Genomic DNA, 72,089 nt, shown 5'->3' on the forward strand with positions numbered 1-72,089 from the left:
TTCTATATTTTCCTCCACCCCTCCCCCACCTCTCTCTTACCATTTTCTTCTTCTGCTCCTCCCTCCCCCACCCCCAGCCTATCTGATTTACCCTGTTCAAAATAGCCAAGAAAAGGGCAACGAACATTCAATAAACAGATGCTTAAGAGGAGGCATACTGGATGAACGTTTTTGCTGCTATGGAGCTTACATTCTTGTGGGGAAGACGGACAATAAATCAGTAACAAGCAAATGTGAAATTAAAAGCAACAAAATAATATTATGAGGAAAATAAATAGATGGTGGTCATGGGAGCTATTTTTGGAGAGCAGGGGGAGGTTTGGGGAGGTTCTGTGGGTTTTCCATGAATGTGCTGAATTCAGAAGGTTGAATTCTCATCTGCTAGCAGCTGGAGCTCTCCCTGTAGAGGGGACCATGTAGGGGACAGGAAGGCTGCTGAGAGATTCATTCTGCCTTCCCAGTTAAGGTGAATGTGATTCAAATGAGCTCTCTAGTTTTTTATTTTCTAAACTTTGTATATTCTACCCGATTTTGCATACTGTGGAGTCCTGGTGATGAGCAATACCTGGTATTTTGTAGGGTCGTGGTGGTACAGGCTCCTTGTCCTCTTCCTGGTGGCTTCTGTACAGGCAGCTTTTTTTCTCTGCACCTCCTGCCTCCTCTGGGCTCCATTAGCTGCTTTGCATATGATCCTCCCTGTAGTTTAATGGCATCTAATGACACTTTGCTGCGTGCTTTGCTGCCAGTTGCACTGGGAACATCAACCCAGATGCACGGGGCAGAGAGAAAGCAGCCAAGGCCTCCAGGTCGCCAGTAACTTGGCTAGAAGCCCCATTCACACTGGGAAACACACTAGAAAAATAAACTTGGCGCTGGTGACCCGCAGTCCTTCCTCCTGTGATGCTATGTAGACAGTCGCAGACCACCAGAGTCACGCTCGCCAGCCTTCAGTGGGGCTGACAAATGCTGAGACACCCGCTTATCTCAGGGTGGCACCGTCTGCCAGCCTTGTGGGGCTGTGTGCTGTTTGGGTTGGCGCCGGAGCACAGCCTTCTACTTTATGTAATAGGGCACATCAGAAAGGCCTTTGTGCTCACCCCCTCAGAGTAGGCACTGGGAAAGACCTCATTTGTACCCCCTCATTTTATGTACACTTAAAGCCAGGGTATTTCCACATGGCCTGGTAATTTTTCTTCTAAAAATTTAGAAAATTTTAATGTTTATCCACCCCCTCTACTCTTTCTATTTTTTTTTTTTTTTCTTTCTCAGCTCAATGCTGTTTTACGCTGGGTCTGAATTCTCATGGCCTGGCTTTGGTTTAAGATGAATGTCATGAATCTCAGTGTGTACTGGGATGATACCCTTTTTCTTTTGGAGAAACAGTTTTCTTAGCATGGGTGTGACACACACACACACACACACACACACACACACACACACACACACACAGAGGCTGATGAAGCAAGACTGTTTGTGTTCAGTCAGGCAGACTCCCCTTTTCTAGTCAGTACCAAGAAAAAGGCAAACAAGAAATAGACAACATTCTCTCGGAGAAGCCTTGTTTCTGTCCCCACCTAAGGTAAAGCCTCTTTTCTGACTTTAAAGGATTTCTGTTTGAATTATCAAGAGAAAGGTCCATTAACGTTCTTGGCCACTTAACTTTGTTATTCATATCTCTCCTTCCCATTAATTTTTTTTTCCTCCCTAGCAGCACAGTGTTAAATGTTAGCATGAGGTGTTGGCAGCCTCTTTGAGGGAACAGATTGCTCTGGAATAAACACAGCTGGAAATGGACCACCTATTGTTTTTCTTTCTGTTAGGAAATGAAAGAGCCATTTATCAAAAGGGTAGAGAACCGGGCTCCCAGAGTTACTTCAGGGATTTATAACTGCAGGGCTGCTTAATGAGCAATGCCACCCCTGGGTGTCTGAATGGGCCAGCTAACCTTCTGCCTCCCTGAATGGCTTCCATGGCCCCGGGAACAATGAACTCACCAAGGTTTGCTACCGCACAAGAGCAGGAGGTGGAGCCTGCTCTGTTCTCTGCCTCTAACTGAAGTGTGCCGGCTTTGGAGCTCAGTAAGGGATGACTTCTGTTGGGGCTCCTTCCAGAGTCCCTGTGTTTGAAGCTTTGAAAACCTCCTGGGATTTGTTGAAGGTTCTGGAGATGGACAAGTAAGTCTAGGAAGGTCTTGGATATGTCTATGTCTTCACGTTACTTGATTTACATCTTCAGAAAGAGAGGATACTTTTCTAAGTGACATTTGGCTGGGTTCTGTGTCTCCTGAGGTTTATTCTTGCTGTCCCTGAGTTGAATGTTTTGGAATTTTATCTTTGTGAAAATGTTGAACACCATGAAAATCTCTAATGTGTAGGTGTAGATAGTCAGGGATCAGATCTGGAGATTAGAGGCTAGTCATTTCAGCCAGAGGCTGCCAGTTCTGGGGCAGAGTGATATGATGTGGGGTGGGGTGACTGGGTGTGTGTGGGAAGTGGGGGAGAGCAAAGGAAGGCTGTGTTATTGTCTTGGCCATTTATTCCATTTGTTTCCGTCCCCAGGAGTCTCTCTCCACTCTTTCTCTTCCTTCATCCTTTGCTCTGCTGTCTTTTGATAATTTATTGTGTTATGGTGTCACAACTAGTTGCTGCTAAGAAGTGCTCCTGATGTGTTAAGGCTTTGACATGGAGATTTTCCTCTAAAATCAGTGATTTCTCTTCACACCTGTCATATAGGAACCACATTAGAAGGGAGGGAATGTAACTTCTGCCTAAGGTTTGACTGAATGACCTCTGGGAGCCCTTATCACAGACAAAATGTATTTTACTTTATTTTTGTTTTATTTGAGAAAAAGCTAAGGTACTATTTGTTGGGCTTTTCTGGTTCCCTCTTTGTTATATTGCTAACTATTTGTCATGATTTGAAGTGGAGCATCTTGTTCCTCGCTGGAGTGACTCTTTCAAATGGCATCTCCTGTCTGTGTGGCTGAGGTTCACGGATGAGTCTATTTAGAGTTAAACCCTCCATTTGTTAGACCTAGCACCTTGGCAGCACAGTGAAAAGCCCTATACATTGTCAATCCACTTTTGCATTGGTCTGATTAACTTTGTAAATATGTGCTAAGTGGTCTCTGAGAGTCAGGAGAAGGGAGGAGTAATGATGTACCCATTCTTTACAGAACACTAGAAAGAAATGAACAGATATTTGAAAAACTATTTACTAAAGATTATTCCCCAAAGGCTTTCTTCATGTTGATCATTGACTAGTATTGTCTTCATATTGGTTGCTGAATTGACCTAGGTATTGAATTTCTAAATAATTGATTAACAAAGCTCAATTATACACAATTTTAGGGTTCTGATAACATAGCCAGTTTTATTCATGGATTTCTTACTATTTTTTTGAAATGAGACATATAGATATTTTCTCTATATGATCATAATGAAAAGGTTCTTTGGATATCTCAATGTTTTTCATATGCATTGTCTGGTCTGATTCTTACATTTGGTTCAGAGAAGTAAATATTGATTTATTTCTGGATTTTACAGCCGAGGAGACTGAGAGTTAAAAGCCAGTTCAGTGCTGAGGACATGGCTCTGTGGTTAAGAGCTCTGTCTGCTCTTGTAGAGGACCAAGGTTCTATTCCTAGCACCCACAGGGTGGCTCACAATAGTCTATAACTCCAGTTCCAGGGGATACAACACCTTTTGTCCTCCTCTGACACTGTATGGTGATGCACAGACATACATGCAGGCAAAACACTGTGCACATAAAAGAAAACATCTTTTGGAAAAAAGTCAGCCTGTAGTTCCCTTGGTAAGAGAAATAACCTGGTGATTTTTTAAACTCACAGCCCCCATCCTGTTCCCCGGGCCATTTAGTGGAAAGATCACCACATCAGGTGTCAGGAGACCTCTACACAGATGCTCATGAGATCATTGCTGACTCTGTGATGTTGAACAAGTAAGCTCTTTGGGTGCATTTTTCATGCATACCGTACTTGGAATTCTTATGTTGTGCCTTAGGGTCTACTAGGGTCTCATGCAGAGCTTGTATCAGCTCTAATGTGCCCATTTGGCAGTACAGAGGAGAGATGAGGAAAGAGGCGAGACCATAGGCATCGTGTCCAGCTCTGCTTTGACTTCTCCTGCCAAGTGCAAAGACCTGGGATCTATGCATAGGATGAAACCCCCAGGCCCTTAACAAGACTGACTTGTCCAATCTGCTTCCTGAGCTAGCATTTCCCGGTCTGTTCTTTTGGACTCAGCAGCAAAAGTGCTTGTGCCAATGTCAGCTATAGTTTCTGCCCAGGGATGAGCAACATCAATCTGCATTCCCATCTATACCCCAAAGAAACGGTAACTTGGCATAAGCCCAGTTACTAATCCTTGTCAGAGCAGAGCAAACATATCACTGCATGCTTCAGGTAGTAAGTCAGATGCATTCTCTTCAGTTTTCCAGCCTCTTGCAGGTAGCTGAGGAATGAGTAAAGAAAGAAGAGCCGAGAAGTGGTTTTTTTTTTTTTTTTTTTTTTTTTTTTTTCATTTCCATCATCAGTTTTAACAATGCTCTCAGACCGATTTAGAAAACTGTAGGATACTGAGATCAGGGTGACTACATCTGATTGCTGTTAAAACAAAAATGAACAACAACCAAAATACCCCACCTATAAACAGTCATAAGCCATCATGATTACTGTATAAAAGAACAACCCAAGAAGTTAATGTGACAATTTCTCAATGGGCAGGAAGGATCTACCTTCTTAGCAAAAGAGTTGGCTTTTTTTTTCTTCAGTGTTGTGGATTAAGCCCTGGTCTTGCACATGATAGGCAAGTGCTTTACCACTGAGCCACACTCCCAGCAAGAATTAACATTTTCACCTTGATATGTGTACTCTGGGCCTATGACACTGCCATTTCTGGTCTCAGCCTGCATCTGAGAAGCTATCTGATGCCCTGGCCCCTCTCACTTACTGGCTACTTCCTTTGCAAGTTGTGTTCTGAGCTGGGAAATGAGAGCAGATACCTGTGACGACTTCTTGCCTTTGCTCTGGAGTCTCTGCCCTCACTCTTTTGCAGCAAAGTAGACTTTGACATTTTTCCTTATGTCCTCCCCCATAGGCAAGAAGCGAAACCCCGGTCTTAAGATTCCAAAAGAAGCATTTGAACAACCTCAGACCAGTTCCACGTAAGTTGTCAAGATGATGGATCCGTTCCAAATACTTGTATTTTACATGCTTGCTGCAGGGGGCTCATTTTTGGACTAGCAGATGAGGTCTTGACTTTGCACATGGTTGTTAAAAAGAACAGCCCTTGGGGAGGGAAGTTGTTTGCTCACTCCTCTGAGATCTGAAACAGGCAGTCTGTTTAGTCTACATTAATCTGTAGCTTTGAAGTCAGTGTCCCAAATTGCTGGCTGACTGAAAGCTACATGCCACACGGTAGTTGAGATCCTATATAAACCCAGCAAGTTCCACAGGTGTGGACTGTCTCAACTTCTCCCTGTAGATATCAATGAACAGACAAATAAATCCACGTGTGTGGGGGGAGCAGCATTCTGAAAATTGAGTTGAAATGAAAGAATGGTATTTGATGAGCACCTGCATTTTGACACTTAATCCTGTCTTTATAATCAGAATGCAAGATAAGCTAAAGGAATGCTTCTGTATTAGCTCAAAACCCTGAGTGAGCTCAAATCCTCTTGTATGTCTGTGAGGTTGGCTGGGTATCTCCCACTCAGCTGGAGGTCCAAGAACCAATGCATCTGCCTACTAGGAGTGGGGAAATCCAAGACAAGAAACCACAAGAGAGACCCTAGACTGGCAGAGAAAGTACAGAGTGGAACCCTGAGTCTTTATGGCTTCATTTAACTAGGGTTCCTTGTAAAGGAAATTTTACCTTAACTGACAGAAAGAGCTCCCTCTAGTGTTGGGATGTGCTCATGAAAATGATTTATTGCCCAGGACAAGGTCCCTGGTTCCATGCAGCAACAGAAAGAAACTTTTCTAGGGTAGCTGAGAGACTGAAGTCAGTTGGAATATTCTTGTCATGAAGATCTGTAGGAGGAAATTATTCCCCTACCTACATAAATATTGGGTTTGTTGGAAGGGGATTTTTGTCTGCATAGTCTGGGGTTCTCTCCAACTGTAAATGTAAAAAATGTGTGATTCTGTTTTTTTAGAATTTCTTTCTGAATTTTAGAGTGCTTACAGTCAAATATGAAGTCTCCTCATGCTATTCTGTACAGAACTGTATGGGAGGCACTTTGGAATAATTATAGCCATCGTGAGTTGCAAAGAAATGTGCAGAGAATCCAATGTGCCCTTTCCCATCATCTATGCACCTTCATTTAACAACCTGTACAAATGTGGAGCATTTGCGTAATCATACAGTTTGTTCTCCCCCCCCTCTCTCCCTCCCTCCCTCCCTCCCTCCCTTCCTCCCTCCCTCCTTCCCTCCCTCCCTCCCTGTGGAGGTCACAGGGAGTCAGTTCTCTCCTTGCACCATGTGGGTCACGGGTATTGAGCTCATGCCCCCAGCTTGGGAAGCAGAGACCTTTCTCCACTGAGCTATCCCTCTGGCCCCATGATTGGCTTTTGAATTCCTTATGTATCGTAGGCACAAGAACTTTCCCAGATATCTTATGTGAAAATACTTCTTCTAACATGTACTTCATCTTTTTCATTCTTTCTTCCATCAGGAGTTTTTACGGGGCAGAAAAATTTGATTTTGATGGCATACTATTTATTAGTTATTCTTCCTACAGATTATGCTTCAGGTACCACATTTAAGAAGTCTTTTTGCCTTAGATCCTGAAGATTTTCAGTGTTCTTGTATAGAAATTTTAGCTTTACATTGAAGCCCAACATACATTTGGAGTTATTTTTGTATGTGATGCACCGAGGGTTTTTGTTGACACATTTCCAGTTGTTACTGTTCAATGTACTGTAAACCGTCTCTGCCCTGTTGAATTGCCTTTTTCCTTTGTCTAGTACTAGTTGGGCATATTCACTTTGAGCCACATCTGGATTTCCTATTCTGTTCTGTTGGTTTATGGGTCTGCTCTTCCTCCAGGCTCACACTATCTTGATTACTGCCACAGGGGATGAATATGGCTTCTCCCACTTGGTTCTTTTTGAAAATTAATTTTATTATTTTTTTAGGCTTTCGTATATGTATGTACATGTATTCCAAAGTTATGTTGGCCCTTGAAAGAGCCTTTTCTTGATACTTGAGGATGTTTTATTAAGAGTTGAGTTTAATCTGGAAGTCAACTGAGGGAGAATAGATATCTCCTTTACATTGGCGCTGCTAGTGCAGGAACATAATACGTTTCCCTCCTTTGCCCTCCCCTCCCCTCCCCTCCCCTCCCTCCTTCCCTCCCTCCCTCCCTCTTTCTTTCTTTCTTTCTTTCTTTCTTTCTTTCTTTCTTTCTTTCTTTCTTTCTTTCTCTTTTTTGGTTTTATGAGACAAGGTTTGGCTGTGTAACAGTCCTAGCTGTCCTAGAACTTGCTTTGTAGACAGGCTGGCCTCGAAATCACAGAGATCTGCCTCTATCTGCCTCCCAAATGCTGGGATTAAAGGCATGTACCACCAGGCCTAGCAATTTTATTGATTTCTTTTAAAAAACTTGTTTTATTGCCTTTTTTAAATTTCAATTTTGTTGTTTTCTGCCCTTATTTTATACATTTTCCTGAAGCTATAGTCTTTTTTTTTTTCTTTTTGGTTTGGTTTGGTTTGCTTGTTTTGTTTTATTTTTGTTTTTGTGGTTTTTTTTTTTTTTTTTTTTTTTTTGACATAGGATCTCACTTGCAACCCTGGCTGGCCTGGAACTTGCTATGTAGAGCAGGTTGGCTTTGAACTTATGAGATCCAACTGCCTCTACCCCTGTATTGTTATGAGTAATGGTGGGCTCCATCATGCCCAGCTCCTAAACCTATATTCTTATATTGAGTTGAGCATGTAATTCAGTGACTTGCCTAGCATATGAGGCTTGACTTTAGATCCCCAGCTATTAAAAAAAAAGGTATATTCTTATGAGTGGTTACTCAGATGCCTTATATTCCTTCCCTTTGAAATTTTATTATTTACCCTTTCCTAATATTTGCCAATTTCTGTACTTCATGAATTTTGAAAGCATTGCTTGGTATAAACAAATGGACTGGAACCCGAGCAAGGATAGAAGTTTCTAGGCTGTCACTTCTTAGAGTAGAGCCTTCTTTTAATGTATGGTTTTGTTTCACTGTATAAACTTGAGCATCATTTTGATGGACTGCAGCAACTTTGCTCATGGAGTCTTACGAATACTGAGGCTTAAATTTACCTTTAAAGATAGAGCTTCCACTTTTTGTAATCTTCTAGGCAGTCTTTTGGTATTGATTGGATATTTCTCTCTCATTCTTGCTGTGCTACAGTAGAGCAGAGAGCCTGGGCGAGGGCGCCATTCCTTAGGTCAGCTTTGTGGATTCATCACATAGTCCTTCTTGCATCACTGATGCAGGCTGTCTTTGCCTCAGGTTTCTGAGTTGTCCCCACCCTTGACTGGTAGTTACTAGTTCAAAAATCAACTCCATGCTAATCATTATCAGTTCATTTAACCTTGACAAGACACTTGGTATGTGTGGTGGGGAGCTGTCCTTATTCTCTTGAGAAGTGAAACAGCAGAACTATTTGAGGGTTAGGCATTGTGTGCGAAGTCCTTCAGCATAGCTTCATGGCTAAGTCTGTATTTGGATTCTAGACTTCTCCAGTTGAATGCCTTAGTTTAGGCAGGATTCCTACTTGCACCAAGCTTTAGTTTCTTCTTCAAAAGATTAGGACTAAATGGTGTGATCACTATTAACATTAGATGTCCTTATCTGTAGCTCAGCTCTTGGGCTGTTGTAATAGTTACCCGGTGAAAGGTAGCTTCAAGTTGTTTAGTTTTATGGCATAGCTTTTAAGCATATAAGCTGGCATATTTTTGGAGGCCCAGTTATCCTCTTAACTGTATGTAAGATCAAACCAAACAGTTCTTGGCTAGTAAGCTAGGATTCTTGACCTCTTTAGTGAAAAGTCATTGTGGTATAGCTCTGGGTTCTAGTGTCATTTTCCTATTGAGTAATCTTAAGTCATTCTATGTTTTTTGATGTCAATTATTCCCACTGAAGTGGAGATATAGCCCCTATGAGTATCATAAAAGTTAAAGAAACTGTTTTAAAGAAATGATCCAGTAATGTTTCTGACTCAGGTGGGTGCTTACTTAAAATAAACAAATAATACATGTAATAGTAATCAATGAGCTGATTACTTACATAGCAGGTAGGTGTTTAATAACATAAATGAATAATACATGTAATACTAACCAGTGAGCTGATTACTTATATAGCAAGTGGGTGTTTAATAAAATAAATGAATAATACATGTAATAGTAATCAACGAGCTGGTTCCTTGCATAGAGTTGTAGATAAATAAATAATTATCAAACTAGGCCATCACTGATGTTCATATGAAATACCAGTCTTAGGCGACCTCTGGAATACCTTTGGCCTTCCAGGGAAATAATTTTGTACTAAGTTTGGTTCTTTCCCCAGAGGAATAAAATATTGAATAATTGACAAGAATATCCACCCACGGTTTTAGCCTCCTGTGGAGTCTCACCCTCAGGCAAACTTATATGTCCAACCCTGAACAGAGGGAGCCCAGTGTCGGCTAATCCAGCCCAAGTTGTCGGTCTTGGCCCTGTCCTTTGGTGCTTTTGGCAGACCTGATGAACCCAGAGGCCCGAGGCTTGGGTGGATTAGTCATTTTCATTAGAGGCCCGAGTGTTGGGAACCCGTTCCTTGATTCAGTCTTCTTTGCACGGGAATCACAGAATGGGCAAAACACTTTATCCAGCTCTCTTCCTTCTTCTGTCTCTCCCTTCTCAGGTCAAAGTTGAGGATGAGGTGACAATTATGTGTCTCCATAAAATCACCAAACATCTGGTTTTCATTTTTTTTTTTTTTTAAATTTGGAAAATGGCACCATGTCCTGTTAGGTTGAGGTTAAATGTGAGCAGAGCACAGAGTCAGTGGCAGCAAACATTGGGAAAAGCTGGAGGGTAAATATTGGGGCTGCAGTAGACCATGATGGCATCAGTTGTATGTTCTTTGTTGGTTATTTTTATAGAATATTGTAGAATTATTAAACTTCTGAAAATCTTCCATAGCTGGGTCTTAGGCTAGAGTTTGCCAAGTCATGGTTTAGAAGATCTGGAAGAGGTCCTATTTAATGACTTCACTGGTTGGCAAGAAAGTGGAGGGAGCCACAAATAATAATTCTTTTTCCTCGGTAGTTTTACCAAGGAAGGGTGTTAAATAGTTGCAAAAGATTTTATTATTAGTCATGCATTTTAAGTTACATTTGTCTTACTTTTAAAGGGCTATTGCTGTGGGATGGTCTGTATGTCAAGTGTGTTGCTGATTGGTCAGTAAATAAATCACTGATTGGCCATTGGCTAGGCAGGAAGTATAGGCGGGACAAGGAAAAGAATTCTGGGAAGTGGAAGGCTGGGAGGGGGACTCTGCCAGCCGCCATCAGGACAAGGAAGATGTAAAGTACCGGTAAGCCACAAGCCATGTGGCAAAGTAAAGATTAATAGAAATGGGCTAAATATAAGAGTAAGAGCTAGACAATGACAGGCCTGAGCTAATGGCCAAGCAGTTTAAATAATATAAGAGTTTGTATGTTTATTTTGTAAGTGGGCTCTGGAACTGGCGGGACTTGGTGGCGGGAGCTGGAGAGAAATTCTCCAGCAACAAATGGCGTCCAACGTGGTGGCAAGAGTTTCCACCTAAAAACTGAGAAAAAAGATTCTAAAACGGAGCTAAAAACAGTTCCTAATTGTCTCTCTCAAATAAGCGGCAGCTGCCGGTTTGAGCTACTGGCGGGTTCCTAGCGTGCGCTCTCAACCTGCAGTATGGTGGGAATGAGGCCTCTGCAAGTAGCACATTAAACTGTGTGGTGAATTTAGCCTTTGCTAGTACAAAACAAAAAAAGAGGTTTCTGGGCTACACGCTACTTTGGTAAAAGTGTAGACCCACTATTTCTGAGAGTTATGGCTCCCAGAGCTGGCGGAAAGCGGACCGCCGCCATGTTGGGAAGCTGAAGTGGGCGGAGCCAGCAGCCACTGTGCCGTTTCAGGCTTAGAAGGCTGCAGTTTAAAGCAATAGGCTCACGCTAATATAAAAAAATAAGCCACGTAAAGATGGCTACCACACAAAGAATCTGGATTATGTTGTCTTTGATATTCGTAACTGCAGAAAAACATTTGATTGTAAAAGCTGTTGAGTTATGCCAAAATGTATATTTTAAAGGTACCTTGACTTCAAAATTTGGATATAAGGATATGTTGCTTTGGAAAAGAGTCTCTGCTCTTGTTTCCACAGAAAGCCAGAGACTATGGATTTGTTCCAGATTAAGATACATCAGGTTTGACCAGCCAAGACCCCCTGAAAGGTCTCCAATGACACCATGGCCCAGATGATTCAACATCCAGAATGGTTTCAAGTCAACTGGCTCAGACGATACAGCCTCACGGACTACTCCATGATCCTAAAATTTTCTTTCTGTTTCCAGAAGATACAGCGCCCCCCTCCAGCAGGAAGTAGTAAGAGAAGCTACGCCCAAATTCCCAAATATACCAAGCTGGCTTTAGAGATGGAATTGGCTCACTCCCCCTCTAAACCCAGACATATTGCTCAAAAAAAAAAAAAAAATGGTTAAGAGATTCTTATGTCCCAAATCAGAAGAGCCCTCTGGTGTGGGACAGAGAAAAAACCAATATTTTTATTTAAAACAGGTTAATTATAAATACAATCTCTTTCTAAAGAAAAAAAGGGGATAGTTTAGATATGATAGGATAAAAGGGTAGATTAATGAACCTACTTTTAAAGAGTAACAACTTGTTTAAAATGTTTTACATTGCTATAGATTTTAGTTTATTGATACAAATTTAAACTTAATTTTGTTATACTGTATATATATTTCTATTTTTGTTTGAGGTATTATGTTTATGTAACTCATTTAAAATTATAATGGATAATTAAAAAATAGATTAATAGTTAGTCATCTATGATAATATTTGTAGCCATGTTAGTTAAGTCTTCTAGGTATACATAGATATATTTCAGATAGATAGGTAGTCTTCAAACACTTCAAAGACCTACAGAATATGGCATTTAAAATGTTTTAAAAATTTAGACTTTTTGGACAGTGAGACATGTCTGCTCCTGACAGCACCGATTTACTTCAGAGAGGAGGATGGGCATCGAAGACACTCCATACGGAGTTTATCTTCACCTTGACAAAAATAGCCATTTGGGCAAGAAACTGTTCTTGCCTGGACTGCCTGATCAACCGGACATGCAGGACCCATACAAAGGTGACCACTGAACTTTGCTTGACAAAATGGTCCTTCAGGTTCCTGCTTTGCAGAGAAATCTGCCAGACACTCTACAGGACACAGAGAAAAGTGAATAAAAGACTCTAGGCCTATGGGCTAAAGACAGATGCCCCAACTTTACAAGAGAACTTTGAATGACTGTCCAGGCTGCCAGCTGTCTCTGTCTACCCTACAAGACTCCTAAAAGTTGCTTATATCCTTCTCCATTTCTCAGGTAGTAGTATATCCTTCTGAGGTCTTTGATGTGGTTAAAGACTAGATACTTACAATTTTCCTTAGTTATAATAAAAGATAAGTTAGATATAAAACCTTAAACTTACAAATAGAAGATAGATAGGATCTCTTCTTTAATATTGTAACTGTAATTCTTGCTTGATAATTGTTTTGTTATATGTAATTTTACTATATTAAAGTTAAAACCTTCCTTTTTAAGAAAAGAAAAGGGGAAGTGCTGTGGGATGGTCTGTATGTCAAGTGTGTTGCTGATTGGTCAGTAAATAAATCACTGATTGGCCATTGGCTAGGCAGGAAGTATAGGCAGGACAAGGAAAAGAATTCTGGGAAGTGGAAGGCTGGGAGGGGGACTCTGCCAGCCGCCATCAGGACAAGGAAGATGTAAAGTACCGGTAAGCCACAAGCCATGTGGCAAAGTAAAGATTAATAGAAATGGGCTAAATATAAGAGTAAGAGCTAGACAATGACAGGCCTGAGCTAATGGCCAAGCAGTTTAAATAATATAAGAGTTTGTATGTTTATTTTGTAAGTGGGCTCTGGAACTGGCGGGACTTGGTGGCGGGAGCTGGAGAGAAATTCTCCAGCAACAGGCTATTACAATTTAGTGCACACAAATTGTAACAAACCAAGAAAAACCAGCTTTGACTGTCTTAACAATGAGAAATTAGGGGCTAAAGAGGTAATCCAGAAGTTGTGAGTGCTCACTTCCCTTTCAGAGGACCTGAGTTCAGTTCCCAGCACACACATTGGGTGGCTCACAACCACCTGTAGTTCCATTTCCAGGGCACCTGACACCCTCTTCATGTTTACATACCCCCACACAGAAACATACACAATATATATAATTAAAACATATACAAATAAATCTTTTAAAAATTAAGAAATTAATTTTTAGAAACTTGATTCTTCTGGAAGGCTTCTCTGAAGAAAAATTGCCTGCTCAGAAACAGTACACACACATGTATCATGACATGTGCACAATCATTAGTTTTGTTCTCTCTCTCTCTCCCAGTCTCATGTTTAAAGTTAGCCTAGAAAAGTTTTCAGTGTTCTGCCAAAATGAAATGATATGTGAAGTAAGGAGAGGCTTGCCATGAAAGTCGTAGATTGACATTCATATCTGTGTTTGTATTCTTACTTCCTCTTCATTGTTTTATATGTGTATTTGGGTTCAGCAGAAAGGATGAAAGCATAATACAGAAGGGGTAGGGAAAATGAGTCTCCAGCAAATGTTTTAATTGCCTTTCTGTTCTTCTGTGATAAAATACTCTGACCAAAGCAACTTTGGGGAAGAAAGGATTTATTTGGCTTGCACTTCCAGGTCATGGTCCTTCACTGAAGGAAGTCAGGGCAGGAACTGAACCAGGAACTTGAAAGCAGGAATCATAGAGGAATGCTATTCTCTGGCTCAGCCACAGGCTTGTGTTTAGCCATTTTTGTTATATAACCCAGGTCCACATGTCTAGGAATGGCTCCACCTGTGGTGAGTTGGGCCCTCCTATATCATTAATAATCATGACAGTTCCCCACAGACATGCCTACAGGCCTGCTGGGTCCTGCCTGACCTGTCAAACAGTCCTGAATAGGGGAGTGAGGATTGAGAAATAATAGGTAGGGAAATCAGAGATGTAGATGTAAAAGAAAAAGACAGAGACACAGGATAGCTTTGGGAGGGCTCTGAGTCAATACCACAGCAGCCCCAAATTTATTTCTCAGGGCCCTTTTATACCCAAAATAGGGGGGCAAAAGATCTCTCCCTTTCAAGGACATCATGGTTCAAGGTATAAACAAGTGTAGATACCTCTTTAATTCTCAAGACACCTGGTAACCATGCCTTTGGCCAAACATCCTAAGAGAGCAAAGACAAGCTTGAACTCTCTGGCCTTGAGTCAAGATGGAATCAAGGCACAAACTGGGGTCACTGTGGACTCCCACACAGGCCAATCTGATCTAAGCAATTCCTAAATCATGGCTTTTCTCTCAGATGAATGTATGCTTGTGAAGTTGACAGTTAAATCTAACCAGCGTGGCAAGTGATTCTTACCTCTCTCTCCGTTCACCTTCTCTTCTTCCCCCCTTTCCTCTCGTTCTCTTTGTTCGTTCTGCAGGCAGTTCTGATGTGAATGTGCATGCAAGGAGACTTGAGTTGCTGGGCAGTTTGTTCTTTGTAAGGCTAGTGCCTGTGTTCCCTGTCTTCACTTTCCATTAGCTCTGTTTGCTTGATCATGTTCACCACATGCGTCTCAGCATCTCTTGCTTTTTGTGTATGTATTGTAAGAAAATACCTTTCTCAGTTACTGGCTAGTTACACAGCCAAAGCCAAAACATTTTTCTCTTCAGTTGACTTCTACCAACCCAGAGCACAGGAAATAAAAATTAATGCCCAGGAGGAGACTATGGAAACACAAAGCCAGCCAACCTCTGAGTCCTGAGACAATCCCAGGATAGAATGTCCCCTATATACGGAAGAAATGCCACCAGACTTGCCTGGTAGAACTGAAAGTCTGCTGAGATGGGAGTTGGGGGACCTGAGTTACTTGTGATTGGGAACAAGTCATATCACCTCCCTAGACCTTTTGTTCATCTAAAGAAGCAGGGAAGGTGACATAATATTTGGAGTTCTTGTGTTCTATGAATTTTGTGAGTGAACAGGACCATATTCCACTTAATAAAAAACAATTATAGAAACAAATAGTAAAAATAGTTTAATAATTTGTTACTCTTGAGTGAAAGGGTTTAATGCTTATCACTGTAACATTATCTATATCAAGGCTTCTTTTTTTGTTTATTTTTTAATAATAATTTATTTATCTATATTTTATGTACATTGGTGTTTTGCCTGTATGTATGTCTGTGTCAGATCCCTGGAGTTGGAGTTACAGACAGTTGTGAGCTGCCATGTGGGTGCTGGGAATTGAACCCGGGTCCTCTGGAAGAACAGCCAATTCTCTTAACCACTCTCCAGCCCCCAGAAGCTTTTTAAACTCATTACCCATTTTTGTTCAACAATTTCTAAATATAACCTCAAGTATATAGGTATTTAAGGGGAATTCATATCAGATATCTACTGGTAATAAATAATAAATAAACTTATTTTAAGATAATTCCTTTGTATATGTAGAGTTTAACCATTCATGAACAATGAAAGCAAAATTGTGTACTAACGAGACAGTTGTGTTTGCACACTTTTTACATAAACAGTTTAATCAGGGCTGAATATTTGCTACTGCAATATGTAGAGTGTCTTCAGTGTTTTTTTCAGAGTTGGTCGGTATTTTTATCTTATAAAAGTCAATACTGAAAATGCCATTTGATTTAACGATATGTTACAAAACAGCAGGACTATATTTAGGGCCATTTCAGGAATTTTTGGAAATTCTGTTCTAATCCCAAGTCAAATTTCATTTAACAATTGTTTTTATGAAACTCAAGTCAGCAACTCAAACAGCATTTTTCAAAATCAAGCATTTCAATACAACACATACCACTTGAATACTTAAACACTGAGGAATGAGAGTAGTATTGATGCCTTGTTTCTCATCATAAAACCGTCATGTTTCAATAAAATCAGAAAGGTTTGTATGTCTAGTGAAAACACGTCAGTAATATGCAGTAGTCCAAATTGGATCCAAGGTACCTCAGGCACTGTTCATTGGTGTTTCATGGTATGTAATGGCATGTGCCATACAGAGTGTGCATGTTGTGTGCTCAGAACCAAGGCTGCAGTGAAGCCACCCCATGTAATACAGGTGAGTGCTGCCAGAGACATCTCAGTTTCATTATGGGTTTGATTTTGAATTAACTTTTAGTTGCTATGTGTCCAGAAACCTTTCACTACTGCTAGTTTTTCATAATGACTGCAGTTATACGGCACATGGGGTTACAACCCATGATTTAAAAAGCTTTGCTCTTGTTCATTGAATATTTAATGTAGGATTTTACTTGGAGTATTTCAATGAATACTCATCCCAACACCACTGAGTATATGTATTAATATCCCCATGGTGAAGAAGAAGTAGATACTCAAAGAGATGATGTGAGTAAAACCCAAGTGCGTTTTATTTCAGGCCCTCCACTCCACTGTTCTTCTATTTGCTTGACCTAGAAACCTGCACCCGTTTCCTCAGAGCAAATCCAACAGCTGCCCTGCTTGGAAAGGACGTGGTTGACCAAAGATCTCATGGCGCTTCTTTTCTCCCTTATCTTTCTTAGGCCACCTCGAGATTTAGATTCCAAGGCTTGCATTTCTATTGGAAATCAGGTGAGAGAAGTCCTGAGTCCTCTTCGTCCGTATGTTTCCAACGGAATACCGAAAAACATTTGTGGCAGAATGTCAGGGGATGGATGGGAAAAGGTTTGGAATTCAAAGGGAGCTGACTCATGGTGCTTTTGCTATTTTGAATTGGGAATTGCAGTCAAGCAAGTGTGGTCCTCATGGAAGGCAGCTGAGGGAGATAGATGGCTCTCTCGGGAGGATGTTTATCAAAGCCACACAGGTCTAGTTGCTATGAGCCAGTTACCGATGACAAGGAGCTGCAGCATAGATAACTTCAGAGGCACCGTTTAAGTCACGTTGGGTGGAGTTGGGTCTGTTGCTGGGGACAAGGGGGACAAGCAAGTTGTCTACCGTGGGTCCCTAAACATTTCCTGATTCTCCTTGCTTTGAGTGGCACCTTGACATGCTAGAAAAACTTGTGGCCCAGCTCTCATACCAAGGACGCAGGAAAACAAAAACAAAAACAAAAAACAAAAAAACAAACAAAAAACCAAACCAAAGGGCAGTATACTTATGCCCTGTTGAGTTTTCACTTTTTTCATTTGTGACTACTTTTCCTCCTCGCAGAACTTTGAGGTGAAGGCAGATGACCTGGAGCCTATAGTGGAGCTGGGCCGAGGTGCGTACGGGGTGGTGGAGAAGATGCGACACGTGCCCAGCGGGCAGATCATGGCGGTGAAGGTAGAGTTGTCGTTCTGATAAGCTGTTTGTGTCTTCAGTGTATGCGCTTGCCCGTCTCAGCTGTGAATGGGCTTTTTGCACAGAAGCAAAACAACCCACCATAGAATAAAAAAGAAGGACTCTTTGTATTAATCAGTATTTCCCCTGAACTTTGAGGAAGGTACTCTGCCGGCCTGTCTCATAGCTGCTTTCTATTTATTTTCGAAGTCTTCCCTGTGCCCCCCTTTAAATTTTAAAGAATTTGTGTGTGTGTGTGTGTGTGTGTGTGTGTGTGTGTGTGTGTCTGTGTGTGTGTGTGTGTGTGTGTGTGTGTGTGTGTGTGTGTGTGTGTCTATACACATGGGTACAGGTGCCCTTGGAAGCCAGAAGAGGGTGTCAGGTCTCCTGGAGCTAGAATTATAGGTAGTTGTGAGCCACCTGATTTGGGTCCAAGAACTAAACTTTGCTCTTCTACAAGCACACTATGTGCTCTTAACCACTGACCCATCTATCTCTAGTCCCTACTACTGTGTAACGAATTACACTTAAAATAATCAATGGTACTTTAAAACCCTCATCTAATACCAACCCAAATTAAAATTTTCTTAACTCAAAATATTGTTATTCTGTTGTTGTTATTTTATCAAATCAAATTCTAAACAAAAGCCTCTTTAATTACATATTGTGTTGTTTTAAAAGAACTGCCCTTGAAAATCAAGAAACAAAACCCGAGAAATAAATTGTTTGTATTTGTGGGGAAAAGAAGGGTAAAAAGTATCTAGTGTTGATTTCTTGGATTTTGAGCTATGGGCAGTTTGGAATCAGCCTGCATGTCTTAAGGAGATTCTGAGTACTCTAGAGGTGACTTTCGAATGTGGAAAGATGTATGTCCAAATGACAGCATTTTCTATTAGAGATACAATCATGGGTGACTTTTATTACCAAATTTGTCCTAGAATGAATTTCCTAAGGGTACTTGTCTTAGTTAGGGTTTCTATTGCTGTGAAGAGACACCATGACCATGGCAGTTCTTATAAATGAAAACGTTTAGTTGGGTGGCTTATAGTTTAGAGATTCTGTCCATTATCATCATGGTGGGACACGGTGGTGTGTAGGCAGATATGGTGCTGGAGAGGTAGCTGAGAAGTCTATATCTTGTACAGGCACCAGGAAGTGAACTGCAACACTGGGTAGTATCTTGAGCATATATGAGACCTGAAAGCCTGCCTCCACAGTGACACACTTCTTCCAACAAGACCACACCTACTCCAACAAGACAATACCTCCTAATAGTGCCACTCCCTTTGGAATAATTTTCTTTCAAACCACCACAGTACCTAGGGTTGACTATAGCTATGGTACTTCAACATTTTCCAAAAGTGGGGATTTTCACCATTTTTGCTATTTTCTTTTTGTTTTAAAGATTTATTTTTATGTGTATGTATGTGTGTGTACCTGACTGCATGTATATGTATCATGTGTGTGCAGTGCCTACAGAGGCCAGTAGAGGGCATCAGATCCCCTGGAAGTGGAGTTACGGACAGTTGTGAGCTGCCATGTGGGTACTGGGAACCAAATCTGGCTCCTCTGCAAGAGAACAAGTGTGCTCTTAACTGCTGAGCTGTCTCTCCAGCCCACCTGTTTTTCTTTTTCTCAAACCTTGGGATCTCAGATAAGCAGAAAATAATCAATGCTATCACCTTTTGTATTGAACTGACCTAAACATTGATTGCTTTTGCAGCTTTGAAGTGCTTTCCCACATACTTGCCCCCTCTCTGAGGTACACTATGTGTTTGTTTCTAAGCAGGGGCTGGTCAGGAAATCAAATGGTCAACCATCCTCATCATTTTTCATTTGTTCAAATAGCTAATGCTTAGGGATGTTGTGGGCCAAGTTTCTACTAACAGCAGAAAGTTTCATTCAGTTGTTAGGATAGGGCCCTGGTGGGTTCTCATCTTTTCAGCTGACTCTTTCCCAGAGGAGTGACCATACATTTCCCATGTGTTCCCATTCAGCGGATCCGGGCCACAGTTAACAGCCAGGAGCAGAAACGGCTACTGATGGATCTAGACGTTTCCATGAGGACAGTGGACTGTCCATTTACCGTCACCTTCTATGGTGCACTCTTCCGGGAGGTAGGTGATCCAGGGTCTCCGATCTCATCACAGTCTCACTGCTCTCTGCTGGGCCTGCTCTTTGGAGATAATCTTATTTGCTTTTAAATGATTTTAAAATCTTGAGGAGACACCATCCCTTTCTTCTGAAAAGAAACAGCCCTTCAGAAAGATTGTTGGTTATGTTTTTCTTTTTCTCATTTCTCTCCTCATTGATAATCCCTGAATTTATTGGTCTCCAGGGTGATGTGTGGATATGCATGGAGCTCATGGATACGTCACTAGATAAATTCTACAAACAAGTTATTGATAAAGGCCAAACAATTCCAGAGGATATCTTAGGGAAGATAGCAGTTTCTGTGAGTACATCATGAACGCCACCTACTCAAGGGGAATGGGAAAAGTCCAGGATTTCTGTCTTTGCCTAATAACCGCCATCCAACTGTTAGATCTGTTACTTCACCAGGTTCTGTTGGGTACTGAGTATGTCAGTGGGAAGCTAAATCGATGCTTTTCTTCCCAATCTCTATGTAGTACATGCAGCTAATGACCTGGTTTGGTAAACCATGCCAAATGCCTCTATCTTGGTTTCGTTTCTTTGGCTGTGATTTAAAAAAATATATAACCTGACAAAAGCAACCTAAGGGAGTTTAGGCTCATTTAGCTCACAGTTCCAGGTTGCAGGCCGTTATTGAAGAGAGTCGAGGCATCAGGAACTTGAAGCAGTTATTCGTATTATATCCACAGTCAAGGGCAGAGAACAATGAATTAGCACATTCATTTTGTTTCCTATATTTTTATGCAATCTTCTACCCAAAGAATGGCACCATCCACAGTGGGTGGGCTCTTCCCACTTCAATGGACACAATCAAGACAATCTTCTACAGGCATGTCCACAGGCCAACTTTATCTAGACAGTCTCTCTTTAGACTCTTCTCCAAGGTGATTCTAGATTGTGTCAAGTTGACCATTAAAACTCACCATCATGGCCTCCAAACTATGTGTTTATCTTCTGTGATGACCATTCCTACACCTGTACTCAGATATACTTTAGTTCAACTTTCTCTTGTAGAGTTTTTAATATTTTCTTAACACTATAGCGTAAAAGAAATTAGAATACAAGGCAACCTTGATGACTACCAAGGTTTAGGAAGGTGGAGGAAAAATGATGCTTAAGAGAGATGAAGGAGGCATCTCTGCTGGAAGATACAATCTAACTTGGTGGGAGGAGTTCAGTTAGGTAACTTCCTGTTGTTTTCCTTATTAGGGTTACTACCATTTGAGAAAATCACTCCTTAAGCAATTTTAAGCAAGGAGAGTTAATGAAAATTGAACACACTTAACATTCAGCTTCTTTCCAGTGATGGGGTCAGTAAATCTACTCTGTTTAACTTGCAGATTGTAAAAGCATTAGAGCATCTACACAGTAAGCTCTCTGTTATCCATCGAGGTAAGCATATGTAGAGCTGTCTCGGCAGTTCCTTGTACTAAGTTCATTTCTTTTGCCTGGTGTCTCCCTTCCTCTCCTGCTCTTCCCCGTACGTATAGGGGTGGGGTTGAGTTAGGTAGGAGAACTAAAGGGCCTTCCTTTGGGATTGTATAACAAATGTAAGTAGTTGTATTAATCTTCTATTACTGTGACAAAACCCTTGACACAATCAGCTGATAAAGAAGAAAGGTTTACTTTGAATCACAGATTGAAGGTTTCAGTCTGTACTTAACTGACCTTGTTGCTATTTGGCCAGTGATGAGGCAACAGAGTAGTTCAAGATGGTGGGACCATGTTGCAGAGGAACCTCATTCACCTTTTGACCAGGGATAAAAGGGAGACAATGAGATCAGCATCCTATAATTCCCTTCAAGGGCAGTCCCCAGTGATCTAAAACATCCCTCCAAGCCCCACCTTGGGTTTCAACATCTCCCATATGGCTAAACTAAGGACTAAGCGTGTATGTAGCACATGGGCTCTTAGAAGACCTTTAAGATTCAGGCTGTAGGCCTTGGCCATTTTTTGAAAATATAAAAACAAGTGAATTTTGTATTATACCTAAATTGAATAGAAATTCACCAAAGAGAGCTATGGATGCATCATTGAAAATTTGAAAGGACCGAAGGGGGAAAAAAATGCAGCTTGTATTATGCATCCTGTAGCAGGAGGTAGTTACAGAAGCATAGTCACAGGATGAATCAGAACTGCATCTTAACAAGATCCTCAGATGTGTCTGTGCAAGTGTAGTGTGGAAATCTCCAGAACAAAGCAGAGCCTTTCCAGGCTACCGGAAGTGGGGGGAAATCTCTTTCCGGCCTTCCTCTTTTCCTGTTAGATCTTATTTTTGCACAGGTGTGTGTGTGTGTGTGTGTGTGTGTGTGTGTGTGTGTGTGTGTGTATGTGTTTACCCATGCATGTACATAGAGGCCAGAGAAAAATGTCAGGTTCTTGCTCTGTCACACGCTGTATTATTTCTTTGAGGCAGGGTCTCTCATTGAAGGAGCTAGCCAACCCCAGTGATCCTCCTGTCTCCTCACAGAACTAGGTCACTGGTGTGCATGACCACGCCTAGCTTTTAATGTGGGTTCTAGGGATTTGAACTCAGGTCCTTCACGCTTGCACAGTGTATGCTTTTAGGTGCTGAGCATTCTCCCTGGCTGTGTCTCTTATTTCTTCATCTGTCCGCTCATCTAATTTATCTACCCATTCTTTTCTATCCATTCGTCTCATAAAATATTATTTAAAGTTTTGTTTTTACTTAGGTGTATATGTGTGCTTACATATGTGTGTGGTCTCTGCCACATTAGTGCAGAGCCCACAGAGGCCAGAAGAGGGCATTGAACCCCCTGGAGCTAGAGTTACATGCTGTCGTGAACTGCCTGATATATAGGGCCTGTGATCTGAACTTAGGTCCACTAGAAGAGCAGCAAGCTCTCTAACCATTGAGACATCCCTCCAGCCTGTAAAGTCACTTTCAGTATAGATGTTTTTAATAACATGAAGAAGAACTAAGAGTTATCTAGGAAAATGTATTCTTTAAAAAATTCTACTGACCTAGAGAGATGTCTCAGTGCTTAAGAACACTGACTGTTCTTGCAATTCCCAGCACCCACGTGGTGGCTCACAACCATCTGTAAGTCCAGTCCTAGGGAGTCCAACACCCTCTTGTGCCTTCTGAGGGCACTGCACTTGCACACTGGGAGAGACATACTTAAAAATAAATAGATTTAAAAAAATTCTATATAGGGATTCTCAATAAAGAGATAACTAGAAAAACCTCAATAAAACAGCCCGGAAATAGGAAAGTACCGTATATGTAAGTTGTATAAGAAAAACAAGGAACTGGTTATTGTTGGAAGGTTCTAATATGGGCACTAAGGACTGTGCTTGGGGTAATTTTCAACCTCTGTGAGCTTGGCTATGATGTAAAATGTCACGCATGGTATACCTGCTGTCACTAGTGTTAACTGGCAGCAGTAAAGCTGGAAAAACAGAAGAGTGGACTATAAGAAGGAAGGGGGTCTACAAATAGGAGCGAGCATTCAGAGTATCTGTAGGTGCGGAAGTCGTTCGAACTTTCTTTTCAAAATATTGAAATATTCAGTTTTTTAAACTAGAATGTATACAAAGCTATGGAAGTAATAAAATGGTATTTGGTATGTCATCCAGTTTAAGAGAAAAATGATAGTGAGAATTTTTTATTTTATTTTTTTTTATGAGACAAGGTTTCCTGTAGCCCAGGATGGTCTCAGACTTGCTGTGTAGCTAAAGGATCCCCTCCCCGACCCCTGCCCTTTCTCTAAAGTCGTGGGATTATAGGCCTGTGCCACCATACCCAACTGAAGGGCTAAGTTTAGAATAAGCCTAGTCTTTGTATTCTATGACCTTTGTGCAAAGTGTCACGGAGGGCAGAAGTTAATTGTACTTTCCAGTTCTACCACCTAGAGAGAGCAATCGTTCATCTATTGGGGCATGTCAGTGGGTGGGTTATGCCTTCCTAACCTCAGTGGTTCATTTATCACCCCTTCTGCCCATGTTTGGACATGCCTGGGTTTATAACATTCTACACTAAGGTGGCCTCTGAGGAATTTCTTATAGAGATTTCAGTCCAAATGGTTTGTTGTGACCATACTTGAACATTTTACTCTCTTCTTTTTCATTCTTCAACCTCTTACTCTCACACTATTCAACAGAGCACTTTATTTTCTGTGTGTCTGTGTGTATACAATGTGTGTGTTGTATGTGTGTGAATGTGGGTACTCTCAGGCCACAGCTCACTTATAGAGAGCAAAGGGCAACCTCAGATGTTGGTCCTTGTCTTCTGTCTCATTTGAGACAGCATCTTGTTCACTGCTGTGTACATCAGGCTAGCTGGCCCACACTTCTGGGGAGTCTCGTGTCTGTGTCTCCCTTCTCCCGACAAGGACGCTGGGATTACAGACACACGTATAATGAATGCACCAGGCTTTTTAAACGGCTGCTGAGTAGTTGAACTCAGGTCCCCATGCTTGCATGATGAGTGCTTTTACCTGCTGAGCTATCTCCCTAGCTCTGATAGATGACTTTGCAGGGGACATTTGGTTTGGTAATCATTTTTAAGTTCTTACTATGTGTGTGGAGGCAATGAAATATAAGCAGAGGAGACAGTGTTTGGTGTTTCATAACTCTGAAAGACACAGACGAAATATGAAGGATTAAAAACCAAGTGGGAAGGAGCAAGCTGTATGTAGCTGTGAGTCAGGATTGATGGTGACATTTGTGTTAGGCAGCTTGGCAAACATGGAAGTGTAAGACAAGTGTAAGACAAGAGCCCTCTAGTGGTGGAGAAGTGAATTGTTGCTCTTTCTTTCAGATGTCAAGCCTTCTAACGTGCTCATTAACACTCTGGGCCAAGTGAAGATGTGTGACTTTGGAATCAGTGGCTACCTGGTGGACTCTGTTGCTAAAACGATCGATGCGGGTTGCAAACCATACATGGCTGTAAGTACTGCACCCAGAAGGGTGTGTGTGTGTGTGTGTGTGTGTGTGTGTGTGTGTGCGCGTGTGCGTGTGCGTGCGTGCATGTGTGCACCGAGAAATGTACCTGCTTGCAAAACTAGGCCAGAAAATAAGAAATGGATGGCTGTGAGGGAAAAATTGAAATAAATCTCCGATTCAATCAATATTCTGCATTGCATTATTTTCTTAAAGGTCTTGTGTCAGAAACCATTAGTTACTTGCTCCATATATTGTCTTTAGCCTTTGAAGTTATTATAACAAAATACCAAAAATTAGATGCCTTACAGAAAACAGATAGTTTTTTAAGAGTTTTTCACTCTGCAAAGTCCAAGATGAAGACCCTAGAAAGTTCAGGATGTGGTTGGAGCCTGCTTCTCTGGCTCCTTGTGTCTCCTTGGGTCCTCACGTGATGGAAGGAGCAGGGGAATCTGTTTAAGGCTTCTATTATGACAGTACTAACCTTATCCACGGGAACCTACCCCCAATCCACAGTCATCTTAGAAAGATACAACTTCTACAACTTCCCGTCATGGTCACAGGTGGGATAAGGTTTTAACATGTGCATTTTTGGATGACACAAACATGCAAATTCAGAATTAAGTCGAAGGGACATATTTGAAAATACGTATAAGTAGTGCGCACTGCTGTACAGTTTTAGACACTGACTTGCATGTGAGTATTAGCTTGATCGTGGTTGGAAGACTATGGATAACTTAAATTCCCCACACAAGGCAGTTGTCATCACAGAACACCTCAGGGCACGTGCATGCTCACTGCTCACTAGCAAGACCTTGAGATTCGTTCAAGCGGAGGAACACATTCATTTTTGAAATGGACTTGTGTTTGGGTCTGAAAACTTCTTGTCCATATTTGAGTGAAAGTCCCTAAGGTCTCTTAACATTAGATGGTCAGACAGTAGCTGGGAACTTCTGCAGATTTTTTTTTTTCTTGTAAGTTTTGAGCTGTTGGTGTTTTTACAAATGATGATTTCAATAGATAGAGATTTTGACCATGTACCCTTGTTCTTGTTAAGGCAATTAAAATTTGTTATGAGGGATCTGGATTTATTGCTGCCTCTAAGAAAAGACAAATATATAAAGAAGGGAAGCCCTGTGGAGACATTTCATAGCTTGTGATTACCCAGTCTTTTGGACTGGGAGGCACATTAACAGAGTCAAATAACTCATTTGGCATCTGGTGCTGTCTCCATCTGGGTCTTTATTGAGCTACACATAGCATGGCAATTATGTTTCCATTTCTTAGCTCTCTGTCTCCTTTCCAGCCTGAACGAATAAACCCGGAGCTCAACCAGAAGGGGTACAGTGTGAAGTCTGACATTTGGAGTCTGGGCATCACCATGGTAACCTATGATCATCATTGTGGGCTATGAGGTTTTGAGCATGAAACTGGATGGAATAGTCTTTGGGGACCCAGAAGCAAATGCCCTTGAGACACCACACTTGGGCACCACTTCCTGTCTGAAATGGCAGGTTGTTTTCCCGGGCTGATTATTTGCAGTGTGGTTCAGTGGAAACCCTATAATGAGATCTGGCAGTCCAGATTTTCCTGTCTCTTACTAGTCATATGACCTACAGTAACTCGTGTATTCTTATAGACTATCTTTCTGATAGACATGGGGTTAATAGAGTTCTTATAGTTTAAATTAAGTGATTATAATCAAGACAAGAAACTTAAGTTACAAAAAGAATGCTAATGTGCAGGGGCCCTGATAGGCCAAATGCACTAAGCTATGTATTTGATTTTAATTTTTTGAGACCAGGTCTTATGTAGCCCAGGCTGGCTCCAAAATCTATCTGTAGTCCAGCATGACCTTTAACTTCTGATCCTCCACCCTTCACTTGCAAAGTGCTGGGATTACATGCATGCACCACCATGCTTAGTTTGATACCATGTTGGGGATTGAACTCTTGGATTCATGAGTGCTATGCAAGTGCTCACAACTGGGTAACGTCATCCCAAGCTCTGCGCTGAACATTTTCGCGGTGGAAGTTTTGGATGTTGAAATCAGATCTCTCCTAAGAACACAATAACAGATGGTGTACTTTCCCGAGCCTGGTCCTACGGCCGCACAGTCAGTGCCTTATCTGTACTCTCTGTGTACGTTTTCAGAGTCTCTGAGGTCTGGAATTATCCACTGTGGTCCTGGCTCCTGCCCAGGACCAGCAGCTGATTATATCCAGTGAGTTATTCCATGTCCCTGCCCAGAAAACATGTGATTCTGTCACAGCAGAGTGGCCTTTACTCAAGTCCAAAAAAAGATCAGTTATTCGGTCCTGGGTAACTTTTTTTTTTTTAATTTTCCATTTCACGAAAGGACCTGTAGGTGGCAGCAGAGGCACAGTGCTGCCAAAGTCTTAAAAATTCCTTCCTGGCCAGATATTTGAAAAACTGGTTGTTTCCTGTCTTGAACTTTAATGCTCTTGGCTGATAAGTTTCTATTAAATAGCATTCTGGGTATTATCAAGGGACCCGTTTATTTAGGTAGGTCTAAATAGCTGTCACTGGTGAGATAATATTAAACAAAAAAATAGCACCGAGATTTCGTGAGAATGGGTTATTAGTTTATTTTTCTTCCCCTAATTATACTCGAGCCTCACCTCGAGTCCTCCTAAAAAGAAACCCAGCTGCTTCCTAAGAGCCCTTCTTAATGGTTGCCTCCCCCCTGTTTCCCTCCTTTTAGATTGAGCTGGCCATCCTTCGGTTTCCCTATGATTCTTGGGGAACTCCCTTCCAGCAGCTAAAGCAAGTGGTAGAAGAGCCGTCGCCACAGCTCCCAGCAGACAAGTTCTCCGCAGAGTTTGTTGACTTTACCTCACAGTGGTAAGAGGACCCTCCATCCCACAGACCTATGACTATCCTCCATGGGGTCTGAGCCATCCCATAGACTCATTTCAGAAGCATCCATGGAGTCTGACCTCCATGCTGCAGGACATAGTCCTTGCCCCTACCCCCACCCCAATTCCAGGTCTAGTAGGGAACTCAGTTAAGCCAATACTTATTTGATAGCATTATGATTGCATTGGCAAGACCAGGGGTGGAGATATGCATAGGATATTTGGAGGATATAAATTAAGATGGCTTTGTGTGTGTGTGTGTGTGTGTGTGTGTGTGGTGTATATGTGTGTGCGTAGGATATAAATCCTGAGCAGAGGCCATGAGAGGCATTTTCCCACTAAGGTGAGTAAGGAAGGAAAGGTATGCCCATTAGAAGGACTGTACTGTATTTGTATCACCAAAGCAGGAAAAACCTCTCCAAAACCTTGTGGTGGCCCGTTAATTTTAGCTGTCACCTTTGCACAATCTAGAGTCTCAGGGAGGGATTGTTTAGAACAGGTTGGCCTGTGGGACATCTGTGAGGGGATTGTTTTGATTATGTTAATGGATGTGGGAAGAGCCTAGAAGTGGATGGTATCATTCGCTGGGTTTGGGTCCTGGACCATACAAGGGAGAAGAGAAGCTGTGGACTAGAAACATGGGTGCATTCATTTCTCCCTGCTCTTGACTGTGACTGTGATGTGACAAGTTGTTTTCAATTTCCACTGCCCCAACTTCCTGCTATGCTGGATTATAACGTGGAGTTGTGAGCTCAAAGAAACCTTTTCTCTCTTAAGTTGTCTTCTGTCGGGGGTATTTTATTCCAGCAACAACAACGAAACTGGGACAGACCTGGGAGCAATTTAATATTGATTCCAGACAAATGCAGTAAGGCCTGGTGGAAGGCTAGGGGTGGGGGATGGATGCGAAGATTTATTTGTGCTGAGGAGATTGTGGGGCTTCGAGAATGTTTCTTGGATGTGTACAAGTCCTGCAGAGCTTTGCCTTGTGCAGAACCCATGTTGACTGTGGATGGATTTGCCCATACAGGTATAGTAGGTACTGTTGGGGCTTCGGAGGCAAATTCAAAGAAAGCTGGAGCACAAAGAGAGGAGTTACTGGCATAGTCTAGGAGAGTAAAAGAGGACATAGTATTTCCCAGGGACTCTCATGATGTCTGTCTGTACGATGGCCATGATGCTTAACAGAGCAGGAAGGGAGCAGCAGCCGCGGCTGCGGTGGGGAGGAGATGTCAAGAGTACAGCACAAAGTGGAACCCGGTTAGTTTAGATGGCAGTTCTGTGAAAGCAGATGGGAACTAGGAGGGAGTGCGTGGTGGGTCAGAGCTGGCTGTGGTCCCAACTGTGCCTCTTGGAGGGAGCAGTCTCAACCACAGTTGCCCTGGGAAGGCTCCCTGAGGTCCAGGGATGCTGAAGCAACACTCCCTGGGCTTTGTTACAGCCGTGCTTCTTTGGAAGTGGTGTTGCAAATACAGCTCTTACTGGAAAACATGATGAGCCGGGGTAACTCTTGGTTGCTTATGGCCCTTTAGGCTGTTTCTGGGTGCTCACCCCTTCTGGCTCCTGGTGCTCTCCCCTAATGTTTTACAAGGCTACCATGGCGGTTTATTCCAAGTTTTCATTTTGGCTGAAAGACCAGAGAGAGCTGGAGTACTGGGCTCTAGGACAATGTTGTTGGGTGTCTTTAATAAAAATGCATCCTCCCTTCTCTGGTCTCCTGAAGTGCATCCTGTTTTCCTTGAGTGATTGTGTGGGTGAGGTGATGCATCTGCCAGCTTGAAACTGGGTCATGATTTCTGCCTTTTAGATTCAAAAAACTTGATGGCTTTTGTTTTTATTTTGTTTCACTTTTTCCCCCTTATCCTCAAGTGTTTAAAGGTCACATAGGAAAAGCCATGAGTCATGTTGCATAGTTGACTCCAAGACTTCTCAGGAGAGTGCTCCCGGGAGGCGATCCTGTATAAGGCAGTGTCTTCAAGCTTCTCTTCTGTTGCTCTTCTTCTGCCTGGGCCCCTTCTCCAAGGATTCTGGGTATTTTGTGAAGCTTTGGGAAGAACAAGGCAGGTGTAAAAAATTCTAGAATGCCGGGTCTCCTGTTGTGGATCCATGGTTTAATGTAGTTCTCTGCCCTCCTTTTTCATTCACTGGTCAGTCTCTGTTAGCATTTTCCACGGTGCTGACCCCTGAGCTCTGCCCTCAGCATCAGTATTTTTCAAGTGTTTGCACCCTTAGCATGTGTCTGAGTTAGGGTTTCTGTTGCTGTGAAGAGATGCCATGACCACAGCAGCTCTTATAAAGGAAAACATTTAGTTGGGGCTGGCTTACAGTTCAGAGGTTCAGTCCATTATCATCATGTCGGGAAGTATGATGGCACGCAGGCAGACATGGTGCTGGAGAAGGAGCTGCGAGTTCTATATCTGGATCTGAAGGCAGCAGGAAGAGAATGCTGTATTGGGCCTAGCTTGAGCATCTAATGCCTCAAAGCCCACCCCCTGGTGACACACCTCCTCCAAGAAAGCCACACCCACTCCAACCAGGCCACACCTTCTAATAGTGCTACTCTTTATGGGCCTAGTAGGGGTGAGGGACATTATTTTACAAACCACCACAGCATGGTTCTGATGTCATCTCTCAGCATCTGGTGAGAACCCCAGCTTAGATGTCAGTTCTGTGAACATGCCTTCTGCTGCTGTGCGTTCCTGAATGCTTCTCATGTGCAACTGGTCACGTTGTTCAGTTACTCGTCTGTATCAAACTGTTTTTTCCCCCTCTCATTTAGCTTGATTTTTTTCCCCCAAAGAATCAAAGCATTAAAACTTTTACAAATATTTATAAAAATGATGTTGGGGCCAAAGTAAGTAGAGCAATTACCTAGCTTGTGTGAGGCTCCGGGTTCTATCCCCAGTGTACCAAAACCAACCAACCAACCAAACACCCAAAAACCTTGAGAGATGAATGTGTTGTAATTTTAATGTATGTGTATATGTGCAGCGAGTCCAGGTACCTGTGTTCTTGCTCTTTCTATAGTGACCACATTGTTCCCACCTTCTACCCCTGACACTCAAGAGTCTCATGGCTGTTCCTCTGAGAACTCCTTTTCTTTCTCTTATTCTCTGAATTTTAGCCCCAGATACTGTAGTTTATTCATCTACATATTTTGGGCTATTGACATGTTGTGGCTTTCCTGTAGCTTTTGAAAGCCTGGCAACCCTGTTAAGGCTGTGTTATTTCATTTGTATACGATGTGCCAGTTTGTCTCACTTATGGAGGTCATTAAAAATAATAAAATAGTGATAAAATTTATATCATGTCAGTCTTGAAGTTGTCAAAGGACAGATCTTCTTTTTAAAAACCACAAAATTGCCGGGCGGTGGTGGCGCATGCCTTTAATCTCAGCTCTTGGAAGGTAGAGCCAGGTGGATCTCTGTGAGTTCAAGGCCAGCCTGGTCTACAGAGTGAGTTCCAGGAAAGGCACAAAGCTACACAGAGAAACCCTGTCTCGAAAAACAAAAAACAAACAAAAAATCCCCACAAAATTTTATTTATTTATTTATGTATTTATTGTTTATTTTTGTGGGTGTGCATGTGTAGATGTAAACAACCGTCTTATTAAATAAAAAACATAGAACCAATGCAAAGAAGAAAGCCAAGAGATCAGAGCTAAGAGCCTTACCCGCCTGCTGCAGCTAGCCTCTTCAGCCAAGAGACCTCTCTGAAAGAGACCTACTTCCTGTCTGTTTGTCTTTATATAGACTTTCTGTTCCGCCTTCTCATTGGTTGTAAACCCAACCACATGACTGCCTCATCACTGCCTGTCTGTTCAGACCTCCAGGTCTTCTATGGTTGGTATTGAGATTAAAGGCATGTGTCTCCAATGCTGGCTGTATCCTTGAACATACAGAGATCTACCTAGCTCTGCCTACCAAGTGCTGGGATTAAAGGCGTTCACCACCAACACCCAGCTTTTGCTATGGCTCTAATAGCTCTGACCCCTGGGCAACTTTATTTATTAACATACAATTAAAATCACATTTTAGTACAAATAAAATATCACCATATGCATGTGTGCCTGAGTGTATGTTTGTATACCATGTACCTGCAAGAGCCCATGGAGGCCAGAAAAAGGTATCAGGTCCCCTAGAATTAGACTTAAAGGCTTCTGTGAGCTACCATGTGGGCCCTGGGAACTGAACCTAGGTCTTCTGTGAGAGCAGCCAGTGTGCTTAACCACTGAGCCATCTCTCCAGCCCCATGGGTATTGTCAAAGTTTTCAGTATTGCAGTTATTTTGGAATCAAGTCATCAGGAATCAACTGTGTAACGAGTGATTCTCTTTTGTCACCATGGGGATTGGGTAACCCTAGAAGAGAGCCAGTCTGGCTGTCCTGAGCATCCTTATGTATCCTCGGTTGGACTTTAGGACAGTAGGACAAAACAGTTCCCAGATCAGTAATGCTTGTGCCCACTATAAACCACCAATGTGTTCACTTGGATACCACCCTAAGAATGAACATAAAATTAGTTGAAAATTTCACTGACCCCCCTCCCCCATTTTTTATAGCTATTATGAGTGCCTTGGTGGACCTTTATAGACAAAATCTTATTTTTCATTTCTATTAATGGATGAGTCCATCCTGTGCTCAGGCACAGTGTCATTTCATTTGCTTTTCTATTGACAGTTTAGAAGTGAGCATGAGTAGAGTGGAAAGAACCCCGGTTATCTCTAAAGAAAGCTTACTTTTCTACTTGACTCTTATCTATTTTCTTATCACACAGCTGTACTACCGACACATTTTCATGAAAAGACCGTTATCTTTTCAAGTGCTACCACTACACTTATTCAGCATAGTCAGGCTATGGTCTTCAAGACCTTTCCCAGTGACCTGAGATCTTTGTGGTAAGCAGAGAGAGGGGACTGTGGATTTCAGAAGGGATACATGCTAGAAATGGTACAGTCTAGGGGTCTTTTTTTTCCCCTTGAGACGGGGTTTCTCTGTGTAGTTTTGGTACCTGTCCTGAATCTTGCTCTGTAGACCAGGCTGGCCTCGAACTCACAGAGATCCTCCTGGCTCTGCCTCCCAAGTGCTGGGATTAAAGGCATGTGCCACCGCTGCCTGGCTTAGTCTAGGGTTCTTGACCAGGTTTGTTTTCCCTGCCAGGTAAAGAATTAAAAGGCAGGAAAAAATCTGAAGCACAACAGGTAGCTGAGGAGAAATCTCATGCACTGCAGACAGAATCAGCAGTTAAGAGCACACATGTAATAGATACACAGACAAAAAGACCCTCTACAAAGCAGAAGGCGGCCTTGGGAAAGCCAAACTCTGTATCTTCTGCCCTGAAGAGTCTTCTTTTCCTACTTTAGGGTTGGTCACTTTGAAGACACAGATAGGTTGGTTGATTGGTCCACAACTGTTGTATGACGTGTCCTGCCTAGCCCTGACCCTGCTCCCTATCTGTCTGCCCACCAGGGAGTCTGTCTGACCCCTCTTTTCTCAGTAGCAAATGTTTAATCTCAAATCTCCAGATCAGTATATTTGTTTTTATGTCCCACCTTTGTGTTTGGGACAAGCGTAGAAGAGCGGTGTGTTGTTCACTGCCTTCGGGATTTGTCAAAGAGTTTGTGAGCTTTCACGGCACATATCCTCAGCACTGGGTGACGTGCTGCTGGATACCGTATGCCTGTGTCTAGAGAGACAGCGTAGTAGCTGCTGTCCTCCAGCCCATCAATGCTGCTTATTCCTTGTTGTATGTTAGTGCCTTAGCTTGGCATTTTATCACTGTTAAGAGACACCATGACCATGGCAACTCTTAGAAAGGAAACATTTAATTGAGGTGGCTTACTTAAATTTTAGAGGTTCAGTCCATTAACATTATGGCGGGGAGCATGGTGGCATGCAGGCAAGTATGGTGCTGGAGCCGAGCGTCCTACGTCTTGCAAGCAACAGGAAGTTGACTGAGAGTCACAATGAGGGAAGCTTGAGCAAAAGAGACCTCCAAGTCTACACCCTCAGTGACATACATACTTCCTCCAACAAGGCCATGCCTCCTGATAGCACCACTCCCTTTGAGGGGGCTGTTTTCTTCCAAACTACCAAGGTCAGAAAGTCATGACTTGGGGTGGACCAGCAGTTGCTACAGGCATCATCATGGCACCCATTTAAAACTCTTGAGGCCAGAGTGCCAGGTGCTTACTGGTTTTATTTTTCCTTTTCTTCAGTAGTGTCAGAGCAATAGTGCCTTGAGTGAAGAAAGGGAAACTGAGGCACTTACTCCTCATGAATGCCGAGATGAAAGGAACACTAATCTCTTTGTTCCCTTTTTGCAATCAGTCTTTTATTTAAGTTAGCATACAAAGGAATTGGTTTTGTTGAGGTTTTTCACAAGTATTTTGTTATTATTGTTCCCTTCCCCCTCTGCCTTCTGCATTCTTTTACCCCTGTTGGTCTGTTTGTCCCCACAGTAGCTCTCTTCTGCTTACATGTCATGTATTCCCTCATTGCCTCCTCCATTAAGATCGCTTCTTCCCCTCTCATGGTCACCTTTTAGATTCACGACCCACCCTCTCACACCCACACATACCTACATATGCATATACCTACCCACACCCCTACACACACACCCTCCTACACTTAACCCCCTATTGTGTTAGTCAGGGTTCTCTAGAGGAACAGAACTGAGACTATGAATAAATATGTACATATTCTGAATCCTGAACCCTGAAGAAGTAGGCTCTTATACCAGAGGAGAAGAAATGGATTTGCCAGTAAGGGTAGGAGCAAAGCAGGCGAAGATAGCAAGCTTCCTTCTCGAGTGGCCTTCATGTAGGCTGCCAGCAGAGGTGTGGTCCAGATTAAAGGTGGATTAAAGTTGTATTTTCTCACTTTCAAAAGATCTGGATTAAAGGTGGGTCTTCCCACTTCAAATGAATTAAGAAAAAAAAAATCCCTTATAAGTGTTCTTAGCCCCTTGGGTTTTAGTTAATTCCAGTCAAGTTGACAACCTTGAGTAGCCATCACACCTGCACACATACACAAACCCCTACACACACACACACACACACACACACACACACACACACACACACACATACACACTTGCATTCATCTGCTCTCTCTAAAATTAAAATCCTGACTCTTTATATGAGAGAAAATGGGACCTTTGTTTTCCTGAGTGGCTTACTTCACTTGACATGATTTCTAGTTCCATCTATTTTCCTGCAAATGTCACAGTTGTATGTTTCTTTGCAGATAAAGAAATTTCCAACACACACACACACACACACACACACACACACACATACACACACACACACAGACACTTTTTCTTTCTCTATCCATCTGGATAATGGACCTCTAGGTTATTGGACCTTGAAGTTATTGTGAATAGTGCAACAATATGCTCAGTTATGAAATATTTGTAGTGGGACAGAAAGCTCTTTCGCTGTATGCCCCGGAAGAGGGGTAGTGGAGGTGATAGAGCTGGGTTCTGTGGTAATTCTAGTTTTAGTTTTTTACCAAACCTCCGTAGCCATTTCCAAAGTAGCTATACAAGTTTACATTTCCAGCAGCAGTGAACAAAGGCTCCTCTTTCCCTGTACCCACACCAGCAATTTTTTGTTTGTTTTCTTTTTTAAACGTAATATTATTGTTTGAAACTTTCATACATACATACAGAGTGTATTTTTATCCTATCCATCCACCACTACCTCCCTCCAGCGTCCCTAACTGCTTCCACCTTGTCTGCCTCCCAACTTCCTGTCCTTTTTTTTTTAATGATTGTTAAGAATCCCCTAAGTCCAATTAGTGCTGCATATCCTCAAAGGAGAGCGACTCTCCCTCCTCAAGCGGCCACCAACCACTCAGATCCTCCACCAAGGGTGAGGTCTCCAGGGACCCCTCCCCATCCATGCGGAGTTTTGATCGACTTGAACTTCTGCGCGTCTTCTCTGGTAATAACGGCTGCTGTAAGTTGATGTGTGCAAAAGCCAGGCCACGTGTAGAGCTCCGCCTCTCCCAGCCCTCTCCCACATCCTCTGGCTTGTATATTTTTTCTGTCTCTTCTTCTATTGGCAATAGCCATCATATTTAAGATGAGCTGGAATCTCAAAGAACTGTTAATTCGGAGTTCTGGGATAGCTAAGGATGTTGAAAACGTTTTCAAATATTTATTGGCCATATGTGTTTCTTCTTTTGAGAATTATCTATTTAGTCCATTAGCCCTTTTATTGATGGGAAGATTTATTTATTGGGGTGTTTAAAACTTGTCATTATGTAGTTTAGGTAGCAAACCCTTGTCTGAGGTGTGGATGGCAGAGCCTTTTCTCCTGGTCTGTTGGCTGTCTGAGGTGTGGATGGCAGAGCCTTTTCTCCTGGTCTGTTGGCTGTCTTTTCACTCTGATAATTGTTTCTTCGGCTGCGTAGAAACTTGAATTTCATGCAATCCCACTAGTCAACTCTTGGGATTATTTTCTGTGGTATCGGACAGTTCTTGTCTATGTCAGCATCTTGAAGCATTTCAGAGGAGAACAGAGCAATAATGATTCTTAGAAATACTTCTTCCATTGTGTAGTTATTTCAAAATAGCATGACCGAAGGCTACTCCTTTTCCCCAGTGTACAGTTTTAACATGGAGATTTTAAATAATTCCTAAGGTGGGTAGCACTGACCTGTATCAGTTACTTTTCTGTTGCTGTGATAAAACACCACACTCAAGGAAATTTATAGAAGAAAGAGGTTATGGTTTCATAGGGATAAGCCTATCATTTCAAGGAGGCATGGCAGCAAGCAGCAGGTGTGGGGGCTGGAGCAAAGGCCAAGGGCTGACATCTTGAACCTCAAGTAGGAAGCAGAGAGAGTGAACAGAGAGTAGGGCGAGATCATTAAGCTCTCAGAGCCAACCTCCAGTGACATGCTTCCAGCAAGACCACACCTTCTAAACAGCTCCAAACAGTGCTACCAAGTGGGGCCCGGGTATTCAAATGCTTGAGACTATGGGGAACATTTCTCATTCAAACCACCATATGATCAAATAGGCCTTGTTTTTGGATGCATGATACTGAATTCTAATAGGAAATCCTTACAGTTTAGTTTTATAGAAAGTTTAATATAAGAGTTTATTTTAAAAAAATAGGATCTTAGCAGATGGTGCATATATATCACACACACACATACACACACACGATCCATATGTTTTTGTATTGTGTGCATTTATATAGTGTGTATATATATGTATATGTATATAGTGCATGTATTTGAGTACATATAGTTGTTTGTGCATGTATGTTGTATATGTTTTTGTGTGTATATAGATGTTATGTATGCATGTGAGGGGGGCAGAGGTCAACCACAGGTGTCATTTCTCAGTATGATCCACCTTTTTTTTGAGACATGGTATCTCATTTAGCTAGGCTAACTGGCCATGAAGCCCAAGGATCTTCCTGCCTTTCCCTCTTCAGTGCTAAAATTAGAAGTGTGTACTGTTGCTGTTAGCTTTTTATGTGGGTTTTGGACATCAAACTCAGGCCTGTATGCTCATGGGGCGAGTACTTTCTGTACTGAGCCTGCTCTCTGGCCCAGCAGCTCGGCAGTTTTCACGAGAACCTCTTCTTATATGTTCATACAAGAGAGTCGCTAGAAACAAGCTGCCCTCTGCTACAATAGTTTGGCTTACATTTACATTTCCCCCAGGCCTACTTTGGAGTCTCAGTGCCCAGCTGAAGAGCCCATTGCCATACCCAAGTGGGGTGGAGGCCCGTCCAGATGTCAATACTGTTTGTCTCAGGGGCTAGAATGAAAAGTCGATTAAGCACAGTCTGTCTGTTCAGAAAAGGACAGTAAAAGAGGCAGTAGATATTTATTTATCTTTTGACAAATGTATGACTTCACAGGCACACTGTGTTTTTATTCTGTGGACGCACCAAATAGCCCTTCTTGGAAATGATCAGGGTGAGTTCAAATAGGCAGAAAGCCTCTGGTCAGCATAAACTTCAAGCTAGCAATTCTCGAGACAGTGCGGATCTGTTTTGTAGTGTCAGCCATGGTCAGGAGCCTGTGTTGTGGCATTTGGAAGAGGAATTAGAGAAGTTAGCTAATTGCACACTTGAAAATGACAAGCCAGTCGAACATTCAAAAGTCAGACTTCAATCCAAGAAGAAAGTGGTGTACCTTTGAACTTCAAGGTTGTTATTTTATACTGAATTTCAAGCATTTCCTACTAAACATGGAAAATTTGCTTCCACCCCAACTGTATCTTGGGTATCTCTACTATTCTTAGTGCCTCTTTTGAAGTGTTTTTGATTAAGAAAATGGAGAGAATAGGTTAAATCTGTTATACTAATTCAATGAATGGTCTTTTCCTCCCTCTATCCTTTTTTTCCTCCCTCCCTCCCTCCCTCCCTCCCTCCCTCCCTCCCTCCCTCCCTCCCTCCCTCTCTTCTCCCCTCCCTTCCTCCCTTCCTCCCTTCCTCCCTTCCTCCCTTCCTCCCTCCCTCCCTCCCTCCCTCCCTCCCTCCCTCCCTCCCTCCCTCCTTCCCTCTTTAGATAGGGTTTTCCTGTATACACTAGGCTGTCCTAAAAGTCCCTCTGTAGCCCAGGCTGGCCTTGATTCTGTAATCCTGCTGAAGCCTCCTGAGTGCTGGAATTACAGGCGTCATTACCATGGCCAGCTGCTGTGTAAGTCCTTTTCGTTACAACTCTGTAGTTGGAGGTGAACTTTCCTTTCTGACCAGGGGCCATAAGTCAAGAAGTAGCTTATTGGGCAGTTGGGCAACAGCCTCTGAAGTTTGAGGAATCTTAAACACTTTCTCACTGATCAGCTAGGGTGACTTTCCCCAAATTTGAAAAATACAGATTAAAGCAAGAGAGAAAATTTTGCCAACTGTTCTGGAGGATAAAAAATGTCCTGTTTTTAGTGCATGAGCTGGCTGTTTGGAACCTGGGGCCTGTGCAGGGACACTTTGCTCAGCCTGGGAGCAGGGGACTGGACCTGCCTTGACCAAATCTACCAGGTTGAGCTGAATCCCCAGGGGAGTCCTTGCCCTGGAAGAGATGGGAATGGGGGGGTGGGAGGGGAGAGGGTGGGGGGGGCAGGAGGAGGGGAATCCGTGGCTGATATGTAAAATTAAATTAAATTATAAAATAAAAAAATACAATAAAAAAGACTTCACTAAGTGTTACAACAACAACAACAACAAAATGTCCCGCTTCAAGATCACTTTTACTTAAAATTTGAAACCCTCAGGGATGGGGTTAATAACCTGGTGGTGGAGTGCTTTCCTAGTCTGGGCAGGGTCCTGGGCTCTCACTTCGGTGTCACAATGACAAGAAGAGAAAAAAAGAGGAACTTTTAAAGCCTTTAGACCAACTGGGAGATCATGGTTGTTACAAGAACCCATTATTTTAACATTTCAAGATCAAGATGTTTCTCTTGGCTAATCATTCCCTTAATTCTGCTATTAAGTAAAATGTTAGTCATGGGAGGGTGGAACATAAGAGTGTTTTGGGTTTAATATATTTTAAACATTTTTTAAATTTCCTTCCTTTTTCCCCTTCTTCCTCCCTCCCCTTCCTTCCTTCCTCCCTCCCCTTCCTTCCTTCCTTCCTTCCTTTCTTCCTTCCTTCCTTCCTCCCTTCCTTCCTTCTTTCTTGAGTGTGCAGGGTGTATGCTGCCATAGTGTACATATGGAGGTCAGAGGGTAACTTCTGGGAGTCTGTTCTCTCCTGCTGTGTGGGTTCCAGGAATAAAACTCAGGTTGCCAGGTTTGGCAGCAAATGCCCTTACCAGTGGAACCACCTTTTTGGCCCCTCAGATTTCATATTTAACCACTTGAATATTGAATGTAGTTTTAGTATTGTGTTTGTGTTTCTTTTTTTGATTTAATAAGTTAAATCTTTTAACCAATGGAGAATTTCTAGGTTTAAATTTGCTTTGAACAATGGCTGGATAATTGGGGCTTCTGTATAATTAAAAAAAAAATCTAGGATCTATATGTGCTAGGCAGCAATGTCCTCAGAGGGCAGTTCTGCTAATATGAGAATTTAGACAACCTTTAGTTTCTAGGAAGGCAGAAGAGAGAGGTAGGAGGTATTCATAATGAGAATATAAATACATAGCATATGAACCAACTGGAGATGATTCTTCCAATTGAGTTCCATTTTAGAGAAGGAAATAGGAAATTGAAAAAAAAAAAAAAAGAGGGCCACCCAATGGCACACAGTCCAAGGATTCTTGACCTGTTAATGTCTGTACCAAGGACATTTTTAAATGGATGGTCTTTGTTGTGGGAGACAGGCTTGTACATTGAAGGATGCTTAGCAACATCCTTGGCCTCTATCAAATGCTAGCAAGAACACCTGCCAACTAGTTGTGGCAACCAAAAATGCCTCCAGATATTGAGAAATGTCCCCTGGGGTGGAGGTACAGGATCATCACCATTGGGAACCACCAACATTGACTCTCAGGATATAGGCATATACAAAGCCATGAGTGGGTTAAAACTTCATTCATTTCACCTAGGCACACATTCCCATATCAGTCCCACGCTGACAGTTGATAATTCTTCTTTCTAATGCACTCTTATTTTTATCCCCAGTTGAGATGAACTTTCTCTCATAGGTTGTCTGGTCCCCGAGGTCCTTAGGTCCTAGGTCTGCCCTCAGTTCCAGGTTGAGACTTCTGCCCTCACCTCTACCTGTACCCTGTCTCAGGTTCCCTGACTTCTACCCACAGCATTGTCTGGAATCAACTGGTAGGCTGCTTTTAAGTTGTTTTGGTTTAAAAGCTTCCTCTCCTTTTAATTTTTAAAGAGAATTTTTCATTTTGCTTAAAACTATATAGTTTAAATTCTCCCAGTGACATCACTCTCCCACAGTCTTGTACTTTACTTCCCTCATGGTGATTAGCTTCCGTGGGTGCAGCAGAGAGCATGTCACGGGTACAAGACCTCTCTTGCTCAAAAGGATCTATCAGCACAAATCCTAGGAGCCCAATATGCTGTCACATTGTGGTTCTTCAGCTTTATTGACAACTTTCTTTCCATTCACGTAAGATTTTATGGCCCAGTGGCTACAGAAAGCTCTAGGTTGTTTTGCACATCATAGTTTCCAAGGCCGTCCTTTTCTCCATTCTATAGCCTGGAACTCTACCATCAAGTAAACTGTTTCTTTTCTTTTTCCATTTTAGAGCCAGGGGTGGAAAGAGAATTGGGGTGGGTTGAGGACAGGGGTGATGGGTTTGGTCTCTTTCATGTTGCAGTTTTATGAGGATTGCCTCTGGTATCAAATGTTATTAAATGTCTGGGTATTCAGAGAACTGAGTGACCACTAGACAGTACTGCACAACCACAAACTATTTCTAAGAATAATTGTTAATTTGCTGACTGAATATACTTTCCTTTTTTTTTTTTTTTTAAATCCACTAAGACACAGTGAACAAGTAGCTCTACCTTAGTTAAATACAGGTTTCTGTCTCAGGCAGGTATATGGAAGGGGGGACAGGCAGGGAGGACGATGCAGCTGAAGGCAGTGATTAATGTCTGGGAGAGACACTTGCTGGTTTCTTTTCCAGGAGGTGGGAAAGAAGCTACCCTGAAGGGAAGTACAGATAGGTTTGGAAATGCAATGGTTCTGGATCAGACGAGTTAGACCGAATGTCGTTCATGATGTATTAAAGGAGAATAAACACACATACACTCTACACCCACACTTATCCATTTAAGCCCACAGTGGCTTAAAACATAATTTCTAAGAGTTTATGATTTACAGTAGAAGAAGTTGAGATAAGAAGCCTGTTTTCTGTGCCTAAAAAAAAAAAAAAAGTTATGGTCAGTTTTATACTGGTCTTGAAATCCTCACAGTGAAAAATGGTTTCTAAATTTTTAATGTGACTATTTTTTTTTCTTTAAGCTTGAAGAAAAATTCCAAAGAACGGCCCACGTATCCAGAGCTTATGGTGAGTGTGAACACTTTGGTGTGTGTTACCAAACTAACTCACTAACAGTGAAGTAGCCATGGCTAAGATGATGAGTAAATCACTAGTTAGGAAGAGTTGATCCATTGAGATATGGTTGATTCCCAGGAACTGGACTAAAGAAGGGGTTAAGGGCCCTTCCTCATTGTTTTTTATCCTTTAAAAATGTTTTATTTATTTTATGTGCATATATTTGTGGGTATTCATGTGTCACAGTGCACATGTAGAGGTCAGTTTTCTCCTTCCACCATGTGGGTCCTGGGAATTGAACTCAGGTCGTCAGGCTTGGCAGCCAGTGCTTTTACTCACTGAGCCATCTTGCTGGCTTATGTTCCTTTTTTTTTTTTTTCGTTGTTGTTTTTTGATGCAAGCTCAGACTGTGTCATCTTTCCCAGTGATGTTTTCCATGTTGATAAACCTGGAAAACATTTATGTCCATGAAATTTATATTTTCACATTTGGAGGAGTCCCACTGTAAATGTATGGGAAATGTGAGTTTTGAGACTTAAATGAGATAGCTTACTGGCTGTGTGGCCTATCAAGTTTTCAGAACAGATCTTGGATGAATTAGATTAATTTCTTTCTCCTTACTTTTGGTCTTCATGTTGGTGGAAAGAGGTAGAGTAAAGCACCTGCTTCTGTATTCATTGTTTGTCCTATCAGTAAAACATGGATGAAAATCAAAACCCCAGCACTGTCGCTCTGTAATAGTGTTTCTACCTAAACAGATGTTGAATGTGCGATGAGTACATTTTAGAGATAAATGTAAAATTTAGGCTATCTGTGAATTTGTGTTTACCACCCCCACCTCAGATTTATCTTAATGATCAAGGTTTGAATCCTAACAGTGGGAGGGAGATATGCTCATTTCATTTCTGTTACTGTGATAAACTACCCCAACAAAGGGCAACTTAAGAGAGAAAGGGTTCATTTCAGTTCACAAGTCTAGGCTATCCCATCACTGCCAGGAAGCCAGAGCAGCTGCAGGTCAAGGCAGGTCATCCCATCCCACTTACAGTTGAGAGCAGAGACAGAAATCAATACACGTTAGCTGCTGGTTTGCATTTAGCTTGGCCTCACCACTCTTAAAACAAGTCAGGACCCTCTGCCTAGGGAATGGTGGCGCCCACAGTGAGCTGGATCTTCTCATATCAATGAACTCAATTTAGGCAGTTTCTCACAAACATGCCCATAGGCCAACCCAAGGTAGATAATCCCTCATTAAGACTCTCTTCCCAGATGGTTTTGGGTTATGCCAAGTTGATAGTTAAAGGTAACCACCCCAGAGAATTACGATGTTGTCCAGTCCCAAGAGAGGGAAGAGCAAAATTTGAGATCCTTTATTAGACCTGCTAACAGCAGTCTCCAAGTGCTCTCTTCTGTCCTACCTACAGCCTCACCATCCGGATCAGCTGGGTGCATCGTAGACATGCAGCCTTCTGATACCTCTTTTTGAATTGTGTATTGAGGTAGCCGAGACACAGAGAAGGAACCATTTGGAAATATCTGTAAGAGTTATAGAAGAGAGGTTGGAGATAGCTAAGTGGCTGGGCTCTATAACTCCAGCTCCAGAGGAGTTGACGTCAGCTTCAGGCCTCTGTGAGTACTCTACTCACACGAACATTCTACCTCCCCATACACGTATACACAAAATTAAAAATAAGATATTGAAAAAAGCATTATAAAAAGATGACCTGTGTGATCATCTCGGGCATGTGTTGTTTCAGGTCTGGGTATTAGCTTTGGTTTATTTATGCTGAACCGTTCTCTGATTGGAAGAATTGGAGTCAGGCCAACTCCTGGAGCTTCCATTATCCCCCTTTAAAATAAAAATGTCCAGTATTCAATACTCAGCAGCTTTATAAAAATAGATATGTGATATTTAAGGATGTATCTACATGTTTAAGTTGAATATTTGTTCTTGGATTATTATTAATTTTTTAAAAGTGACCAACTGGAGGCCTTCCCAGGCCTGACTGCCCCTTTGTGGTGTGCTTGGACTAAAAGAATTTCACATGAAGTGTGATAGACAGGAAGCAGTTCCTGTGGGATCTTATGGAACTTCAAATCCCGATGTCTGCTTTGTAACTAATTGTTAATATAAGAACATTTTCTCTGTAGCTCAGCTATTTACAGTGAAGAACACCCCCCCCCCCCCTTTTAATCTAAGTGGCCTCTTACCAAAAATTTCATCGGAAAACATTTGAGGAAAAAAATATTTCCTATACATCAGCATCTGGTATTGATGTCTACCTTCCCGCTACAATCTAACAAACACTGAGGGGGGTTTTGGCATGTCTATTAATGTAAGATTGTGTGGACAACCTCCCCCTTTATGGCATTAGCCATTGTGGTACTGGAAATGGACGTGCCTTTTAAGACCATAACTATTCCCTGCTTTCCTGTGGAATTGAGGTTTTTAAATGGAAACTCTGAGTCGGAACTCCCTGACTTCAGCACTGGGCAACACGTGGTGGAGGCTATTGTTTCAATTTCAGGAATTTGTAAAGAGGTAGGAAGGGTTAAAAAAAAGATATTTTTTCCAAATAAAGGGATATTATTATCAAAGCTCCAACCCAGATATGTACTTGTTATAGTATTCCCAGTAGTTTTCCCCCTAATTCAGATTGAGGGCTATACATGCCTCAGGTCCATCTTATCTGTACATCTCCTTGAACTTCTGCTTTGTAGCATTTTTCTTTGACAGCGAATATTAGCCAATTCTTTTTTTTTTTTTTTTTTTTTTTTTTTTTTTTTTTTTTTTTTTTTTTTGGTAAAGGTCTCTAGATAGTATTTTAGGTTACTGAGCTGTGCAGTTGCTGTTAAAATGAGTGAATTAAGCTGAAAGCAGCCATATTCGATACGACAGCAAAAAGAACATCTGCCATGTTTCAATAGAACTTTATTTAAAAGTCAGAAAGTGTATTCGTAACGTTTCTATTTCTGTGATTAAAGCACTATAACTGAGTCAGTTTAAAGAAAGAAGGGTTGGTGGGGGCAGATAGTTCTGGAAGGTTACAGCCCTTGATGATGGAGCCCAGGTGGCTGGAGCGGGAGGCTGAAGTGTCACATCTTGAACTGTAAGCAGGAAGCAGAGATCGCCAACTGGGAATGGCATGAGTCTTTGCAACCCCAAAGCTGCGCCCCCCTCCCCCCACTCCCGACATACTTCCTCCAGTAAGGTCATATCTCCCAAACCTACGTCAACAGCATCACCATCTTGGGACCAAGTCTTTAAACATCTGAGCTTATGGGAGACATTTCCCATTCAAACCACCACAGACAGGGAGTTAGATTTGGACTCTGGATTGTAGTTTGACTCCCCCTGCCTTAGATGTTTACCACCAGAAATAGTAACCAGGCTGGTTAGATGATTTCCCAGTGAACTGATTGTCTTCTCCAAATGTCTGAGGAAGTTCTTGATTTGAATTACAGTGTAAAACAAGGATAACTGAACCCACAATCCTGGAGGTTGAGGTGCATATGTGGGATATTTGGGAGGCCTATTGGTGATGGTGGCTTGCTTCTCTGATCCTGGCAGCATGTCCGTGAATCTCTTTGCTTCCTCATGGCACTACAGGAATCCTAAATACTACAGAGTCCTCTCTCTTAAGACTTGGCCTTTTTTAGGGGAAACTTAGTCTGGGGCTGTAGCCTGGGGATTGTTTGTGAGACCCCGTTTGCCCACCTGGGGTTGCTGCCCTTTCTGTTCTTACTCTATTCATTGCTTAGGGAAGGAATTGAGTTCTCAACACTCTTTAACTTCAAAGCCCCACGCAAGACTACTCACACCTTCCATGTTGATTGGCTTGCCTGCTGGACCCCAAAGTATTTTCTTAGTCTGGGATAAACTAAAAGATACCTAAAGGACTTGTTTTTACTTAAGGGTTTCATGTACTATTATATAACTCATTCATGGACTCAAGCTCTAGGTATTGAGCTGGTAACAGCAGAATCAGAGTCAAGGTGGGGCGACAGGCACTGGATCCGTCATCAAGACAATCTGAGGTTTGGCATGTTGTGTTTTGATAGTAAAAAGCTTTTTAAGCATGTTAAAGAGCCCCAAATGTCAAGAGGATGTGGGAAAGCTAATAAGTATGATGGTTAAAATAAAACAACAAAAACAAAACCTTGGTAAGTGTGCCGTGTAAGTGGTCAGTAATTGAAAGTGATATCACTATTTGGCAGATGGGGGAATTCAGAATGAAGGGCCTTGAATCTAGAACTTCACATTGGGTGTAAGGCTCTGAGCCAGCACACAACCCATATCCCCTAATGGGCAAAACAGGAGATCTTTCCATGTTCTGAGTCACAGTGCTCAACAGTGACCACCTACTTTCTTTTGGGTTTTATTTCTTTGTTCCTCCCCCGTTACATTGTTTCCTAAAATTTGCATGGGTGGGCATTCAGTTCCCCACAAAGCTGACTCATCCAGCCCTCTACTGTCAGGTTTCAAACAAATATAATTAGAAAACCTACTGGCAGGCAGAATGAAGGTTGCAAACTGAACCCCTCATCAGGGCAACAGAGTGAGTCATCTCATGTCTGCATGAGAAAACACCCAGGTTGAGCCATTCCAACCAGCCACTGAAAGTAGTACCCTGAGACCGTCGGAGACCTGGGCATGGTAGGTGAGGTGGAAGAGTGTGTGGTATTGGTACCTGAAGGAATTGTCCTTTTGAGTTCGTTTGCTTGGTTTCTGTTCCCACTAGAAGAACTGACAAACATGATCTAATGTATACCTCTTTAACTGGAGATTGACATTATATTGACTCTATGGCCCGACACTTATAGCCCAACTGAGCAATTCAAGGATTGTTCTGCACACAGAAAAATGGCTTAGTCATCTGATTTGCTTTGAAATATGTGGGCTCTTGCATTGTGCCTTACCTTTTCTACACAAAGTCTAAGTTTTCTTTCTTTAAATTGACTTAATCTGAGCTGTATACAAAGACATTTTTTCTTTTCTTTTTTTTAATTTTTTCAATCTTTAATCTCTTAGTTGAATTTTCTCTGAACATACCAGTAGTCTGGCGTTATTCTGTGAATGGATCAAACACTTCAAGACTGATATAATGTAGCCCTTAGCTGTGGGCGTGGCCTTAAAAATGGCCTTAGGTGTTTTAGTTCAAACTAGTTTTCCAATGTCAAAGGCATGAATGCCTTCCTTGCCCATTTACTGTTCAGAACATTGATATCTTGTTCCACCACCCTGTTCTTATTCCCATGAAGTGGAAGAATCTGTCTCTGATTTTAATCATTTTACTATTGCGCCTGTCTAAAATGACTCTGTAGAGATGGTCTTACCCAATCTTTGTATTTCTGTATGGATGGAATTATGTAGCATACTTGCATATGTTATTTAAATTAATAGAGTCTGTGTATTGGAAGCCTAGATATACCAAAATTAGAGATAACCTTAAAATATGCATGTCAAAAAATATGTGCTTGATTTTACAAAAGATATGAGAAATCCGATTTGCTTCCATAGAGATATTAACCTATTTATTAAACTCATAGATTCATTTGCTAAATTTTATATATTATCAATGTCAAGTATTAATGCCATGTATTTTTTTTCTTCTCTTTCCCAGCAACATCCATTTTTCACCCTACACGAATCCAAAGCAACAGATGTGGCATCTTTTGTAAAACTGATACTTGGGGACTAAAAAGCCATGGACTTACTGGTTGACCCTACTGTGGATTGGTGGGTTTACAGGGTGAAGTGAGTTCATTACAACACCAACAGGAAAAGTCATCTTGAGATCATTGAACCCTGCCTTTTTGAGGGTTTTTTTCTCCCTATTTTTTCTTTTTCCTCTCCAAAGGGGGCCATGGAATCTCTAGTATAGAATGAACTCTCTAGATGGATGAAATATGATAAAGGCTTAGGACTTGAAAAGGTGATTAAATATTTAATGACGAGTCATATGAGTCCTCAAGCTTCTCAGATTTCTCGTGTTCTTTACAAAATGAATGCATTGGCCCTGGTAACAAGGTGCTACAGTAGTGATGAAATTGTAAAGTAGATTTGTAGTGTATCCCACTTATTATTTTAATATTTATGTTTCAGTGCTTGGTTGGAAATATTCCATTTTATGCAAGAAAGGGAGATAGAGAGGCAAGGCTGACTTGGCAGTATTTATAGGGCTTTTATTTTGTAAGTTCAATCATGTCTGTGGTCCAGAGGAAGTTATTTAATATGCATCTGTAAGAATATTATAAAAATCTCAAACAAAGGGGCTCTTTCTGTGCAGTGTGGCTTGCAGCTGTCATGGCTGCCGCTCCCAAACGTCAACTCAATCCTGGGTGACCACCGCAACTTTTGAATGAATTGTCAAAGTATCTTGATCATATCCCAACCCCCAACTTTGGAAAACATGGAAGTCACTTGTATCATGGCTCAAAGAGTAAAAACCAATGGGTCTCTTCAAATTTGTGGTATAGTTTTAGTGAAAAAATGAAACTAATGGAAAGTGGTGTGCTCTTTATATTTACTTACCTTTCTCTGTGTATTCATTTGTGTACGTATGTGTTTGTGTATGTATGTGTTTATGTGTGTGTGTGTGTGTGTGTGTGTGTGTGTGTGTGTGTGTTCCTTTGTTAAACCAAGTCCTACTAAGTGGCTTCTAGAAACACCTATATTAGAAGGATACCTGTCAGTCATGAGATGCGATATGAAAACTCACAGAGAGAAGTGAAGCGTCCTGCTCTTGATTCTCCTCAGTGGATGTGCCCCAAGGCCTGCCTTTGTAATTTGTGAATTATCCTGCTTTGCTTGTTTGTTTTCATGTTCCATAAAAAAGCCTTATTATTAGAAGGGCTGTGATAGGAGACGCTAAAAGGCAGCACTCTTTCAGTGAAATGAAAATATAATGTGGAATACTGCCTCGGCACAGACTGCCAAGCTGTCATAGGCTCAGGCCATGTCAGGTGTTTCTATGACATTATGGAGTGGCTTGTTCCACTTTCAAGTTCTAGCAGACTGACTAAACAACCAGGTATTTTCTTGTGATTAAAGACGCCATGGGTTCTCTAGTTTAAGCTTCTGTGGTCCTCTAGGATTAAGAAGTTTTATGAGTGGCAGGGAAAAGATAATCTTTTGCTAAATAGTGAGGAACCATTACTTTGGGACAAAGTATTAATTCAAGGTTACTATTAGAATATGAAGACAACATGTTGATAAAAAGGGAAGAAAGGAAAATATACTTTTTCCCCTTCCCTGACCTCTTGGAATTCTCTTTTCCTTCCCTCCAGATTTTGAAGCATAAACAGTCCAGTTTTCACTGTATTATTTGCATCTTCAAGACTCTTGCACAGGACGCTTGCTTAGAGTGTGTCTGACACTTCCTTATCTCTTCTAGCTTCTGTTGTAAGGGACATCCATTGGCAGAGCTGTAGAGATGGCTGCCAGTAAAGCACTTGCCTCTCAATTAAGGACCTGTGTTCAGATTCCCAGAACCCACAGAAGCTGGGCATTGAGCACAGGCCTGTAATCCCAGAGATGGTGAGGTAGGAGGTGGAGACAGGCACCTGGAAGCCTGTGACTCGGTTAGCCTGGCCTATGTGCTGAGATTCTAGGCCAGGGAGAGACCTTGTCTCCAACAAAAGGTAGAATGCACCTGATAAAAGGTAGAATGATAACTGAATTTGCTCTCTGACCTTCACAAGTGTGTTGTACATGGACACACTCTCTCCGTCCCACCAAACACACACCACTTACCATATACCGCACAAACATAAACACAATATTCCTGTTTGATTAAGCACAGCTCCCTCTGCTCTAAAGACACTATTTATTTATTTCTCCCCAGAAATGTGGTATTGTCCTTTTGATCATGTCCATTCAACTTCCCATCCACCTTTCCCAATCTAAAAGTTCCTCTTTTTGACATGGAGGGAGATCACACCTGTCTTCCCGCTCTGCTCACTCATCTCCGAGTACAGAAAGTAATGGGAAAAAGCCTGGGGCACCTCTTAGGACTTCTAGTGACAGTCAAGTCAGTCATCTTTCTGGTGTGGATCAGATTGGTCTCACTTGATTTCCTACTTTGAAGTACTTTTAACAAAGAACACATTTTGCACTTGTGCACCTGTGTGGTCTGGACTGTAAGCCCAGGGCAGGAACTTGTCAAACATGCCATAGTGGGAAGAGGAACTGGGTCAAGCCTGGTACACTTTGGAGCCACTTAGGAGCCTGCGTGAGTGCCAAAGTCCTGGCCCCAGAGACTTGGAATAAATTGGTCCAGGTAGAGCCTGGGAATTAGTACTTTAAAGAAAGGAAAAAAAAAATACAATCCCTCATGAGTTCCTGATGCACACCAGTCAGGGTTGAGGGTACTGGTAAAATCAGAATGAAATGGTCCCCTGAAATGGAGAAGAGTGTATATAGATGTAGCCAAAATGGATTGTTGTTCCTAGTTCTTGACCATCTTCTAAGCCTAACAAAAATTCTCACATGCCAAAGTTCGCCAACACTTCCTTATTTATGGTGCCATTGGTGGGTTGTCTCAGTAACTTTTTGTGTTTGATGCTATAGGCCAAGATATTGAATACTTAGGTGTATCAAATAATTAGGTCCCAACTGCTTCATAGTAGTCCTTTGAACCATGCCATTCAGATGTCAGTGTTTGTCCTGGCAACTAATAATATATTGCCATGCCTATGAATTATTTCAACTCAAGGCTTATGGATGCTGGGCACATGCTATGCTGAAGTTTGCTCAGTCTTTGGCCAGTGACTTTCAAAACTGAGTTCTCAGCCATTCATCACCCACTTCCCTATATTGTTTCATTCTCTATCTTGTTGATAGTTTTGGTTTGTCTGCCTCCTTAATTGTGAAATTAAAGATTGGAACCATTCTTTGCTGTTCATCAGTGGACACTGCCAGATGTCATAGTCTAGAAATAAGCAGATGGAGCTGGGGAGATGGCTCAGGAGGGTAAGGTTCTGTGGGGAAAGCATGGAGCTTTGGGTTTAGATCCTGAGTATTCATGTAAAAGCCAAGTGTGGTGGTTTGCGCCTGTAACCCTAGTTTGAGGTAGTTGAGGAAGGGGAGGACAACTGGGCAGATCCTGCAGCCCATTGGTCAGCCAGTCTATCTAAATCTATTAGCTTTAGTTCAGGGGAGGAACTTGTCTCACAAAACAAAGTTGGAGAGAGATTGAAGAAAGATGCGTCACATTGACCTTTAGTCTCCATATACTCACATACATGTGCATCTCCCGACACATAAACATACACCCACACCAACAAGTACGTACAACACATACACACATCACACATACACAATATTTTAAAAAATGCAATAGAAACAATCAGTGGCCTCTGCATTAGAGGAGATGGGTACCGAGATGAGCACTCACCTTGATTCCCTTAATAAACTTGATCTAGTGTCTTATGTCACCACAAAAGAAGTCAAGAGGGGCTAACATGTCATAGTTTAACCTCAAAATGTCTTAATTAGCCCCAGAGTTTCTACTCAGAGGGGTCAGTTTCAAGAGTGTTTAGGAAAAACATGGTTTTTGTCCTAAAAGTACAATGGATATCTAGTTCTTAATTTCTATTATTTTTGTTGTTGTTGTTGCGGGGGGAGGGTTATGTTCTCTGACCTTGAAAATAACATTTATGTATTTACTCAATTCATCAGGGTAGATGTTCGGCAAGTGAGGTGAGTTTCTGTCACACTAAGATTTTGTCAGAAAGTCTCTGACTTTAAGGGGATTTTCTGGCTCAAGGAACCCCCTGCTTTTATGGAGGTGGTGAGTGGAATGGTACTTGGTCATGGTCTTTTCTTGTTTTTTTTTTTTTTTTTTAATTTTTCAGAAGGAATGAATACTTTTTCATCAGGCCATTGAAAGTAGACATCGGGGTGGAAAAATGCCAGAGTAAATCTCTGAAGAAATGGCTACCAGATGAATGGACATGACATTTCATCCTGGAGATCCCATGGTCCTCTTTCCTTGGCCCTCTCTTCATTTAAAACACTGTTGAATGTACTGTCAGCTAAAGATAGTCTTTGGTTTTTCTATGGCCTTAATTGATTAAATTATAATTCTCTTGGAAATTTGTTGAAAACTAGAACCTATTCCTTAGGAAAATGTAAGTCATGTATGAACCATCATTTTGCAAGCATTTCTTTGTTGGGGAGGGATGGAAGTTTGTAGATCTCATAGATCAATAGACTACAATAGAATGTAGATCAATCAACATTATAGAATGTAGACTGTGTCATTCTTGATTAAGTTGGCAAGATTTCTATAAAGGCCCAGATGGTAAATACTTTTAGCTTTCTGTTTCATGGTTTGTTTTTTTTTTTTTTTTTTTTTTTAATCTTCTTTGGCTCTTCTGTTGAAACCCAAAACAATGCCTAAATGGCTGTGTTGCAATAAAAACTTATAAAACCAAGCATGGATTGTATTTAGCTTACAAGGCCATGGCTTGTCTTAGACCATCAAACACAAAATTCTAATTGATAAACTATATGAATAGAGTTTTCAACTCCATATTTGGCTTAGCTGTGAGGCCTATTAGGAAGATGCATATAGGAAAATAAAATCAGAAATAGTGGGGAGTGTTTAGTTGCATGAATGTCTCCTGTTCATTTCTCCAGGTAAGTATTTATTACTCCAGAGGTGATGGAACAGTTTTATCTCGGTTAAATGATATCCTTTTCATGAGACTCGTGCTGTGATTGACATCATGACTGAGTTTAGTTTGGAAGAGGCACATTCTTAGATGTCAACTGTGTCTTTGAGTCTTAGCTTCTTTGCGTTTGCTTTTTCTCTGCAGTGGAATGTGCATACAAGGAGAGGAGCAAACCCAAACACCAACTGTTGTGTTTCTCTCTTCCCAGAACCACAGTGGACTGTGAGACTAGACTTGGCATTACAAGTAGAAGGCAGATAGGAGTCTTTCATTTTACTTTTAATTTAAGTCTCTCTCTCTCTCTCTCTCTCTCTCTCTCTCTCTCTCTCTCTCTCTCTCTCTCTGTGTGTGTGTGTGTGTCTGTGTGTCTGTGTGTACATGTACATGTGGACTGGATCCCCTGGAGCTGGAGTTAGAGGAAGATATAAGTTGTTTGATGTGGGTACTGGGAACTAAACTCAGGCCTCTTGGAGATCAGTGAGTGAGTGCTCTTAACCACTAAGCCATCTGTCTATCCTATTTTATTTTATTTTTTTGGTGTTTTTGAAATAGGATCTCATGTATTCCAGACTGACCTCAAACTTGTTATATAGTTGAGGATGACCTTGAACTTACAACCCTATTGCCTCCATCTCCCAAGTGCTGGGATTACAGGTGTGCACCACCACACCTGGCTTTACGTGGTGCTGAGAAGTGAACCCAGGGTTTCATGCATTTTAGACAATCACTCTATCTAGGCTATATCTCCAGTCTCACTGTTACCCACTTGACTACATCTCTAGTTTGACATCTTCAGAAACGTGTCCACCTCATCCGTTGACTTGTTTGCTTGTTTGTCCACTGTCCCCAAAGTAATTTGGAGTAGTTTAGGGTCAATAGTTCTGTTCTCTGGTGATCTTTATAGGGCTCCTGTTTGCATCGTGATTAGACTCATGCTGTCCGATTTGAGATCTGCCTCTGAACTTGGGCAGGGCACTCTTCTTATTTACCCATTAATACATTGCCGATTCAAGGGACCTGGACATAATGCCACCTTTATGATGTGATTTCTCCTGGGTTGCCACCCCTCATGAATTTCTGAACCTCAGAGCCTGCTGGGTCGGTATGCACCCAGAAAGTCATGCCATCATCTGCCTCCGTCAGTATTTGTACCCTTGGCTCTAAGATGAGTGTTGTGAGGAACCTCTGCTTTTTCCTTTATCTCCCTCCAGAATGGAACACGTTTTAAAGCTATTAGTATCTTTATTGTCTACACAGTATCTACATCATCTATTACCTTTATAACAAATCACACTTAGAAAGACACGCAGAGACTCCTTCTGAGGGCATATTGAAACGTTTGGTCAGATAGTCTACCTAAAAGAATGTTTTTGTTTCATCAGGGGAAAATGAATTCTAGAACCTTCAAAGCACAGCTATTTTCCCATGGGAAGTATCTCAGCACCAAATGCAGAGACAACCTTTTCCTGAGGCTTTGCTATTGACAGCTATGGAAATCCAATCTTCCCAGGGCAGGTCCTTTGGAGACAGGGCATGATTTGGGCGTTATCTTTGTAATTTCCAACCCAAACTTCACTTTTTGGGCAGAAGTCTCACAGAAACGTCTTTCTACTAAAAATGAGGAGGAGTCTAATTTAATAAGAGACAGAAGCCAAGTTCAAGGGCTTTGCAGTAGGGAATTTTTGTTTTGTTTGCACTTTAACGCAAATGTGCTAATAGAACTTACATGTCTTGAGGGATTGGAGAGATGGCTTAGTGGTAAGAGAACTTCAGGTCTCCAGGACTCATGTGGTGGCTCACAACTTTCTCTAACTCTAGTTCCAGGGGATCTGATGCTCTCTCCTGGACTCTCAGGCACCTGCATGCCTGTGCTGCATATAACCCATAGACGTATATACACATACACGTTAAAAAAAAAAAAACCAACACAAAGCAAAACAGTCAAATCTTTAAAATAGTTTATGTATATTTAGTCTACTCTTGAGATTCTGAGAAATTTGTGACCATGGGTTTCTTCATCTGAATTTAGCAATTAGGCCCCCTTTTCTTGGGAGTTTATAGTTAGAATTTTGGAGATCTGCACTGAATTTCTTTCTGACACTTGTCAGTATAGGCAGACTTCTGTGAGGAGTAATCTTGACATGCTCCATGCCTCCCCATAGGTTATAATTGTGCTTTTCTGAGGTTCAGGGTCTCGTTCTAGAAATGGAACTTTTGTGGGACGGAGAGCAAGGACAGGCATATGTACTAACTTGTGCCTGAATGTGTGAAACACTCTCCTGTGTAATCTGTAGACTGAGCTTAGACCAGGTCACCAACCATTTTAGTGTGTCTTTTTCATTTCTTGTTGCTCTCCCTTTGTAGATGACCTAGGTTGGCTTGTGTGGATGCTTTCACACAGCAAAAGTCAGTAACAGTTATGAAACAATGAGCCTCATCATTCTAACTTCTTAAAAATATCCCAGAGAACTTTCAGCCAGCTTACAAAGTAGCAGGTGTGCTTGTGGCATTTTGATGCATGCTGTGTTTGTGCTGAACCTCACTTCTGCTCCCTCCTCTTCCCCTAGCTCAGTCTTCCCCATGCTTCCTTAATCCCTTCTCCCCCCAGTATTTCACCTTCTACTTTCATATTGTTTGTTTTCTATTACCATGTCTGCCCTTCTTCCTTAAAACCCCCCTGTTTTGCTCTCACATGCCCATCACTAGTTTCCTGACATCTGCACACACCCACTCACTCCCTCATTAATACACACATGTGCAGATGGACACTGTGATGCACATGTGAGAGAGGACATGAGGGGTTTCTCTTTCTGTGCCTGGTTTGCCTTGCTTGATATATTTCAGTCATCCATCTTTCTATAAATTTCAGTTTTCATTATGGCGGACTCAGATTACATTTGTATACATACCAAATTTCATGATCAGTTCATCAGTTGGTGGATATCTAGGCTGATTCCATAGCCTTACTATTGTGAATACAGCAGCAGCAATACACATGGATGTGCAAGAACCTCTGTAGAAGGACGAAGAGCCCTTTGCTAACTCTCATCCCTTTAGTAACCTCCATTTGGACTTTTAAAAAGGAGCAACCAGATTTGGGCATTCAGTTTCCTTAAGTAATATTTAACCAACACCCTTCCTTCCATTCTGCAGACTTCATGGGAGATACACTTTATTTGGAAATATGGTTATTTCTTTTCCTGTGTTACACACCAATTTTATTTGCCAACCATGTGTATTCTAAAGGAAGCTCTCAAGCCAAAGCAAACATGACTTGATGCAAGAATAAAGTTTGTCTGGATAACTGTTTTGTGGTACCCAAAATGTCCTGAAAGAAGATAATAGAGGGATGTCCACCCATCCTTCAGAACTCCTAATTCTAGCCCTTACAGTTAGTGTGGGGAGAGTTTAGAGTAGGAGAAGCATGCTGTTGTGGGTCTGCTTCATCTTTCCTGCCACATGCACCATGCTGGTGCTGACCATCCTGGGCTAAAACCATGTTTTTTTCTTTAAAATGAGGCAAACTGAGCTGCAGGATGTAGAATTTATTAAGAGTTTTGTTCAGGAAGGACCACGCAGAACATTTCCATGCCTTTGAGTTAAATGTTAAATTTAAGTTCTGACCCTGCAATCTCACTTACAGACATGAAGGAGCTGGGGGTATAGACTTTACCTTGAATTTTCCTGTATGGAAACAAGTGAAGCTGATTTTTTTTTCCATACCAGAAACACCCCACATCACTTTATGGTGAAAGGAAAGTTAGAAATATCCATTGATAACTTCTGTCAAGCTTTGGCATTGTATTTTACAAACATCCATTTTGTTGGACAGCCCACTAGTCTATCTTTGCCTCTTGTCTGAGGTGGCCCAGTACGTTCTTATGTTAGCTTAGCTTTCTTGTCAGGCACGTTGTAGGTGGTGGGTCTTCTTTTTTTCTGTTTTGTTTTTTAATTTAACAGCTTGTTATAACTGGTAATATTACCTCAGAAATCCTAAAATTAAGGCAATAAATAACTCACGTGCAGGGTTTGAGGTAGATATAAACATTGTAGTTGATTTATAATAGATGTAATAATGGTTCCAAGAGTATACCTAGCTAAAGGATGATGTGGCCTTAAATAAGTCATGTGTGTTTGTAACATTTGGAATAGCTGAATCGCCTGGGTCCCTTTCTGGAGAAATCCATCTTTCCCTGCAAATACCATTGATGAGGGCTGTATAATAGCTGGGTCACTGGCCTCTGTCAATCATGAAGCCGATAATATACTAATTTGCCAAAGGTGGGGTGGTTTTGTTTTATACTTATGTACAGGTCATGGTATGATGGAGTTCCTATCACCAGATCTTGAAAAATGTGCAGTATTGTTTTCCTCTTTATTTCTCATCCGAGAGCATATTAATATATGTTTTTGACATGCTATGAAGTATGTTTTTGAATCCATGCATTTGACCAAGACAATGGCAGAGATGTTAGGCCAGCAGTTGTTATGTGGCTCTCTGGGCTCCCTTCTTACCACCTCAAAAGGAAAATGAAACTGAGAGATTAAGTCACACTTGAATTTCTGTGTTGAAGAGGAGCGTCCACTCTGACTTCCCATCTCAGGATGTTCTTCAGTTCCACACTGGTGCCAAGGAGGAAGGTTTGAGCTGCTGACACTGTAACTTTTCTCTGGATGTGTGTGTGTGTGTGTGTGTGTGTGTGTGTGTGTGTGTGTTCACACTGCACGTGTTGTGTTCAATGTCTCATCAACCTGTGAACTGATTCAAACAGTGGAGAAGACAGCGATAAAAGCAAAAAACCAAACACCTACCCACTTCAATTCTATCAAAGTGCTAACTATGCTTCCATAGCTGGATCAAATAATGTCAGCATTCAGGAGTGATGTTCTTGAGTGAAATGGTGTGTTATCTCATAAGAAATTGTACAATTAATAAAAGACATTAAAAAGTGCAGTGGGTCAGTATGTTCCTTGAATTGCTCATGAGACATGTTCTAGGAATACTCCATTTAGGAGAAGACTCTCTAAGTGGACTGTAGATATAGTTCAGGGTTGGGGTCTCAGTGTAGCCTGAGCAAGGCTCTGCGTGTGAGCCCCACTACAGCAAAAAAGCAAAACCAAACAAGACCTTTGAGGTGAAAGTATTGCCTGCATGATTTAGCCCCACCCCTATCCCTCTGTTCCTGCTGTCCCATTCTCACTTGATGTTTGTATCTCTAATTGTCACCATGATCAAAACCAATGCAGAGAAGGAAAAGTTCCATTTGGCTCATACTTTCAGGCCATAGTCCATCATTGAAGGAAGTCAGGGCCGAGATCTAAGGCAGAAACCATGGAGAAATTCTGCTCACTGGCTCAGCTAACTTTCTGATACAGCCCAAGACCACCTGCCTAGGAAATGGTGCCACCCACAGTAATTTGGGCCCTCCTACATCAGTCATCAATCAAGATGATCTCTCATCTACATGGCCATAGACCAACCCGACCTGTGAAATTCATCAATTGATGTTACCTCTTTCCAGGTAGTTGTATGTTATGCCAAGTTGATAATAAAGATTAACCAGTAAAAAATTTAAAATATATAAAACAAGGGAAAGAATAGAATGTGGAGAGGAATCATGAGTCCCCAGTTCCCCATTTTTTTTTTTTAACTCCAGCAAAATATGTTTGTTTGGCTCCTTTTTTAAACAGTTCAAAGTTTTTTTTTGTTTTTTTCATTTTTCACTTTTTTCAAATTAATCAATTTATCCACCTTTCTATTATCAGCTTGATACAGTATGTATTCCCATCTTAATTGTGAAATGTTTCATTGAGGCTTGCTCAGTAATTGAGTAAAATCAAAACTTATTATAAGCCACAGTCGTCCTAGGGTCCCCCCAGATCTTGAAAAATGTGCAGTATTGTTTTTCTCTTTATTTCTCATCCAAGAGCATATTAATATATGTTTTTGATATGCTATGAAGTATGTTTTTGAATCCATGCATTCGACCAAGACAATGGCAGAGATGTTAGGCCAGCAGTTGTTATGTGGCTCTCTGGGCTCCCTTCTTACCACCTCAAAAGGAAAATGAAACTGAGAGATTAAGTCACACTTGAATTTCTGTGTTGAAGAGGAGCGTCCACTCTGACTTCCCATCTCAGGATGTTCTTCAGTTCCACACTGGTGCCAAGGAGGAAGGTTTGAGCTGCTGACACTGTAACTTTTCTCTGGATGTGTGTGTGTGTGTGTGTGTGTGTGTGTGTGTGTGTGTGTGTGTGTGTGTGTGTCTCCATGGTTCTGTGGGTTGCAGTCTGATTGTTCTTTATTTTATATCTAGAATCCACTTATGAGTGAGTACATACCATGTTTTTCCTTCTCGGTTTGGGTTACCTCACTCAGTAGCTACAACAGTTAATTAATCTTTCATTCTATTGGGCATGATAAATTTAATTTAATAGTTATATACATTTCGATTGGCTTTGAAAATTATAAATTTATAAACTCAAGTTCCATTCGCTTTTGGGATACCATCTTACAAGGACTCCAATTTGCAGTAAGGCTCGTTAAGGAAGGAAATGGCTCAGTTGCCTTTAGCCTACTGGGTATGGGTGGGATAGGACCTCTGTTGGTCTTTTCTGTGTCGAACATACAGATTGCAAGCCCAGTGCCACTTTGAGGTCTTTGGCAGCAGTTAACTCTGCAACTCACACATCATTGAGCCTGTATGATAATGAGTATTCAGAGACGGGTAATACCTAGGGGGTGCTCACCCACCTAAGACAGAGCACCTGTGTGGCCTGGGCAGGTGTCTCCATGACAGGTAAGGTGACCTGCTGACTTCTCACGCAACCTAAGTCAGAAGCTCATTTTTTAATAAAAGGGGGATCTGTAGGGCCCTAGCCCCCATTTTGGGTAACTGTTGCCTTGCTTGCTGACCTTGACCTTGATATCCTCCCTATGCTAATTCTCTGCCAGGTTCCACCCTCCTGAATGCTTAAGGGAAGTTCCTTGTCTGTGTATCCTGCATAATGGGTGTTAACAGCTTAGATGCAAGATTGTAAAACATCAGTAGTGAACTTCTGCCCTCTGGGGTTTTCCCATTGTGCTGTAAGCCTGTATTTAAGACCTCCTCCCTCCTTCAATAAACAGCATTCGGCATTAAACAAAAAAAAAAGAAAAGAAAAGAAAAGAAAACAAGAGCAAATAAAATAAACAAAAACAAACAAAACAAAACAAAAAAAGATTAACCAGAACACACCCCACTCCCCAAGTAGAACAAAACCAAGCACATCTACACAACAGGACTGAATCCTTACACGAGAGAGAGAGAGAGAGAGAGAGAGAGAGAGAGAGAGAGAGAGAGAGAGAAAAGCATTCCATTCATGATGTACTTCAGACTCAATATTCTTGTAGACACCCTTGGTTAGAAGGGAGGGCCAAGATCTCATGATTAAAATCAGATGGCTTAAATGAAAAGACCTAGACCTACTTGCTTTTCTTTTCCATGTGTTCCTGACACTGAACTATGCAGCCAACCATTCATTCAAGTTTTACTTAATACTTTTGGTGTCACATTAGGACATTTGCGTTGTGAGATGTGGCAGTGCCATGAGTCAGATGGTCAGAAAGATGAAGAAGAAAATGCTACTATAAGTAAATATAGTTGGGTCCACAAAGTTTTCTGACTTGTCTTATAATCTAAGCCCTATTTGCTTTATATTCACCTTAATGTATTTTGGAGAAGAATTGCTTAACCTCAATGTGAACTGTTGGAATGAATCACCCATTGTATCAGGAAGTATACATCTACTTCTATCTTGCCTCTTGGATAAACATGTCCTTGTTGAATCAAAACACAAATACACGTCAAATTGGACCTCCGATTCACATCATTTCAGAAATTAGATTCCAGAGTGGAGGTCTCACGGTACTTACACACATCACCCTAATGACTTTCTGATGATAGATGACAGTGGGCCCACATAGACTTTTCAATCTTTTCCCCAGCAGATAAGATGATTCGAATCCTTCATCTTTACCTGATAGACCTTCCTTGTTGTAAGAAGTAGAAGGTTTGTGGATAGGGAGGGAATGTTGGTTACTTTTCTCATTGTGATGACTAAGTACCTGTCAAGGAACAGTTTAATGGAGGAAGGATTTATTTGGGGTCACCATCCCAAGGCACAGTCCATCATGTGGGGGGAAACATGATGGCAGGAACATGAGGCACCTGGTCACATTGAGTTTGCCTGTAGATAAATGCCAATAAACAACCCTCAGATGCTTCCTGCTGTGTCCCGCCCCCCCCACCCCGTGGGGCCCCCCCAAGCCCCCCTCCCCTGCTGCCTTTCCACAGTCAGGAAGCAGAATGAGGCAGGTGGCTGCTTGTGCCCAGCTCTTTCTCCTTTGTCTTCACTGTGACCCAGTCCAGTGAAAGGTGCAAGCCACGTAAAGGGTGGGTTTTCTGCTCTCAGGTCATCTAGGCAATCCCTCATAGACATGCCCCAAGGCTTGTTTCCTTGGGTGATTTTTAGATCCAGTCAAGTTGACAATCATTATTGAGCATCACTGAGGGCATAATATTCAAAGGCACCATATTCAAAGGCTCTTATTTTCTCCTCTTCTCCATAGCCATTATCACCTTCACACTAAGAAATCATCATATCTGAAATGATTTATCTTCTGAAGAATATAACACCTTTCTTTGTATACCTCTCATATTGACAGGTGTTAGTTTGTTTCATCAGAATCATTTCCTCCTCACTCAGGATGGAGAAAGGCAGCTACCAGAAATACCTGGTTTTTTTTTTTTTTTTTTTTTTTTAAATTGGTATTCTTTATCTATAGACATTGAAAATCCCACAGAAGTTTATTATCATGTCTGGCATTCCTGTGCTTCTCCTGGGGACAGCTACATGATCTGGCTTGGAGCCTCATGCAGTTGCTAGCTGATGGCTGGAGTAAGTCATAGAAGGCTTCATTCATTGCTGAGGATCTAGACTTGGTTGGCTGTGGTATCTGGGAGTTAGTTTAGCACTTCCCTATCTTCCCATGATGGCTAGCTTGGACTCACAGTCCTACCTCAGGCTAGTCAGAATTCTTCCATGACCATTAGATTTCCTCCAGAATTGTTGATCTACAAGGTCCAGCATCAAATAAGTTATAAAACATGGCCTCCAGCAAGAATATTAGAAGTGGATTTTGGAGGAGTAGATTTTTGAAAACTAAGTTTATAAGCACTACAGTGCTTGATAATGCAACCAAGTGAAAATAAACTAGAAAACTTAAAAAACAAACCATCTTATTCTTGTGTGTGTGTGTGTGTGTGTGTGTGTGTGTGTGTGTGTGCGTGTGCATATAGGTGAATGTATAGACACACAGATGAAGGCCAGATAATAACCTTGATTGTCATTCCTCAGGGGAATTCACTTTTTTTTTTTTTAAATTAAAGACAGGGTTTTATTGACCTGGAATTTACTAGTATCTAGGCTGACTGGTGTAGCACGAATCTTAAAAGGTCTTATTAATAAAAACAAACCCGGATCCAGGTATTGGGGTGAATGCTGAATGATCAGAGAAACAGAACAAGCCACAGCTAACCTCACCGCGATAACTTCTCAACTGATCTCGTTTCCTCAAACTAGAAGCCTCTGAGGCCTCATCCGGAATGGATCTCAGCTGAACCGCTGCTGAAAGCCTAAAATCTTAAAGGGCTTCTAGTTCCTGGTCCACACGCCTTAATATACCCTTGTGCTTTCTGCCATCACTTCCTGGGATTAAAGGCGTGTGTCTTTCCCAAGCACGACATGAGATCTCAAGTGCTGAGATTAAAGGTGTGTGTCACCATGCCTGGTTGTTTCCAGTGTGACTTTGAACTCACAGAGATCTGCATGGATCTCTGCCTCCAGAAGGCTAGGATTAAAGGTGTGTGTGTCACCATTTTTTGCCCTCTGTGTCTATCTAGTGGCTGTTCTGTTCTCTGACCCCAGATAAGTTTATTAGGGTGCACAATATATTGGGGGACACAATATCACCACAGACTGGTCACTGAGCCCCAGAGATTTTTGTCTTTGCAGAGCATGTGCTACTTCCTGGCTTAAAAACATTTTTCTTGCATTTTATTTCTTTATTTTGTGTGGTGTGAAGGTGTGTCATGCATGTGGGCAGAAGACAACTTGCACGAATCAGTTCTCTCCAAGCACCATGGGAATTGAACTGTCCTCAGGCTTGGTGGCAGGCACTTCGACCAGCTGAACCATCTTCCTACTGAGCCATCTTGGAGCTCATGCCTGCCCTTTCTTTTCATGAGTTCTGGGGTGTAGACACTCAGGACCTTATGCTTTCAAGGCAAACACTTCTCTGACTGAGCTCTCTGCAGTCCTCTCTCTCTCTCTCTCTCTCTCTCTCTCTCTCTCTCTCTAAATTAGCAGTCAAAAGGCACTGAGAAACATTTATTAAAATTCATGATGAAATTAGTTTCTCTTTAATTATAATCCACAATTTCATCAAGGGAAGTTATTTGATCAAAACAGTGCTATCTGATTGAGGGTGAGTTGGCCACCTCAGTGTGAAGTCAAGTCATAACCAGAGTTAAAATGACTTGAGAGAGAATCAACCATCAACAGGAGTGACTCACAGAACTGTCTGTGTTTCCCCACCACCCCAGATGGCCGGGGCTCATGAATACTTGCTGAGTAGGTGTTTTCTCCTCGAATGGAAATAGCTTATTATTTTTTTTTTTGTATTTTAAAAATAATATACTTTGAGAGAAGTTAGAGAACACATGCAGGAAAATAAATACCACCTCCTATTCTAAGTTAATTGTTCATGAATTTTAAAAATAAGTTGTTTCTTAATTCCACCCCACACATGTACACACTCAGAAGAGACACACACACACACACACACACACACACACACACGTGACAAAACCTTAGAGGACTTAGGATGTTGTTGTTTGCTGTATTAGCTACTTTTGTCCACTGTTGTGACTGATAACTAACGAAAAGCAGCTCAAGGAAGGAAGGGGCTTATTTGGCTCACAGTTTGAGGGTTCAGTCATGGTAGGGAAGGTATGGCAGGGCTGCAGGCACATGAGGCAGCTGGTCACATTGTATCCTCAGTTAGGAAGTGGGGTCGGGGGTGGGGGGATGCTGGTACGCACCTAGATTTCTGATTTTCATTCAGCCCAGGACTCCACCCTGAATGTGGGTGACTCTTTCCTTCTGTGCTCAATCTTATGGGAAACATCCTCATAGGCACATCCTGAGGTTTGCTTCCATAATGATCTTAAATCCTACCAAGTTGACAGTAAAGATTAGCTACCATACCTGCCTTATTTCCAAATTACATTATGGGCATTTTGTCAACTCAGTTTCTATCTATCTATCTATCTATCTATCTATCTATCTATCTATCTATCTATCTACCTACCTATCTAGCTACCTATCTATATCATCATCATTTTTAGTGGTTGAATAACATTTCAATATATACTTGTATACATACATGTATATTTAGCTGTCCCTGAATTGGAAAAAAATGATTATTCCATTTTGATAACTATTCATCTTCTTATATATTTTTTTAGGGCTACAGTGCCATAGAGATGTTTGAGAGAACCAAAGGATCTCCTAAGTTCTCCTCAGGGTTGAACATCAGCATGCTTTTAGTTATTTGTCTCCTCATAGCCCTCTCCTTCTATTCTCCTCATACTCCCCATCCCCTTCAATTTCATGTCCAGCTTCAGGCTAAGAGATCAGACTTGCAAAAAGTAAGAATTTGCACCACTGGAATCCACTCACCTGATGATGTCTTGGTGGTCCTAAAGGTTTATACCCAGAGCAAAATGGAACAAGTGGATGCATTTCAGGAAAATGTTCACCTCAGAGGACAAAATGATTAAGAAAAAGCCTTTTGAAAAAGCATAAGGCATAGAGATAGGAAAGTGAAGTCTGCTTCTAAGAGACAAAAGGTCTTGTAATTAATGTCACCTGAATACTGTTAATTCATAAAGTATAAATCTGTTTTAGTCAGGGTTCTCTAGAGTAACAGAACTTATGGAATGAATGTCTTGCTATATATATATAGAAAAGGGATTGATTAGAATGACTTATAGGCTGTGGTCCAGATAATCAAACAATGGCTGCCTATGAATAGAAGGTCCAAGAATCCAAAAGTTGTTCTGGATCCACACAAGGCTAGATGTCTCAGCTGGTCTTCAGTACTTGCCATAATTCTGAAGAAGTAGGCTCTAATGCTAGTGAAGAAATGGACTTGTTAGAGAGACGAGAGCAAGCAGGCAAAGCGTAAAAACTTCCCTCTTATCCATGTCTTTATATAGGCTTCCAGCAGAAGGTGTGACCCAAGTTAGAGGTGGGTCTAATATCTGGATTAAAGATATCTTTTACCCTCTCAAATTAAGCAAAAATCCCTCACAGGTAAGCTCCTGCATGTTTGAGTTTTAGTTAATTCCAGATGTAGTCAAGTTGAAACTAAGACCAGCCATCACAATTTGTCAAACAAAACCATGTGTGCCAGTGCCAAAGACTTTGTAACAGACAAGTCTGGGATTTCCACCTGGCCTGGTGTTGGTGTCTTTCCATACATTCTCTCTCTCTCTCTCTCTCTCTCTCTCTCTCTCTCTCTCTCTCCACACTCCTGTGTGTGATGGAAGGCATGTATGTGCCACGGTGTGCATGTGGAGGTCAGAGAACAACCTTGGGTGGGTGTCATGCCTCACTTTCTGCTTTGTTTGAGACAGGGTGCATTTATGGATGAGAAGCTGCAGATGCCAGATTCCCATGAGCCTCTAGTTATTCTCCCATCTCACTGGAGGAGAACAGGATCCCAAATGTGGGTCCTGAGGATCTGAACTCAGGCCTTCATGTTCGTCTGGCAATTGTCTTATCCACAGAACCATCTCCACAGCCCCAAGTCCACAAACGTCTTTCTAAAGCTGCAGGTAAAACTTTGTAAGGACAACAGCACAAATGTACAAACGAAATGAACAAACGGCTAGTGGTCAGTGACAGTGTCCGCCTGGTGGTGTCAGCCTCGACAATGTCAGCCTTGACAGTGTCTGTCAGCCTCGACAGTGTCAGCCTTGACGGTGTCAGTGGAAACCGTCGTCTCCAGGTGCGACACAGCTGTGCCCTTGTGTGAAGCTTGGCACAGTTCTAAAGTGTGTTCTCTGTGCCTCTGATCATCAGTTAATTCCCATTGCCCCATCATCCCATCACCCCTTCATCCGGGAGCCTGTTAGCAATGCACAGAAGAACACGGTGTTCAACCCCATCCTCCAGAGATTCCTACCCAAATCATTCTTTAAGAAGCATTGATATGTTTATCATACCCAATTTCAGATGTGCAATGGTTCAGTAGTGAATATTACTGTAATGTTTTGATGTCCATAGAGAGAAGGTGCCTCTAGAATAATCATGAGATTTATAAAGTATAGTACCTATATTGAACAGATGGATGTAAACTATATTGGACACGTGTTAAGTCATTTTAAAACCTATTGGTGCTCTGAGATCTGATTATACACAGTTTCTTCCATTTTCTTGCTTGCTTGGATTTTTGTTTTAGGGTGTGTGTGTGTGTGTGTGTGTGTGTGTGTGTGTGTGTGAGAGAGAGAGAGAGAGACAGACACAGAGAGAGAGAGAGAGATGATAATAATAATTAAAGAAGATGTGTCATGCCTCAGGAACCATTCATATTGTGTTTTGAGTCAGAGTCTGTCATACTGGGACCAGGGATTTCCAGTTTAGCTGGACTGACTGGACTGTGAGCTCCAGTGTTCTTTCTGTCTCCACCTCTGGGCATTAAACATATGTGCTCATGTTTGCCAGGCAAGCATTTTTCCAACTGAGCTATTTCTGCAGCCATATTGTATAAACTTTGAAATAATGGGAAACAAGGGGTGGGGGACGGGAAGACCCCTCTGAAAACCTAATTTTACCAGTTGTAGATAAAGTTACTCCGTAGATTCCACATGGAAAGCTACTGAAGGATCCAGAACATGGTGCTGGCTTCAGAGGAAAGGAGGTCTGGGAGAGGGTGACTACGTGGCTCAGAGCAAGACCTCAAAGGATGTTGCATTGGCCAGAAATGTCCTTGGCAAATGCTATTTCTCTGTCATCCAAGGAAGGACAAGAGCTTGACTCAGAGCCTAACACTGTCTGACTGAGAGGAGTCAAGTCATCTCAGAGCACTCAGTTTTCCCATGATTGGGAATGATACAGCCAAGTGGGAGGCAGAGAATTCTTATTAGACAAGAACTTGCTGAACCACCCGACCTTTTCAACAGCCGCAGAGCTGTTTATCGGGAGTGCTCCATCTATTCGGGCCCTCTAATTGGCAGCCAGGGATGTCAAGCTGGTGACATTGCGTGCTTTGGAAAACCTCTTGCCAGTTCACAGCTTCCACCATAAAGTGACTAAGTCAGACTCACTGGGCAGATAGTGGCCTTTGGATGTTCAACTGCTCCTTGAGCTGACTGGATTTTAGGATTCCTTCATTGGAATCTAGTGAGTTACCTGCCAGAGATGAAGTTAAAAAGTGACTTTCCAGAGCCCAGAGATCCCTAAACCATCTCAGAAAGTAGCATAGATTCAGTCTGTCTCCTAGGGCAAATGGCAATGTCAGTTTGCTAATGAGAAAGAACACATTTATGTAAGTAATTTTTTGAGGCATAAAGCATACTGTAGTAAAAAATTTACATGGCTATAGTCACATTCTCTCAAAATATTTTATAATTTAAGTCTACCATTAGTCTATGCTTATAGGAAGAAACATTATGTATATGGTTTGATCTTTACCTTTACAGTTACAGGCATTCACTGGGGATTCCCCTACATGTAACTGTGGGGGGATTGTGGCACCCTTTTAGTTCTTTTAACATGTTTCAGTGATTGCCATCAGATAACTACATTGTCTAGCATCAGAGTGGAAAATCTGGGGCCTGAGGCAATGGCAGTGGGAGATGGGCTCAGGCTGCTAAGGACACAGTCTTGTTGTAGAATATTATTTTAAGGTGTGTTACATTTGTTTATGTTGCATTTGTTAACTCTGTGAAGCTGTGTTACTGTGCCTGTCTAAAACACCTGATGGTCTAATTTAAAGCACTGAACAGCCAATAGCAAGGCAGGAGAAAGGATAGGCAGGGTTGGCAGGCAGAGAGAATATATAGCAGGAGAAATCTGGGAGAAAGACAGAAGTAGCTAGAGAAGGAGGAGGACTCCAGGGGCCAGTCTCCCAGCTACGCATCAAGCCATGGGGTAAGAATAAGAATTACCGAAGTAAATCTGGGAAAAGCCCAGAGGCAAAAGATAGACGGGGTAATTTAAAATAAGGAAAGCTGGCTAGCATCAAGCCTCCATGTGCGATTTATTTGGGACCAGGTGGCAGGCCCCCAAAAGAGTGAAAAGCACCAACCACACAGTCTTGTACTGGGGAACAAGAGAGACAGTTCGGAGTTTTAGCCTGGTACTTAGTTAACAAACATCTCTCGTGGTCAGAGGAAGTTATAGGAAATGTAAAGTTAATATCTTTTGCATGTGTGTAGCAAGCTCATTCAGAGTTAAACGATGCCAAATGTTCACAGGTGTGTGTGTGTGTGTGTGTGTGTGTGTGTGTGTGTGTGTGTGTGTGTGTCGGGGGGATGGGAGGCAGGGAGAGGAGAGGTGGGAAGATGTGGATGGGCAAAGCTCCATCTATACTCCCCATTTTCCCCATAGTAATCCATAAAAGACGTTTGGGCATTCTTCTATGGAAAGTTCGGGAGCGGATGGAAATATTTTATGATGTATAATATGTGGGCTTGTAACATGAATTTCCATTTTCCTCGCAGGGGCAAACATGCAGGGTTCTCCATTAACTTTCAGATGTCAGCAAAAATTCCAAGGTGAAATGGCATTTTACGTGACATTTTCTAGAAGCAACAGAAACAGCCGCCTGATTTACTGTGTTTCAGCTCTTCTCGTTATATTTCCAAGGAAGTGGTCTGTTGTACATCCGATGGTTGATATTTTCACCTTTGATTGCAATTCAGCCTCTTTGGCAAAGCCTCCTGCCCCCACCACTCAAAGAATTATGTGTTTTGAGGAAAGAAATGACAGAATTCATAGGAGATAGATAGCTGCCTCTATATATTGTTTATCAGACAGGTACTTCCCTGTCAGATTGTAAAATCATCATTGGTAAAGTATCCTTTTATTCAAATCATTTACTGAGAGTGTAGCACACCCTTAGGAAAAAGACAGTATTGCCAGCAATCATAAATACATCAGAACAGTTGCATACAACATTTCCCCGGACCTATGAATGAGAAGTGAGCTGTCTTCACACCAAACAAAACGTGCTGAATATGTAAATCCATCACCCAAAGAATCAATGTGCAGGTCCCCGGCTTTGTGGGAGTCCTGCCATGCAGAAGTTGCTGAGATCTACATGGTCCTCAGAGTTGGTGTCCCTGTGCTTATTCCCTCAGGAGTCCTGCTTGTGCTGAGTACACAGCTCTGGGGATCACTCAGGTCAGGGGGGCTACTGCTGTCTTGTGACCTATCCCTGGCTTCAGAGGGGCCATGGCCTCACAAAGTTAAGTGAAAATTGTGTTGTCTGATGTACGACTGTTTTCTTACAGAACCTGTTGGGGGTAAGATCTTGCAATTCATTTAAAAGGCTCAAATCTGTGGCATTTATGAAATGCTATTTTCATAGATTGTCCTATTTAGACATTTTATTAATATGCCTTCATGTATGTTGATCACATAACTGAATATTTATGGCCTATTAACATGTCAACATCCACACTGACTTCTCCACAAAGTGAAAGATTTCTACTCCATGTCTAAATCATCACAATAATCACTACACCTTATGTCCCTGCACTATTTTCTATTGTACTTTCATGTAGTATATGTGTACATGTAGTAATGCATAATAAATTTAAAGTCACACACACACTTTATATGTTTAATATATTAATAATTCATATTATATACCATAAACTTTTTATAAAATAATTGCATTATACAATGCAATAAATAATTATATACTATGAGTATTCATACTGTATGATTCATACTATGTAAGACTACATGAATATATTAATGTGGTTCACATAGGTTTCATACTGTATATAATGATTTATCACTATTTGCTTAATATGTCATAATATATAATTTGCTATAAATAATATATATGTTTTTTATAATGGTTCTGCTATACCAAAGGCAATTTAGCATGCTGATATAAGTGAGGTTAGAGGAGAATAAAAACTTTTTAAAAAAATAATAAAATAAGATAAAACAGAAACCAACACATTGGAATTGGACATAACAGACAAACAGAAGGAAAAGAGCCCAAGAGAAGGCACAAAAATCAGAGAGCCACTCATGTGCACACTCAGGAATCCCATAAAAACATTCAACTGGAAGCCATGATAATACACAGAAGACCAGGTGTGTATATATGTACACATGCATGTATATAAGTGTGTGTGCCTGTGCCCATGCGCAAAAGCCCAAAGAGGACATGGGGTATCTCTATCATTCTCCACCTAGTCCTTTGAGACAAGAGTCGACCAGAACCTCGGGTTCATGTTGTCTAGGAAACCAGCATGCCTCAGTGGTCTTCCTATTTTCACCCTGATGAGAGCTGGGGTTACAGGTGTGTATGGGATGTTTGGCATGAAGAGTAAGGCCTTTGAAAAGATTTGTTTATTTTTATTTTGTGTGTATGGGTGTTTGGGTTGCACATGTAGTTACGGACTATGTGCATGCAGTTCCCAAAGAGACCAGAAGAGGGCTCCAGATCCCCAGGACTTGAGATACAGTTGTGAGCCACAACCTGTATGCTGGGAATCAAACCCACGTCTTCTGGAAGAGCAGCCAGTGCTCTTAAAAAAAAAAAAAAAAATATATATATATATATATATACATATTTAATATTATATTAATATTAAACAATATATGTATATAAAACAGAATTCTTTTTGATTCTTTGGGAATTTCACATCATGCACCCCAATCCTACTCACCTCACTGTCCCTCCATATCCACCCCTCACCCCTGCAACATCCCTCCTGAAAAGAAATACCCCCCAAATTAATTAAAACCAAAAAACAAAAAACCCACCTCACTCCTCCATCTTTCCTGTTTCTCCAACATCTCTTCATTCACCCCAGTGGCATTGGGAGCTGCGGCGTGTCACTCAGTGTACCCTTTTGTCCAATCAGCCACCCACAAATGTTCACTGCAATGAGTCATTGGTCTAGTTCAAAGCCTCTGGCCTCTGGCACGCCATCATCACTGGACCCTCACAGAAACTCCTCTTGGATGTCCTGCTGTTTCCCTGAGTCATGGAGATTCTCTGGCTGTTGTTCTTTAGGACCCGCCCATTCACGCTCTCCAACAGGTCATAAATGGGGTAGAAGTTGGTGGGACAACCCAACTCCTAGGTTGTGGGTCTGGGTGGTAGGTGAGCTGGTCAGTCAGGGCCACTGGGACTACTCCCCTCAGGCCAAGGGGCAGAGTCAGCTCTCCTAGGCTCATGACATTGGGGCCAGCTCTCCCAGGCCTGTGGTGAGGGGTGGGACCATCTTTCCTGAATGCAGATGCCAGCTGTCCCATGAGGGGTGGGGCCAGCTCTCCTGCTACAGTGTCCAGTGAGAGGAAGGGCCAGCTATCCCAGGGACAGTAAAGGGTGGGGCTGGCTTAGCATGACCCTATGATTTCAATACACATGGTTCCTATGACCCCCTTTGGTAACACAGGCCATGGACATCAACACAGACCTCGGCCACAGTGGGAACATGGGCCCAGGCAGGGCTCTTGGCAGCAGCTTGGGTCTGGACATTACTTTGGCCCTGGTGTCAGCACAGGCCACCCAGATCAGTGTGGCCCCTGCGGTGGCATGGCCCTTGGACACCAACATAGTCTCAGGTAGCTGACCAGACCCCAGATTTCAGCCCTTGGTGGTAACAGGACCATGGGCATCAGCTCAGATCCTAGCTGCTGTAGGGCCACGGACCCAGACATGGTCCTCAGCAGAAGCCTGGGCCCAAATGATGCTATGGCCCCATGTAGCAGTGCAGGCCACTATAGTGATATATTGTGTACCCTAATAAACTTGCCTGGGGATTGGAGACAGAACCAGCCACTAGATTAGACATAGAGGCCAGGCAGTGGTGGCACACACCTTTAATCCTATCACCTGGGAGGCAGAGATCCATCTGGATCTCTGTGAGTTCAAGGCCCCACTGAAAACAAAGCCAGGCAGTGGTGGCACACACCTTTAATCCCAGTACTGGGAAGCACACATGCCTTTAATCCCAGGAAGTGACGTGGCTGGGTGGAGAAAGATATACAAGGCGTGAGGAAACAGGAACTAAAGCAGCTGAGATCCTTCCAGGTGAAACTCAGAGGATTTCAGTCAGAGGATTTGTGGAGTTGGTGAGGTAATAGGTGGTGGCTGTGGCCTGTTCTGCTTCTCTGATCTTTCAGCTTTCACCCTGATATCTAGCTCTGGGGTTTTTTTTTTTAATTAAAAAAATCATCTAAGATTCAAATAACAGGCCATTCAGATAGGCATGGCCCTTGGACACCAACATGGCCACAGGTTGTGGCCTATACCCGGGCATCTGTGTGGCCTTTGGTGGCAACATGGGCCACAGACATCAACACAGAACCTGGCTGTGTTAGGACCACAGACCCACACATGGTCCTTGGCGGCAGCCCGGGCCTGGATGTCACCATGGCTCCAGGTAGCAGCATGGGCTACTCAGATCGGCATGGCCCCAGCAACAGCATGGCCCTCAGACACCAACATGGCCTCAGGTGGCTGACCAGACCTCAGGCATCTGCACAGCCTTCAGTGGTTACATCAGCATAGACTCTGGTTGCTGGAGGGCCGCAGACCCAGACATAGTCCTCGGCAGCAGCTTA

The 72,089-nt window shown here is 42.0% G+C and overlaps 1 protein-coding gene across 1 annotated transcript; it reads left to right on the plus strand.

The window, feature by feature from the left end:
• Positions 1 to 5,101: 5,101 nt before the first annotated feature.
• Positions 5,102 to 47,948, plus strand: Map2k6 (mitogen-activated protein kinase kinase 6). Its single transcript, XM_059269795.1, has 11 exons — positions 5,102 to 5,184; positions 16,867 to 16,915; positions 17,498 to 17,611; positions 19,606 to 19,725; positions 19,947 to 20,063; positions 21,103 to 21,154; positions 24,546 to 24,673; positions 25,974 to 26,051; positions 27,393 to 27,532; positions 41,447 to 41,492; positions 47,105 to 47,948. The coding sequence occupies exons 1-11, from the start codon at positions 5,102 to 5,104 to the stop codon at positions 47,180 to 47,182; spliced, it is 1,005 nt and encodes a 334-aa protein (XP_059125778.1). The 3' UTR covers positions 47,183 to 47,948.
• Positions 47,949 to 72,089: the final 24,141 nt, after the last annotated feature.

The sequence above is a fragment of the Peromyscus eremicus genome, chromosome 8a (assembly GCF_949786415.1).
Source record: "Peromyscus eremicus chromosome 8a, PerEre_H2_v1, whole genome shotgun sequence".
In the NCBI taxonomy this organism is placed as follows: Eukaryota; Metazoa; Chordata; class Mammalia; order Rodentia; family Cricetidae; genus Peromyscus; species Peromyscus eremicus.

Excerpts from the sequence above, each read along its gene's own strand:
- Map2k6 (XM_059269795.1), top strand. The coding sequence starts at position 5,102 with ATGTCCTCCCCCATAGGCAAGAAGCGAAACCCCGGTCTTAAGATTCCA. Across the intron at positions 19,726-19,946 it reads ATGGTGCACTCTTCCGGGAG|GGTGATGTGTGGATATGCAT; the intron begins GTAGGTGATCCA and ends ATTGGTCTCCAG. Across the intron at positions 21,155-24,545 it reads GCTCTCTGTTATCCATCGAG|ATGTCAAGCCTTCTAACGTG; the intron begins GTAAGCATATGT and ends TCTTTCTTTCAG.